Here is a 72,089-nt window from a genome sequence, read left to right as displayed (position 1 = left end):
TTCATCTACTTTTGCTCCTCTGATTAGGTCAAGACCTAGTCCGTTAGAAATCTCATTCCGAGCCGGTCGTTTTAACATATAATAGGCCCAATTCCGAGGTCTGAGTCCAAAGATGCGGCCTACGGAAGTTCTACTGACTTTTCTGCTCTATTTAAGCCCGCATTGATTTTGACTTTTCAGTTTTGACCGGGTTTTAAAAAGGTTTTTTCTCCTTAAATCTTGGCCTTTAATCATAGAACTTCTTAGCAACCAACCTTTGCTCCTTTATCTCGCAAAAGTGACATGTTTCTTCACATATTTGACTCCAATGCCTGAAATACATAAACGTACGTAAATAGTACTAACTCATATTTATTATACACATAATTGGTCTAAATGTAATGATATTAAAGGGTTAAAACTACAGTTTTTGGCTCTTATCATGTAGGATCAGAGCACTACAAGAAATTTACCACCTCTCCCACAAAGCTGAGGTGATCACGTTTACCAACTATCAATCCATGACCTCCATATCATTCACCAAGGAAGATCTTGAGAAGGTGTGCATACCCCACAATGACGCCCTGGTAGTGCACGTCAAGATCAATGGATGGACAGTCAAACGGGTCCTAATCGATCTAGGTAGCTCCTACGACATCCTCTTCTACCAAACATACAAAGATATGCACCTACCAGACTCGGTGATGATAGAATCAAATACACCACTCTATGGGTTTAACGGTGACCGCACAGATGCCATTGGAGACGTCATCCTACCAGTCTCCATTGGAGAAAAAGAGGAATGGTCAAGACCTCAACACGCTTCAATGTAATTGACATCAAGTCATCCTACACTGCCATCTTAGGACGTAGGTGGATTCACAAGATCCAAGCAGTTCCATTAACCATACACCAAGCCCTGCGGTTCCCCAGATCCCAAGGCATCATGGAGCTCAGAAGCAACCAACTAGAAGCTCATTGATGCAATCAAGTCAGCACAACAACCATGGTCAAAGCTCAGGTTGTCCAAACAAAAGAAATCCCAAAGCCGCAATATCTTCAAGCTTCCAGCCCTCCAACACCAGCAGCAGACAAGCTCAAGGGGAAATAAGCACAAATTAAACCTGGAGAAAAAGTCAATTTGGGCATAAAAGATTACCCAAAGTTTGTTTATGTAGGGGCTGATTTAGACACCAAGCTCAAGGAGCAACTTGTCCAATTTCTATCTCTCAATAAAGATGTTTTTGCTTGGTCGTATATCAATATGCCAGGAATGGACCCTTAGGTCGCTTTCCACAAATTAAATGTAGATCCAACTGTAAAGCCTACCAAACAACGACCTAGGAAACTTGCACTCAAATTTTAGAAAGCCATCAATGAAGAGATAGAAAAGCTAAAAAATGTTGGATTCATCAGAGAAGTCGAGTACCCGACCTGGTTGGCTAACATCATAGCCGTTCCTAAGAAAAACAGCCAGGTACGACTCTGCATAGACTTCACCAACGTCAACAAGTATTGCCCAAAGGAGAGGTTCCCCCTACCAAGGATTGACATATTAGTAGATCAAACATGCGGACATGAACTTTTATCGTTTATGGACGCATATAGTGGGTACAATCAGATAGCACTTGCAGAGGAGGACCATGAAAAGACATCCTTCATAATTGAACAAGGAACGTTCTGCTACAACGTTCTGCCATTCAGTTTGAAGAATGCCAGTGCGACCTACCAAAGGCTTGTCACAAAGATGTTCAAAGACTTGCTGGGCGACACTATGAAAGTCTACATAGACGACATGGTAGTCAAAAGCTAAAATGTTAGGGATCACATTTCTCACTTGCAAGAAGTCGTTGAAAGATTGCGCCAAAACAAGATGAAACTCAATCCAGCAAAATGCATATTTGGAGTAGCCTTAGGGAAATTCTTAGGATATCTCGTTTCACAAAGACGCATTGAAGCAAACCCAAAGCAAATACGAGCTCTCCTTGAGATGCCAGAACCAACTACCAAGCAACAAATTCACAAGCTATCTGGCATGGTTTCAGCCCTCAACAGGTTCATCTCATGTGCATCCGACAAATGCAGACCGTTCCTGCAAATATTCAAGAAGGGCGCAACATTCACATGGACAGACGAATGTCACAAAGCTTTCAACGACCTGAAGGCTTACCTATCAACCCCGCCAGTCCTGTCCAAACCAAATGAAGGAGAAACACTGGGGCTTTACCTAGCCACTACTGACTTTGCCATCAACTCAGTCCTCTTTCACGAAAGTGAAAGAATCGAAAAGCCAGTCTATTTCACCAGCAAGACATTGGCAGATGTAGAAAAACATTACTCTGTAATAGAGAAAACAATGATGTCTTTGTTGTACTCTGCTCGGAAGTTCCGACCTTACTTTCAGGCTCACAACATCAAGGTCATAGCAGATGTACCCATCAAGTAGGTCCTGAGTTCTAACAACAAAATAGCCCGCATGGCCAAATGGGTTGAAGAACTTGAAGAGCATCACATCGAGTTCGTTCCCAGAACGTCTCACAAAGGCCTGCTGACTTTCCCGTCGAAGATGTCAACTGGGGACCTAAGCCCATCACTTCACTCCATCAGCCAACCACCCCAGACATAGGGCACCTCTACGTAGATGGAGTGTGCAACAACAGCAGTAGTGGACTGGGGGCTGTGTTAACTTCACCAGAAGGAACACAGCTACAAAAGTCAATCAAGATCACTTTCGCAACATCCAACAAGAAAGCAGAATATGAAGCATTAATCACACGCCTCCGCATGGCACAACAACTACAAGTCCCAAAACTCAAAGCTTACAGTGACTCATAACTAATTGTCAAGCAAATCACCAAAGAGTATGTAACAAATGGAGCAAACCTAGCCAAATATGCTTAGGTCATCAATGACATCACCAACTCGTTCAAAACATTCTCTTTGGAACACATTCCCCGAGAAGATAACAGACATGCCAACAGCCTGGCTTTCCTAGCCTCAAAAATCCAAGAGGCATGTCCCTGCACAGTCTATATCGACATCCTAGAGAGGCCTGCCTACCAACAAGAAAGTGGCATATGCCTCACAGACTTTCAGCCCTCATCCAATGAAGAAATCACTCAATCTTGGATAGGCCCATTTCTGAAATATATCTTACATGACAAACTCCCAGCAGAGGCAAAGAATGCTAGTGCAATACAATTACGAGCTCCCAGATATACCATGATCAACAGACGATTGTTCTGTAAATCCGTAGGAGGACCCCACCTAAGGTTCATAACTCCACACGAAGGCTAACTCATCTTTGACGAAATTCACAAAGGCGAATGTGGCAACCATGCAGGAGCAACATCTCTGGCTCACAAATCAATCACCCAAGGGTATTATTAGCCAGGCAAGCACATCGAGGCAAAGACGTATGTTCTCAAATGCCACTAATGTCAAATATTTGGCCACAACCATCTCAGTCCAGCATGAGAGTTGATCAACATAGCCAGTCCATGGCCTTTTCATATGTGGGGGCAAGACATCATGGGACCATTCATCCCACAAAAGAAAACAGGACTCAAATACATCCTAGCAGCCATAGATTACTTCACCAAATGGATGGAAGCAATCCCACTTGTTGAAGTCAAGGAAGTTCACATCATCAACTTCATATGGACCAATATCATCACAAGATTTGGTCTACCACACCCTCGTCATGGATAATGGAACCCAATTTGCTGGCATACAAGTCAAGACATTCTTGCAAAAATGGCGCATCACTCAAGCATTTTCTACACCTATCTATGCACAAAGCAATGGCCAAGCAGAGGCCACAAACAAATCCATCAAAGAAAATCTCCAAAAGAAGTTAGAGAGCAAGAAAAGTCAATGGCCAGAACAACTCGAGAACATCTTATGGGCATACAGAACAACAGCCAGAGCCAGTACCAACGAGTCTCTATTTACACTTTGCTTCGAACAGAACCAGTCATACCATCAGAGCTCATAATCACAACCACACGGTCTGACATCTTCGAATTAGGAGAAAATGACAGCATCTTAGCCAAAAAAATTAACCTCCTAGAGGAGCAAAGGGAAACAACTGTAATATCCCTAGCTCGGTACCACCAAACAATCCAATGATCTTACAACAAGAAGGTCGTCCCAAGGTCCTTCCAAGCTGGAGACCTAGTCTTCAAAAAGACCTTAGCACCGGCCAAGCTTAACCCAACTTGGGAAGGCCCATGCATAGTTCACAAAGTTGTTGGAAATGGAGCATACTGGATCAAAACTCAGCTCGGCGATATACTTCCCCGACCTTGGAATAAAGCTCTCCTCAAGCGTTTTTACCAATAATTTGTTTCCAAATGTAACAATCAATATGAATAAAATTTCATCAGCATTTCACATACAAACGTTATCTTTGCATTGCATGAGTACCACGCATCTTGAACTCGCTCTCCGATCTGGGACATCAAAATATCAGGTCGTACACCAATGCCAGATTTAAGCACAACTCTACTATAATTACCATGCAGTGGTTAATTATCAATTAAATCCGACCCACGGTCCCCTAAAAGGCCACAAATCAACTTAACACCAACGCCAGGGTTAAGCATGATTCAACTGTAATTGCCACGCAAAAGCTGATTATCAGTCAAATACAAACCTACAGGACCACCAAAAGAACCCAAAGTCAGCTTAAGGCCTTTGAAAGGATTAAGTTGGCTCAACTATAATTACCACTCATAGGCTAATTATCAGTAAAAAATCAATAAGAAGTTCCTCCAAAAGGAACGACTCAGCCAAAACACACACCTAAGGACACGAGGAAACCCAGGTGACAACTACACGCATCCATCAGGTCGTGAACCAAACAATTATGACCTACAAGCAACAGACGATCTAGCATAGTTCAACAGGTCGCCAAATCCACTACTATGCAGCACAGCTGTTCAAAATAACAAATCACAAAGCAGGAGAAACAATCACCACAAAATTCAAACACAATCTCAATTCCAGACAAGTAAGTAATTTAAATAATTTTTAATTAACACAAATTTGGTTAGAAACTAGAGACCCTTAGGTTATCTTAAGAAAACGACCTCAGCATCACAAGATATGAGTTATCAATTTCAAAAGGAGATTAGTTCAAAAATTTATCCACCATCACTCAAAAATACAAGAAGAGCACAATCACTTAACATAGGGAAGATTCTCCACATGCAAGGTGTCTAGTGGGCAACCCTCTTCACCAATAGGGCCACTAGCTTGATCACTACTGGAATTCAGCACGTCTGTGGCAATATCTTCTGTGGACTAAGCAGTAGGAGTGGCATCCAAGTCGGTTGGTAGATCAAGTCATCTACTAGCATCTACAACAACACTTTCCACAACTACTATTGCAGCCCCACTTTCGACCGACCTCTTGAGGGTTTTGTACTTAAGTTCTAGTTCCATATAATAATCCACTAGAACGTAGACATCCCCACCTTCTACCAAATGGACCAGGTCGTTATCTTCAACTTGAGCTCGTTCAGCAACGTCCTATGCCCGTTTGCTCTCATTAATCTATTGTTGAACCTCCACTCTTTAAGCATCAAGTGATGGTTACAACAAGGCCACCTTCCCAGCCAAATCCCCGATCTGCAGCCTCAGCCCCGACACTTCAGCCCGTTCCACCTCTTGCACAGCTAGCAGCTTGTCATAGGCCTCCTTGGCAGCATCCAACTCCTTGTACAGGTCAGAGATAGTTGCCATCTCCTTCAGCTTCCTATAGATGGCCAGAACCTGACAAGCCAACAAAATAAGTCAAAAACTAAAGCAGCAACTCAAATCACGAAACATAAGTCAGATCGAAAGGACACTTATAAAGCAGATGGAGCGATCCATATCTTTCAGATTCACCTCCAAATCCTTCCCATGCTCCAACTGGTGCCAGTCACCATCCAAGGTAATACTTTCCAGCAACCCTCCAGCAACTAGTGAAGACTTGAAGCTGCAGTCTTTGTTCTTCACTAGCTTTGTCAACCCACTCACTAGGTCATAGTAGCAGACCAGCCTATCAGGACGTCAGACTCAGCAGCCTTGTCACTTGGGGTCGCACTCTCCGACCCATTGCACTTCTGGGCAGCTAGCTAAGTTTCACTAGTATTCTTCTTGCCCCGGGCATCAGCCACCCCTACATCAATAGCCAACTCCTTCAAATTCATCCTCATCAAAGGAGCCCGACCTAAAAAAGTACGACCTTCCACCATACCAGGTCATTCCTCAGACTTAGTTTGGGTCTATTTCACCCCCTCAGGTTTAACCACCTCAGAGCGCCTCTTCAGCTGAAGCCTCTAGAAGGAAGTAGGAGCTTCACCACCTCCCCCAGCACTCCCACGACCAGCCCGGTCACCGTCACCCCCCCCCAGTCGTCTAGAAGTAGAATGGCTATCAGCAACTCCTCCAGGCGTTCTCACTCTGGAAACAAGTTGCTTCTTTTGGCTCTCCCTCTCCATCTCAGTATTTGAGCTAGAATCAGAGATGTCAAACACAAGCTTACGAGCCCTTTTCTTTTGCTCCACCTTTTTCCGGTTGATTTTCTCTCCTCCACACTTCTTAAAGTAATGCACAACCTCCCCCAAGATAGCTTGTTTCTCCTCCCAACTCAAACAAGCAAACTTTTCTATAACGCCGATGCTTGTGCGCCCACAAATAGCAACCTCTACAAAAACAAAACAAAGCTATCAGAACGTTCAAAGTATCAAATAGAATACATACAATACGATCTATAAAGTAACGACTTACCATCCCACTTTATATTACGGTTATCCAACTCCCAACCAGAGGGGCTATAATTACCCACAACCAACAATGGCCTACGCCCCCATTCCTCCTTACTCACCCCACAATCACAGCAGATTCCCTTTCATGACCTACAAACTAAAGTTCATTACAGATGACCTCTTCACAGAAAAATGCTCTAGCACATCTGATAAACAGATGTTGTAACCCCTCTCATTCAACAAATCCAACACATGGTTCCTCCAACTATTCCCTACAAACTGACAAAGGGCTTTTCCACAAAAGTTTAAAACTTCCACAGTAAGCCGTGAGAACGGCAGCCTCATCCCATCCTTCGGTTGACCATAACAAACCACAACACCCCCATCCTGAGGAATGTAATCCAAGCCAAACACATTCCTCCCTCTACCCAGGTCGTATACAATCAGGTCGGAGTCCACCCAACCAAACTCCTCCCTCAAAGCAGCTGTACAATCCACCGACCTAGGTATCACCTCCTCAACTATCATCTCCAATGAGGAAGACGATGAAGCCTCATCTCCACTACGAACCCTAACACCATTATCTCCATCACTTACCGTTCTCTCTCTCCACTGATCAATCCCTACTTCCCCACTCAAGCTATCACTAGTAATCGACATCACAATAACAAAAGAATGAACCAAAAGATCAAAAAATTTAAGTTCAAGAAGACGCACCTGATAAGAAAGGTTGGAAAAGTTTTCTTTTTTTCGCTCAGCTTTTTCCTTTGTTGATAGAGTGAGGAAATAAGAAATTGTCACACGCCAAAACCCCTCAGCAGCCCAAACCTCGAGAAAAGACAAAACATTTCATCTTCCCACAAAAGCCATCATAACTCGCCTAAAAACGCCTCAATTTAGGCCCATGGATCAAATCCAACTGTTCCCGCACATTTTCCAAAACTGTTCAAATGAACCAGCTGTCGGACACATGTTAAAAATCTTTGTTTTATCTTTTCTTTCCACACCACAGCTGTTCAAAGAATAAATAAAACAAAGGGGGTTGTGTAAGTACCCTCCGTTCTACATTCATATCACTGCAACACATGTGTCCACAACCCAGATCGTATCTCCACTAGCTCGTACCACACCACCAGGATGTAACAACAACCCAGACTCAGATCATCCCAAGTATCATGCACAGCCATATATGGAAGCAAATGATCTATCACGATCCTGAAGCTCAGTCAACGCACCAATCAAGGAGTCATTTACTTTGTAACATCAGAAGTAATGGTGAATCATCAAGATAGCACAAAATGTGGATCTACACTTGATAACGGCCTAGAGCAAATAAGGAAGGTCAGCTCAAACATCTATAAGTAAAGAGAGATGAACTACGTAAGGCTTTATTCAAGTTTACCTAAGAAACTTGATACATAGATAACTCTGATCCCAAGAAAGAGTACAGTCATTCCCTACCAACCATAACCTCATGTCGTAGACTCCATAATATACTAACATCTACATAGTATGTGAAAGCCTGGAATATTTGCAAATAGTATGCAAAATCTGTCACTAGATAGTGTTGGACGCTCAACATTGTTTCAAATTCAACAAAGTGAGAAAGATTAAAGAGCCCTTATACTTCACAGTTTCTAATTCATATATTTAGAAACACGCTATGGCGGTTATCTCCAATTTTTTTGTAATTATGCCTTCCTGATTATTTTTGTATTGTAGTTAGCGAGGTGTTTTGGTGTTTTTTGGAGACTCTATAGACCCTCTCCAATTTTTTCCTAATTGTACCTTCTTGATTATTTGTACTATAGCTAGCAAGCTAAGGTGTTTTTCCTAATTGTACCATCCTTATTATTTTTGTTTTGTGCTGGTTAGAAGTGTTTTTTTCCTTAATTTGTATCTTTCCTATTTTCTCTCCTATTTTACAGTAATTAGCCTTGAGGCTCTATAAACACTTCCTCAATTAAGGAGGGTATAGCTATAATATATATAAAGAAGGAACGGTGTGGGCCCCTTAAAAACAACCCTAACATTTAGATCTAAGTTATGACATGGCGGATCTAAAGGCTTACGGGGTTTTATCAGCTCCCAAATGTGTGATTTATTACCTTTGCATTACTGCATTACAACCTTTCTTTCGCTTAATGAAAAGACAACTCATAGCTTTTATTGCCTTTTTCAGGTTACAGAGAAATTCAGACAACTTATCATAAAAGCTGCGTCTTAGCACCAAAAGAAGCCTTAATTACACTTGTCATGAAGACTAGAAGTTGCTATGAAAAAGTGTTGAAAAAGTTAAAGTTAAAGTCAAAGGTCAAAGGTCAATGACTCATAACCAAGGAACTGAAAGTCAAGTCCTCAACTCAGAAGACTAGAGATAGATGTCCTTAACACAAAACCTATCTTGATCAAGAAGAAATCAAAAAGCAAAAACATAAAACAAGTGGTGAGGTGTCTCAAATGTAATGGAGAAGGGTAAATCAGTCATTGGCATAAACTAGGGGTATAAGAACTAAAAGTTAGGGAGAGAGAATACACCTAGACTTAATCTAATGTCATGTAGGATTTAATTTCTAGTATTTTTTTCATTTAAGTCATTTACTTTATTGTTTTTCATTTTCAATCTTGTTATTTGCTTTTGTTATTCAATCAATCAATCATCTTTCTTTGTTGTTCTTCTTTAACTCAATCATTTCATTTCATGTCTTTCAAGTTTATGTTCTTTCAATCATCAAACAACTTAATCTTTCAATGTTCTTCATTAACTAGCTAACCAATACAAGTCCTAACTAAAGATCCTACCTTTCCTTCTTCTAAAACTCCCAACCATTCAAACTCTAAACAATATATGGTGAACCTCACTTCCACTCTTTTGAAGACCACGACCAATACAACAACTTTAAATGGCACCACCGTCATGGATTGAAGGAGCAAGAATACTTGGTTGAGCATTTAAGGAAGGAAACGTCACTCTCACCTTTTCACTTCTAATTTTTCTAATTTTCATTGATTTATTTCATTGTTTTTCATTACTGACTTACTTTTTTGCAAATCCAGGTTCGAGATCAACATGCTGGAGAGGAGCTGAAGCTGTAGCTGAAAGTCGTTAAACTTCTCCAAAACTCGATGGGCAACCGCACCCTTGCCGACAGGCGACCGCCCAGTCACCTCCACACACCACTATTTGATTTTTTTCACAGTTCACTTGTTTTCCAAGTTTTGTGTTTAATCTCCCTCTACCTTCAACTAGCTACATAAAAACCACCTTTACACAGACAAAGTGATAAAAACCCCTTATTTTTTAAAATGCAAAACCACAATCGAAAATTGATCAAAATACCCCTTCGCCTCCAAAAGATCCACGTTCTCTCCTTTTACATCCTCTTTCTGTCGAAAAAAAAAAAAAAAAAAAAACTACCCAAAAAACACAAAGATTAAATTTCTATCTTCCAAAAAATTTGGAATGGAAAAAAAGAAGAATAAATGATTGGAACACTAAAAAGAAAAAATAAATATGATTGTAGATTTGTAGATCCAACACTTGTTACTCAAAAGAAACAAGATCCAACACTCGTTTGTGGCGCAATGGGAGAACGTATATCACACAAGATATGTCAAGCAATGATATCGTTGAATCAAAATTCTTTAGAACACAAACATCTCTGATATAAAATAAATATGTAAAAATTAAATTTTCATTGAAAATCAGTATGTAAAAATAAATTTGCAGAGAAAAATTGCTATGTAAAAATAAATTTGCATACTGAAATTTCCAAGTAAAAACAAATTTACATAGTTACAGACTCACACCCGCACATAAAAATCATTATGTAAAAATAAATTTGCATACTAAAACGATTATGTAAAACCATATTTATATAGTCAGTCACGGGATCTGCTGAGAAAAATCAATATGTAAAAATAAATTTACATACTTAAATTTCTATGCGAAAACAAATTTACATATGCACGGGAACCCAATTTAATTAAATTAGGAAGAAGAAAGAAAAATCAATAAAACAAAAACAAAGATTCACAACACTCAATCGAAATGAGAAAGAGAGTGATTCTTCATAGTAGAATCGTGTTTCTTCATCATGAAACCATGTTTCTTCATTGTTAAACTTGATTTCTTCATTGTTGAAAAATGTTTCTTTTTCATCAAACCTAATTTCTTCGTCACCGAAACTTGTTCTTCTAATTTCAATATTGAATTGTGCATTATCAAAGTTGAATTAGTGTTCTTTTTCCTTTAAATGATTGAAGGAGATGGAAATTGATTGAAGGAGAGAAACTAAAGAATGAAAATGGGTTTTTTTTTATGCAAAGGGTAAAAGAGGAATAGAAAGAGATTGAGAGATAAGAAAGAGATCGTGATATTTGTATAATCACAAAAATAGGGAGCTTATATCACAAGGCATCAGAAATAGGGAGGTTTTATGGTACGACGTGAAGGGGAGGGGTTTACATGAACATGGATCTAAACCAGGGGGCTGAGGCCCATTTCTTGGTTGTTTTATGTGCTTGTTTGTACAATGAAGCTTGGATTTTGTAATAAAGTAATATAAATCAGTAGAAACTTGTTTGTAATAGATAGAGATATAAAAAAAAAAAAAAAAAAAAATAGAAAATATGAGTTTTTGATTGATTATGTGGATGAACATGAGTGAACACTTGGTTGAAGTTCTAAACTTACCAAGAGATTAGAGTTTTCATTGCCTTGAAAAGTTCAAGTGTGCGAGGCGAGTCATAAATCATACGCTCGCTCACTTTGAATCAACACTCTAACTAAGTTTAGCTAGAGTTAATCTAGATAATCTATCTAAACTAGTTAATATATTAGATTAATTAGTTTAGTTTTATGTTTTGGGTCCTTGAAGGCAAAGTTGCATAATTATTAAAAAGCCCACAGTCCGGCTTACCTTTTAAGAGGACCTTTTTTGTAATATAAAACAGGGAAAAGCTCGAATGGTTGGGCATGATTCTTAGATCACGCGCCAACCAACGTTGCCTTCTCCTCAAGCAGCGTGTAAGAACAACTTGAGGGGTAAATTCTAAACCTCCACGAAGCTCATGTAAGAGGATACCTTGTGTGTTCAAGTATGCTTACATGATGGTTTGAAATTTAATTTCCACATTGTAATTTACATTCACGCATAAGGCTGAACTCGAGCCACATAACAACCAGTGGGAAGTCATTCCACAATATAGATAAATTGGATGTTGCATGATTCTTGAAGCCCTGAACCAAACAACTAAATTTAAATCAATCAACTAGAGCCCAAAGTAGTCACGCTCCTCCAGAAAAGGACAAAAATATAGGCACGAGAATTTAGAGTAATCAGTTACCAGATTCCGGTGGACCAACTACCTTCCTCACTCCCCTCCCCCAGATTCATCATGAGTAAGATTCTTGGTAGCACACCACTTGGTCAAGTGATAGCCTACTCTTCTAAGATGTGTAGTAGAGCCATCCTAGTCTCAGCCCAATTGTTCCCTTAAACAGGGCATAGTAAATTATAGACCAAGCAAAGTTTTCAAAACTCCATACTTGCGAAAATGAATTTCAATTGCTTGAGCATGCTTTGCATCAGTTTGCGCATGTTAGGATAGTTTTGATGTCTTACTAAAAGTGCATGATACTGCGTTTAGGCACTACAGGTATTAGCAAGAATAAAACTTACTCACGTAGGAAAGCATGTTGTCTTAGACAATCTCCTATCTCTAGTCCTCCATTTACTAAGATGGCCAACGAAGTAGTGCAAGCCGAAGAGCCTCTCTCCAACTTCTACACACCATTGCAAGATGGGCCTCTATCTTGTATACGACTCACACCGCTCACGAGCAATTTTCTCATTCCACCGAACGTGTTCAATTTTCTACCCATATTCTACAGGTTGAGTTATCGTACAAACATCTATGCAAAATACATGAAGCATGCAACACTTTCCACCATTCGGCCGTCATCGACAATTAAGTGAAGTTGCGAGTGTTTCCTTTCACACTAGCTGGTAAGAGTCATTCATGGCTTCTTTCTCAGAAGCCCGATTCTTTCAATACATGGGAAAAGGTTGTGTTCTCTTTCATGAAGAAGTACTTTCCGCTAAAGAAAACAAAAGTGATAAGAAGTAAGATATAGTTCTTCAGACAGAGTCTGGGTGAGACATTTTTTGAAGCATGGGATAGATTCTCTAACCTACTCCATTCATGTCCTCACTATAAACTAGAAAAATCGACTATTATCCAATGTTTCTTCAAAGGTCTTCTCCAAGAACACAAAGTAACCCTCAACATCATGAATAATGGTAATTTTTTGGATAGAGGTGCAACCGAAGTCTTAACCTTTCTTGAAAACCAAGTTGAAAAGAGTACCCATTAGGGCGACATAAACAATTCCAGAACAGCCCAACCCAGTATATCTAAGGCTAGTGGTATTTTTTAGGTGAAATTCGATCCATAAATCAAAACCTTAATCGAAACCCTCACAAAAAAGATAGATGCCCTCACAACCAAACAAAAAGACCAAACCCCTCATCCTGTCATGAACATAAATACCTCACCATGCAATTTTTGTGTAAACTTAAATCATATAGACATCACCTGTTCCTTGATCACAAACTTATCATCACTTCAGCCAGAAGAAGTATGTGTTTTCAATGTGCCAAATGCACCATGGAGACAACATCCAAATTTCGCATGGACTAACATTCCACAAAACCAACCACCTCTAGGATTCAACAAACCACCAAATACATTCAAACAAGGACAAAGACAAGGTACCTATAGCAATCATAACAGAGCATTGGTTCCATTCCATTTTAACTAGAACTAACAAAACCCACCTATCCACAACCAAAGAGACCTAGTTCCCTTTACACCATAAACTAGTGTCCAAACAGATAAGCCCACCGAAATAATGCTATTTGTCATGTAACAACAAACCCAAATCCTAGCATCCATGCAACAACCTTTAAACTTCTTAGCCCAAGACAAAACCCAAAAAGGTGTGTTCCCAGGTCAAGCTATTCCAAACCCTAAACTAACAAACACAGCCTTTGAAGCAACAAGTGACGTGAATGAAGTTGGAGCACAAAAAACTCTTTCATGATCATCCCATCTATGAAAAATCATATTTTCCTCAATGTATTCCTTCTCCATTCCATTCCACCTTTTGCTTTAAGGGAATACATCAAAAAGGTAACCATACCCTCCATTTGGAGTGTGTGGTTGTAAGTGTTGGAGCCTTAGTCTACGTATATCTCGCATATTCTTTGTAAAACACTTTTTACTCATCGTTTAAGTAAGTGTGAACCTGTGGAGCGAGTATACAATTTTTCTTTTCTTTATTTTACATTATTTTTCAAAACAATTTTCTTTCCTTGTTTTCTATTTTACATAAGTTCTTTCCTTCAATCTTCACTATTGACTCTTAAGTAGTTTTTCTTCTATAAAGAAGAGATGTGAAACAAAGCAAAGATGAGATGGTGATTGAGTGGAAATGTCTTACAGTTGCTTTTCATAGTTGTTTTGCATGCTTTGTCTTATATAGGCATGCCAAACCATGGGATGGTTTGCAATTGTAGACATTTTAATTCAAAAATATTTTTTCTTCAATTCTGTTGGCGATTTTTAGTTGTTTTGAGTTTTGTCTTACAATTTAGTTGGAATGGCTTTAACAAGGGCTGACTAGAGAGTAAGAAAGGACAGACTAGATTATCTAGAAATAGAGCTAGTCATCTTCACTAGATTTGCCTACTTGCAAAATAAGAGGTGGAAAATCTAGGGAGGCCAAACCATGGGATGGTTCACAATTCGAGTCAACTAAATTCAAAAATCTTTTCATTCTATTAGGAGGATCACTTTTCATCATTGTAATGATTCTTAGTAGTTTTCAATTTTTTTCTCTGTTATAGTTAAGTAATGTAGAAACAAAACCAAAAAAAAAAAAAAACTCTTTCTCTTTTCCCTTCAAAAATAATTGTTTGTTTTCACCGCTCTTATAACAGATGACTCTCGATGCATCAATAGTTATGTGATTTTCCAAAACCAAAACAGGCAATAGATTTTACACAAACCAACCCCTAGAACAACGTAATCTAGGGGCGGTTTGAGATCAGTTTTGCATACTAAGGGTCTCCTATATCACCGAGCTATTTGCCCAGGTCAAGACATTCCACGTCTTGCGCAATAAATCCCTTAACTCGCGTAGCTGAAGCTCTGTCTGTCTAGATTGGGTTCGCCATAAAGCTGACACAAAAGTTTCCAGAAATTTCTTGTTATGGTTTGTTTTTCATCACAATTTTTTGAGTATGAGTTTCTTAAAATATCTCTCCATAGTATTCAAAACTAGAGAATATAAAAATGAAAATTATACGCCCCAGAGTAACCAAAATGACACCGGATTCACGTATAATTTTATCTTCTTGTCAAAACCTTTATATGGTTAGAGATATCTTTTGTTTAAGAAAAACAAACAAAAAAAATGAGGCGTCTCCAAACGAGAATTAAACAAATAAAGTAACCCAAAGTGATGTTATTCTCTGTTTAATTCTATCTTTTGCCTCCACCTCTCTATTTGTCTCAAGAATCTAACGATAAAAGACTCAATCTTGTACAAAATTTTCAAAAATTCTTCCTTTCTTAAAAATATTTCCCCCTTCTCAATCTCTTTCTTTCTAAAAACTTTCAAAAACTTTCAAAAAATGTCTTCTGTAATGAACAAAAACCTTCCACCTAGCAAGACTAGATGGATAAGTTTCAATGATCGTGTGCAAGTACTTCCTAGAGAACTGAAGCTGAATATATGGACACATATAACAAAAATCATTCCTAGTTTAGGTAAGAGTTCATACGCACGTAAGAGAGGAGCTATGAGAGAAGGTTAGTGCTCGAACTATCAAACACCAACTTGTCCCGGTCTTTAACCTCATAGTCAAAATTTAATTTTCAAGGTTTTCATGTGCCAGCCACCTGCTCATCGAGCACAGCTGAGGAGAGTAATCCAACCATTTGGTTGGGATTTACTAAAGTTTTCAAAAAACTTCTAAGTCTTGGGAATCTGACTTAATGATAAGAGCCCAAAACTGTAGTTTTAACCCTGTAACAGACATACTTTTAGACCAATTATGTGAGTAATAATTAAGAGTTAACACTGATTACGTGTTTTAATGCATTTCAGGCTTCAAATTCCATTATTTGCAGATATGTGCCACTTTAGCGAGATAAAGAAGCAAAGGTCGGTTGCTAAGGAGTTCTGTGATTAAAGGCCAAGATTCAAGAAGATAAAGCCTTTCTAAAGCCCGGTCAAAAGCTGAAAAGTCAACGGCGTAAAACAAAGACACAAGTCGGTGAAGAACTTCGAAGGCGTATCTTTGGACTCAGACCTCGGAATGGGGCCTACCTTATGTCAAAACGATCGGCTCGGAAAGAGATTTCCAATGGTCTAAGCCTTGACCCAATAAGAGGAGCAAAAGTGGATGAAAAGTCTGTTGAAGCCAACTGCAGCTGAAGAGGCCTTTTTGGACTGAAAGAATTGGGTTTTGGGCCTGATTCACTGGCCCAAAACATGGCTCCAAGCCCATGCACGATTTTTGGATCTGAAAGTATAAAAACCAAAGCTTAGCTCTTTGTTAATGGTAGATAAGGGTAGAGAATTAGGTTAGAAAAAAAAACTAGCTTATAATAGAAAGTAGCCATTAGAATAGCTTCTAGATCTAGATTTAATTCTTTATGTTAAGTTTAGTTTCAAATCCAATTCTTGTTTTAGATTAAACTCTAGAATCATTATTCTTAATTAGATTGATTAATAAAATAGCTAGTTTGTTAATTTTGATTCTTGTCATTTACATTTGTGTTAGATCTGATTTCATTTATTACTTGTTATTCAATTCTTAGTTATTAATTAGATTTTAATTATTGTTTAATTTAGATTAGTAAATTTCAATTCTTTATCTTATGTTTAGTTTTAATTTAATCGGAAATGATTGCGTAATGATTCTCAGCTAAACCTCCATTGTTGAGAAGCCTTGATGAAAGCTTGATTCCGATTATCGTAGAGTCGTCGCAATTTCCTTTCCACTCTAGAAGCGATTAGTTCACCATGAGAATGGGTTTAATCGTTCACATGCTAGTTATGAATTGGTAGGAATGCCATGTGTAATTAGGGATTAGGAATAACCATATTGTTCTGCTGGGCGATTCAATTCGGATTTCTGACGATTAAATGCGTTAGTAGGATTAAGTCGAGTTAAGGTGGAATCAATCCCCCTTTAACTCCTTATCATAGAATCAACGTAGCATTCTCATAGTTGTTCTAATAGTCGACTAGTTGCATCTTGTGGGTAGTTGCATCGTAGTCTAGTTGCCACTTCGCAAATCTCTCATTAGACTTTAGAGTTAAGAGTACTTATACGTAGAGAACATTAACATGCGCAAGGACTAGGAGTGGAACGAACTTTCTACTCCACTATATCTCATAGGATTGAGAGTATAATCTTTGATAAACATATAGGCTCATAAGATAGTTTTAGTTTACTTACGTTTTGAGTTTATCGTTTATTTCGTAGGTAAACTATTCAATTTTATGTTTTATCAAATGGCGCCGCTGCCATCTTAGTTTCACATTCGCATTGTTTTCGTAGTGTAAGTACTTTTCTTAAAGTCCCATTTCACCCACCCACCCTTGTTTGATTCATACTGTGGTTTTCCGTTTCACCGTTGAAAAATTCGCGACAAAATTACACCGAAGCGATCAGCGCTATATAAGGAGCACCTGCGCTCTATTGCGGAACACCGACCCATACTGCTAAGTTTGGAACACGGCGCCAACCAGCCCTTTGCTAATTTTTCCGGAATTCTACAGTTTTGACTCGAACTTTGATTTTTCAAGTTTTTCAGTGTTCTAACTTGTTATATACACTGAACACGCGTAAACAAGACGCTATTCATAAGCGAAGCAAGGACGCAATCAGGTATTCCTTTCTTCCACACCTCGCATCTCTTGTTAGAGGTTTATACTAGTATATCAGAATTGTTTGGAGTGTTGACGTCTTTAGCTAAGTTTGGTTTTAGCCTTGTATGAGATTAAGGTCTGGCGAACAAAACACCGAACGTAATTACCCAACAACGTCAACAAACAAGTCTATCTAGTATACCACCCACTACACCTCTAGCTACTATTTCACACACATCACCTAACACAATGCCCGACGTAGAAGAGACTCCTCTCTCTGACTTCTACAAAGCCTTGAGCGATAGCCCCAAATCTTGCATCGTTCTAGCGGACCGGTGGGGATTTCGAATCCCCAAATATTTTAATTTGTTACCCATTTTTCATGGATTAAACCATGAAAAACCTTATCAACACATCGTAGGATTGAACAAGTCCTAACAACATTCCACCATCCCTACGGTTGGTGCGGAACAAATTAAACTAAGGGTATTCCCTTTCACCTTAGCCCGATAAAGGCGGTCTTGGTTAAGCTGCCCAAAGCCCAATTCTGTGGACTCGTGGGCTAAACTTGTTCATTTGTTTATGGAACTTTTTACCCACCCCTAAAGACGGATGAGATGCTTTCCAAGATCCATTTCTTTTCGACAAAATCCTCATGAAACATTTTTGAGAGGCTTGGAATCGTTTCACCCGATCTCCTTATAGAGTGTCCACATCATAACTTAGCTTAAAGACACGTTAGTTCGTGCCTTTTTCAAAGGACTTCTACACCACCATAAAGAAGTCCTAGACATAATGAATGGGGGTAGTTTCTTAAGCAAAGGAGCCCTGAGGCTTATAAAATTTTAAAGGATCAAACTAAAGCGAAATAACAACTGGGGGTAGTGATGATATCCACCGCTCCGCTAGTTCATCAAAAATCTGATTAAGGCGCCGGTATGTTTGAAATTAAACATGATCCCAAGCTTAAAACTCTAATCGAATCACTCACTAAAAGGTAGAGGCCATTTTCTGTTCAACAAAAGCCTATCCCCGTCATGAATGTAAATTCAAATCCATGTAGTTTCATTTGGAGCCACGAGCATCCCGACTCCCACGTCCTATAGCCTATGAACGGGCTTGTTCCATTAATAGTGAACCTAGCGCCCGTGGAGACAAAATCCTAACCGGTTGGAGAAATAACCAACATGTCACACCTCCAGGGTACAATAATCAATATGTTAGGCCAACACAAAGTTTTAACCAAGCTCCACCACGACAAGGACAGAGTCAGGGTAATTTTAATAATTATAACAACCAAGTGCAACCTCGACAAGGTCAAGCACAAGGTCAAGGTAGTTATAATAATTATAATGCTAATAGAGGTATCGTTTCGGTAAATAATAACTATCAAAATCCACCCATAAATAATTCACGTGAAATAGTTCCAGTCACACCACCCGTGACTACTACACCCACACAACCGGATCGTCTTGACACCTTCATACAAGTAAGCCAAAACTTTTTCAAACCATGGCTCAATCTAACCAACAGCGGCTTCTACAATCCGTTAATAATTTAACCCAACAGTTGGCTCAAGATAAAACCCAACCCAAAGGTGTGTTTCGTGTCACGCGAAATACTAATCCTAAAACAACAAATACAGCCTTTGAGGTAACCGATAATACTAATAATGAATATGAAAATGTAGGTGAGCTAAAGGCCATCACCACTCTCGCAGAGTGGTTAATAACAAAGTAACTATGCCTATAGTTACCCCACCAGTAGCCCCTACACCTGCTATTTTACTAGATACCGAAATAGAAATTGAAGAGCCTACCACTGTAGAGGTACCAATTACAACACAACCTAAGAAACAGAAAGCCACGGTTAAACATCCAGGTGATACTATTGCTAAATATAGACAGAAACCACCGTTTCCACAAAAATTAGCCGTGTTAACTAGGGATACAAATTATGAAGAGATTAGGGATGTTTTCAAGAATCTAACTATAAATCTCCCCTTCCTCGAAGCTATTAAAAAGCTACCACATCATGCTAAGTTTCTTAAGGAGTTGTGTACTACTAGGCGTAGGACCAATATACCAAAAGACGCCTTTTTAACAGAACAATTCCCAACTTTATCTTAACATAATGGAATTGTTAAGTACAAGGACCCGGTCGTAGATCAGCATAATGCACCTTAGGAGATTCTTATCTGACGATCGCGTTATTAGACTTGGGGGCTAGTGTTAACTTACTCCCATTTTATTTGTATAGACAAATAGGTCTAGACGAGATGCAACCCACTAAAATGACGTTGCAATTAGCTGATCGATCTATTAAGTATCCTAAGGGTGTGGTCGAAAATATTCTGGTAAAAGTTCAGGATTTTTACTATCCGGCTGATTTTGTCATCCTCGATACAGAAGTCGTTAACGACTCTGTCCCGATCATCTTAGGGCATCCTTTCCTAGCAACTGCCAATGCGCTCATTAATTGCCGCGATGGTTCAATGTCTATGTCTTTTGGCCATCTTGCTGTTGAAGTCAATGTTTTTAAAACAAAGACACAGTTACCCGATTCATCTATGGATGGAGAGGTTAGCATGATCGAGAGCTTTGCTCGAGATTATTTTAACAACACATTCCCTGATAATCATATGCCCAAATTTCTTTCCTTTGGAAGTTCAGACTCCAACATTTCCATCCCTACACTAGTCGATACACATATTACGGAAGAGGATGAGATAGATGACTTTCTCAAAAATGTAGAGGACTATCATAGTAACGAGGATATGACCAATCTAGATGAGCAATTCGATGAGTTTCTTAGAGCAGGTGATGATTCACCCTATCAAGAACAACTTTGCACAACATCCACCTCGACTTCCCTCCTTTCACCCTTTCAAAGGAATCTCGAGTTTGCACTCGATCCTTTTGTTTTTTCTGTGCTTCATAAGTTTTTAAATCCACCTAGTAAACAAATACTTCAGAAGACAAAAGCGTTTGACACCTTCATTTTCAGACTTGAAATAGTCCCTACACACACCATGAATGAGTTTTGTGCTAAAACCACATCCTCATTGTTTACATGTTGTCCTTCTACAACTTATCCATATCTACCATATTCTCCACAACCATTCACTTTTCCACACTTATTTACTAGAACACCCACTCGTTCAAAAATGAAAAAGAAGGTGCATGCTAGGTTACGTAATAGGGTTATCCGACTTCGTTTTCATTTCACTAGGTTGCGTCATAGGAAATCTTGGTGCTTGATTGTGTTTGGATATGTTTTCTATGATATTTATTTATGGAATGATCCACAACTATTTCGGTTGTTGATATATGATAAACTGCATGTTCATACATATGTTTAGATAAAGTCTCGAGTATCTGACTATAAACGACTCAATTTTTGTGTTGGTGCATTTCCTTTAATTTTCATATATTGGTGAGTGCACCATTAAGGTAACCGGGCCCTCCCTACGGAGTGTGTGGCTGTAAGTACCGGATCCTAAGTCCACGTTTGACATAATTCACGTTTTCCACTCTTGCATGTTTTCTCGGATTTTTGAGTCACGTTTCTCTATGGGGTGAATTATGTCTTTCTTGTTTATTGTTTTTCTTTTTAAAAGTATATATATATATATATATATATATATATATATATATAGTAATCTAGGAAGTCTCGGGAATCGACTTTAAAAGACCATCTGCTAAAAACAAATTTTCTAAGCCGTTGTAAAAAAAATTTGTTTGGGGTGGGGTGTTAAATGTTTCGATCCTAGAATGTTTATGTCCCATTACAGTTGCTTAGGCCGTTTAATTGTATTACGATCCGGGTTGACATAATCTTGAATTTAGAGATCAGTCGTTCGCATAACGTACGTCAGGCACGCACTTCGAGGCATTTTCCACTATCTTATATGTCATAACAGTCGGAATAGAGTGTTTTATGGATCATTGGATTGGAAATTCTCTCCTGATCATTTCCATATCTCATTCGTAAAAATCGGACCGGTAACGAAGCGGCAATTTTGATTTGAAGTTTCGCGAAAAAATCGAAAAATTCACAAATTTCGATTTGGGCTTAGGCCCAACCCGCGCCCACCGACAGCGCACCCGCGCCCTTACCTTCACCATCAGTTCATCGTTTTTTTTCCATAGACCGCCATTAACAAAGCTTCAAACCCGACCAAAAAAAAATAAATTAAAAACAAAACCTAATTAACCCACGCCCACGCCCACAATCCAAGACCCAACCCAAATCTACTCCAACCGTGCCGCCCCACAACCTCCACCAATTTACATCAACAAAAACCACGGAAAATCAAAATTAAAAAAAAAAAATCGGTGCTGCCGCGCCACCACACCACCACCACCATCGTTCTTTTTAGTGAGGTGTCCCTCATTGCTTCCCCCTACCTTCTACAAACCTCAAACCGTATTCAAACTTCCAATGGCTCAACAACGCTGAATTTTACCAGAACAAGCTTTTACTGGAGACCACTTCACGCCGTTTTACGGTGACGAAATGATCAGTAGAGAACTGGAATAGCTTGTGGTACTCGACTGAAGCCTATTACCACGAAGACTTAGTTCGACGGTTCTACAATACGAGGGAGTTGGAGGGGACTAGGATTTTTGTTATGGTGGCGAAGAGGAGGAAGGAAGTGACTACTGGGTTGTTGGCTGAGATTCTAGGCATTCGCCTAGAATCCATCCGATGTCACGCGTTACAGGAGTCCAAATATAATGGGGTAGAACCATTGATGAGCGTGGCGATTACGAAGGAACTACAATGTGAGATCGCATTGTGTTCGCCGATCATCCTCGTAACCAACCAACCGGTGGCGCAACTCGGTGGATTGGTCGAACGTCCTGGGGAAGGAGAAGGTCGGCGACATCGGCCTGAATCGCCTCCACATCTTATGGATACTCCAGGAGCAAGCACGAAGTTACGTATCTTGGAGTTTTGCTTAGCATGATTAGGGGAGTAGGGAAGTCTGTTGCACCTCTCCCTCGTGTTGATAACCAAGATCATCTTTGAAGTTGAGGCGGACTCAAAGGCGTCGATAGGTCTTACATCACCCTACACCGAAACTCTCGCATCTATAAGGAGTGTGTCCAACGAGTTTGGAGGTTGGCTGAGGATAGAGAAGAAGACGAGGAGGATGGGGAAATCAGAATGCCTCGGAGGATGAGGAGGACTTGACTTGTTTTGATCACGGGGATACGGAGAGGTGTTGGTCGGATGATGCGTAACGCATGGCCGTAATTCATCATGGCATGCGTTCGCTCAACACTATCTGCGAAGACCTCCGGACTCGACAGGCAACTATCCATCATAACTTCAAGATCCGTACCCAGAGAGAGGATGAGAGGTGGGAACAGATGAGGGCCGAGCTAGAAGCTCAGCGCCAGTTCCGGACCGACATGCTTGCACGATTCCCACCTCACGGGGATTCTCCTTCTGAAGACACACCATCGAGGCACGAGCGTCGTCGCCGAAGGACGAATGGTGCTGGCCCATTGGGAGCTCAGGAGCCATCTCCGGACCGTGTGCCCTCCGCTACCAGTACCGGAGTGGTTAGGGATAGTATCGTTTGATGTTTCTATTTTTATTTGTAGTTTCATTATTGTCATTTATTTTCATGTAAGTTTTAATTTCCGTAATTTGAATTTTGTAGTGAAATGTACTTCGAATGAAAATTTTAATATAACGCGGTTATTTTCATTATGCGTGGTTGTTTAATATTGATCCCACCTTCCCAAATTGTTTGGGGGTGGTTTTATCTATTCTAGCATGATTTTTATATGACCCTCGTCTTAGAATTTATTGCGGAGTCAAGGTGAAAATATGGCCGTTTAGGCATATCTATGAATAAGTATCATTGTAGGATGAAATCTCGATTAAATAGGTAGATTCTATCATAAATTCAACCTAAAAGATACTAGGTTTGTTTTAGAATCAAGAAAATGAGTTGTTTCCGTTTTCGGGTTTGGAAATTTTGGTATTTCCGGAAACTGCCGTAAAAACCTTTTGGCAACTTCCCGATCCATTTTAGCAACTTAAAACCTATATAAACTTCATACATTCTACACTCACAACTAACACTACACCTAACCTCCATCACTCACCTTTCACTCCCACGATTCCCACGTTTCGTCTCATTTTCGAAGTTTCAAGAACTCCGAAGCACTTTTCAGTTTCTAGAGGAGCTTTTTTCGCTTCTACAATTTTTTTCAGATTTTTGTCGAGGGACTTTTCAAGAAGGTGAGCGACCAGCTCAAACACTGGAATTCCAAATCTTGAGCGCTCGCTTCTAAGAGAGCGCGCTTTTCGCGCCTTGACTTTCGTGGACCAGAAAAATTCCAGTTTTCTGCGGGTAGTTTCTGGATCATTCGCAGCTATTCCAGAGCGTAATTTTGAGATGACATCTCCAACATTGATACCGGAACAGTCTTTCGAAGATTTGTTCCAAAGCACTACTTATGGTGCTTGGTTTCGCGAAGCGATCACATACGTTGGCTGGGAGCCACTTATGGTAAGACCTGATGCACTTTATTCTCCAACACTAGCATCTTATTTTTACGATAACTGCATTTTCTTTAAAAGACCAGATGGAGAACAAGTGTTCTCCATCAACATTGATAATGAACCAATGGAAATTACCAGGTTCTTGCTAGCATTTGTTCTTGGACTTGCTATGCCCACTGAAATACAAGACCCATGGTGTTATTGGGTAGATAATATGTATGTCTACACTTATGAGTTTTTTCATGAGTCGTATGGGGCGGGCATTTTCCGTATCGAGGACCAAGGGGAATATAACGTCGCCTTTGGTAGCCTGTCCATGAACATAGGAACTATTATGTTTTGGATCATGCTAAACATTTTAGGGGAATGGCATTTTTCTTCTGTGAATGATTCCACTTGCAGCGTTTTCCTTGCTTTAGCCACGGGACGTATGTGTCATGACCTTCCCCGAACCTTGATGTCTAGTTTAGCTCGATCCCATAGCATGAGGCATAAGTACCTTCTTATGCCTGTTCTGATTTCCCGTATTATGCTATGTTTCTTTCCTATTTTTTGTACACGTTTCACGAATTGGATTACGGTCGACACTGTACGACCCACCAATAGTATTATTCGATCCTTCCGTGCAATGACTTGGAAAGGGTGGAGGATACAACCTCATCAGGTTGCACCCTACACCCCGTCAGACCAAGTAGCACTTAATAGGTTAGCAATAATAGATGATAAATGGCGGGAAGCCTGGCAAATTATCATGGCATGGCAGGACGCGAAGAAACCTCACTTCTTTATAGAAGAAGAGGATGAGGAAGATGATGAGTAATGCGGGAGATAAGGTCATTTTCATTCTAGTTAGTGTCTACTTATGTCCCAAGCAATTTTATTCTTGTTAACCCCATAATGGGTAGAACTCTTATAGAGTTGAGTCAGTTTTTATTTCCTATATTAGTACGTTCTAACTTTGTTTTGCAGATGTTCCTGAATTTTACGCGCTTCAATGGTAATTTTCCTACCCTATTTATTTATATGCTTTGAGGACAAAGCATGCTTCTTGTTTGGGGGCATAGAAACACGTGTAATTAAGGCATCTGTTAGGATATAGATATGTATGATAGGCATTTGTTTTCTAGTTAAAATTTCAAAAATTCAAAAATATAAATAAATAAGTTATGCTATAAACTTAGGAATAGTGGTATTGTTTCCTTTCTCTATGCTCTTAATAATCTAGAAGTCTCACGTAGCTTTTGCATTAGAATAATTGTTAGAAACTTAGGTTAATATGTAGGTAATAATCTTTGCATCTATCTATAAATATATTACATGGGTATCTATGATTGTTAGCAGTAAGTTTATGAAATCTAGGCTAGAGTACTTATTCTACAAATCCTGTGAGAATATAGCCTAAAGCCTTATATGAGCAAAACATTTGAGAAATGACACAAGAGAGAAGTAAAATCCGGATAGAGAAATCACACGTCCACTTGCTTGATCACTATGCCATATCCTAAGCGAGAATTTAGGCCCTCTTTGGATCGATATAGCCAGAAATTCAAACCTATGAATTATTTTCCGCTAGTAACCCCCTCGAGCCTTTCTTTTTAGCCTTCCATAAACCACAATTCCTTTACCCTGTTACAAAAACAAAACAAAATAAAAAATTCAACTTACCCAATCTAGAATAAGTCTGAGAATAGAATGAGTGAAGAAAGAAGAAGAGAAAAACCTGTGTAAACAAAAATTAGTTAGTTGCTTCAGAAAAAGAAAAGAAGTTTCCATCCAAGAAAAAAAAATATAAATAAATAAAAAACTCCAAAAATAGGATAAAAGGGAGTCAAAAGCCAAAGAAAAGAAAAAGAAAAAATATGGCTAAGGATGGAAACAAAGTATAGAAGCAAAAGAAAATAACAAGGTTTTCTCTAAGTTACATAATATGAAAACTCTATTATCTTAGACTTGTCCTTTTTGAATATCCATTTCTTTCCTTCTTAAACCATCTCCTAATCCCCGCAACACCTAATAAAGACCTCTAGCTCAACTAGGAATAGGTTAGTGTGATAGTAAGTGGAAGATGTGTTTGATCGACTCGGCTTCCTTGTTGTCATTGAGATTGTAAGGTAAAGTGTGCCCACTTGCACTGCTTTGGAGTAATGAAAACTTGAGTGGAAAAATCAGAGTGTTGTATCTTGACTATTATTGCGAGAACCTACTTAAGGACGCTATTCCGAGTTTCAGAAACGAACCTGCTAGACATTTCATAGTATTACTCATTGTATATATGTTTATTATAGATGATTGATTATTATGCATACATTAGCTTAGGTTTTGACTTGATTACTCTATATGCATTGCTAGTGAGAGGTATAGTTAATTTAGAGCATGGATAAGGAAACAATAGTTTTATTTCTTAGTCGTTGTAGTATAGTTGAAGTTTGTGAGTACCTTCACTGGAAAACTCTCACGAGGCTATAACTCATCCACTAGGGAATTCTTAGTGGTTTAAGGCCTTGTTGCATATGGTCAATGCAATCGCACTCAGCGAAACGAGAGTAGTTAGAACTCCATTTTTGGTCACTTATTCTAATTTCTCATCTTTGCTTGAGGACAAGCAAAATGCTGTTTGGGGGTGGTTTGATAAGAGCCCAAAACTGTAGTTTTAAACGTATATGAATGACATACTTTTAGACCAATTATGTGAGTAATAATTAAGAGTTAACACTGATCACGTGTTTTTATGCATTTCAGGTTTCAAAGTCCATTATGTGTAGATATGTGCCACTTTAGCGAGATAAAGAAGCAAAGGTCAGTTGCTAAGGAGTTCTGTGATTAAAGGCCAAGATTCAAGAAGATAAAGCCTTTCTAAAGCCCAGTCAAAAGCTGAAAAGTCGACGCGGGCAGAACTTCCGAAGGCCGTATCTTTGGACTCAGACCTTGGAATGGGGCCTACCTTATGTCAAAACGACCGGCTCGGAAAGAGATTTCCAATGGTCCAAGCCTTGACCCAATCAGAGGAGCAAAAGTGGATGAAAAGTCTGTTGAAGCCAACTGCAGCTGAAGAGGCCTTTTTGGACTGAAAGAATTGGGTTTTGGGCCTGATTCTCTGGCCCAAAACATGGCTCCAAGCCCATGCACGATTTTTGGATCTGAAAGTATAAAAACCAAAGCTTAGCTCTTTGTTAATGATAGATAAGGGTAGAGAATTAGGTTAGAAAAAAAAAAGTAGCTTAGAATAGAAAGTAGCCATTATAATAGCTTCTAGATCTAGATTTAATTCTGTATGTTAAGTTTAGTTTCAAATCCAATTCTTGTTTTAGATTAAACTCTAGAATCATTATTCTTAATTAGATTGATTAATAAAATAGCTAGTTTGTTAATTTCGATTCTTGTCATTTACATTTGTGTTAGATCTGATTTCATTTATTACTTGTTATTCAATTCTTAGTTATTAATTAGATTTTAATTATTGTTTAATTTAAATTAGTAAATTTCAATTCTTTATATTATATTTAGTTTTAATTTAATCGAAAATGATTGCGTAATGATTCTCAGCTAAACCTCCATTAGAGGGGGGTTGAGAAGCCTTGATGAAAGCTTGATTCCGATTATCGTAGAGTAGTCGCAATTTCCTTTCCACTCTAGAAGCGATTAGTTCACCATGAGAATGGGTTTAATCATTCACATGCTAGTTATGAATTGGTAGGAATGCCATGTGTAATTAGGGATTAGGAATAGCCATATTGTTCTGAAGCGATTCAATTCGGATTACGACAATTAAGCGTTAGTAGGATTAAGTCGAAGTTAAGGTGGAATCAATCCCCTCTAACTCCTTATCATAGAATCAACGTAGCATTCTCATAGTTGTTCTAATAGTCGACTAGTTGCATCTTGTGGGTAGTTGCATCGTAGTCTAGTTGCCACTTCGTAAATCTCTCATTAGACTTTAGAGTTAAGAGTACTTATACGTAGAGAACATTAACATGCGGAAGGACTAGGAGTGGAACGAACTTTCTACTCTACTATATCTCATAGGATTGAGAGTAGAATCTTTGATAAACATATAGGCTCATAAGATAGTTTTAGTTTACTTACGTTTTGAGTTCATCATTCATTTCGTAGGTAAACTAGTCAAATTTATCATTTATCACTTAAAACGACCTAACTTTTTAAAATTTCAGTTTTTATTCAAAACCTAAAAAAAATTAATTAAAATTTTCCTTCTGTTGTTTGTACATATTTTCCTACAGTTTCTTTTCATTTCTTTCTCTCATATATTTTTTATCTACCATTAGATGTGAGTGTACCCTATACTGTTGCATTGAATTTTCGATGCTGATCATTTTGCTACCTCACGGGTCAAGATCGAAAGAGTAACGAAGAAATGATCAGCCTTTAAAGTTGGCAAGGCAGTGAAGACTAGATCGAAATTACCTGATTTCATTTGGGCTTGGGACAAAATTTCATTTTAACTTAAAAGGCACGTGCCTCGCACGTGCCATCAAACCTATTTAACCCACACGACTGCCTAACCGACCAACCACTACACCATAAAAGACGTTTACTAACGGTTATATCCGTTACTTATATTTTTACTAACGGTTATATCCCTTAGCTCTGGGGCATCACTCTCATTTAGGCCAAAATTAGTAATAGATATAACCGTTACTGATAATAATTTTAGTAACGGTTATATCCGTTACTAAAATTCTTTGTAACGGATAACTAATGGTTGATGACCCGATTAAATTTGTCATTTCTAACGGATATATCCGTTAGTAATGGATGTGTTGCTATTTACTAACAATTGTTTGTAACGGATATATCCGTTAGTAAATTGTAGCCACTAAAATAAATAAATAAATAAATCCTGGGTCAAATTATATTATTTAGCCCATTTTGTTTTGGGCTACTGTTGGCTGAACTTTGCACTAGCACACCATAATAAAAAAAAATGAACTCCACATTTAAATTGACTGATCTGCCATTTCAAACACAAAGTGCACCACTCAATCATTCAAGTCACAAAACACACGTATGTCATTGATTATAAATATCAAGCAGTCTTAACCAAAAAAAATATATATATACCGACAAAATCAACCACATATACATATCTAATTCACTACAATTACATCTAATATGTCGAATCCAAAACTTCATCTTTTTCTCTTATATGCTTCTACATGCGAGGCTTCCTTCACAACACCTGCAAATTAGCAAATGGTATCAAAAGAAAGAGAAAGTTATTACAATTGACACGACCACTATATATTAAAAATAAGTTTAGTTATACTAGAAAAAGAAAAAACCAATAAAAATAAGTCGATCTGCTAGAAAAAGAAAAACCAAAATAGAAATGGTTCGTATATAGGGTAGCAACTACATTCCTACATGCAATATATATAATATGCAAAGTATACCTAAAAAAACAGGTCGATCTCCTAACTCAAGTACAAAATTTTGATTTGTAGATAATAGCTTCTTGTAGTTTTGTAATGGAAGTAGGTCGCAGAAGTGACAATCGAAGAAACCCTTCATCGATAAAGAAAATGCACAATAAAACTTACATATTATATGAAAATCTAAAGCTATTCAGTTCAACTTGATTAATTTTATAATATTAGAGGTGCCACACCATGGCGGAACATTTCTAACATATTTTTAGTGTAAGGTGCGTAAATAAAATCTAAAAAGTGTATCAAAGAAATGTATAAAGTCTATATGTATATTGTATCTTATGCCATGCAAGCCCACTTGTCTCATTAGACTCACATACTATGTATGAACGTTCACACATAAAGAATACGATTCACATACCTGTGTTAGGTCTAGCTCCTTGCTGAACCACTTTGGTTAATCTGCATCGATTGGAATCAGGTTAGCATTTGATGGAATTGACAATGAAGGACATAGAAAAAGTTCAAAAACTTAGCACAAGGACACTACCATCAGCTAAAAATCTACCTCGGCATTGATGCACAACCATACAAATCTGAAACTTATGGACAACAAAACTATAGATACATGGCTTTTATTGAACCCACAAAAGTCCAACTAGATATATATAACCTAGCTTGCAAGCACTTCAAACCTACCTAATCCAACAAAACATACTAAGAAAATTGAGGAGTATGACAAATTTTTGTTGTAGTAAGTTTTAAATGAGTTTTCACTAACCAGATAGTTTAGGCCAATAGGGCATCTGTTTTCCAGTTGCAAAATTTGCCTTCACTTTTCCCTTTCTTTCACCAATTATCTGGCTAGTAAGAACTATATCTCAATTTTTCACTTCAATGTCCAACCATGTATCCCAAGCTAAAGTTAGCAAACACAATAAAATTTGTCGGAGCTGCATTGAGTTCTGTCTGTAGCACTAGGAAGCAAAATAATTTATCATATGATGATGCATGGTATTCAGGGATTTTAATACGCTATAACTGATAAAAGAAAACCAAGATAAGCATTTACAATGAATCTCTTCGTCTTAAGTAAGCATGCCTGTTTTGCAACGAACTCCATGACTTGAGCTGCACTTAGATTGCTACCAGATTTTCTCACAACAAATGCCATGGGAATCTGCCCTGCTTCTTCATCAGGGTACCTATCATAGTGATGCAAAAGAGTGAATCAGAAAATTATGAACAGCCTTCAGGTCAACAACGCGGAAAATCAATTAGCACGAATGCATGACTGCAACTCGTAATTAGTAAATTTTACAATGGCAAATTTTTCTGGAAAAGGACCATGAGGTTAGATTTAGATCTTGCAGTACACTAAAGTTCCAAGCTTCTTTTTAAATCAAAGAAATCGAGTGAAATGATTCATATAAAGTTAACAATTAATAGGGGACTACAGGTGACAAGATATTAAATTCTCCACCAGACTAAAATGGAATTCTATTCAATATTAGGTTTTCTATGTCATATTTATTAATATGTATCGAAAGACAAAAAACAAAACACAAAATTGTTTGATAGTCTAAAATCTTCAGATTTTCTACAGAGCTAGTTTCCACATGTACACTGTTAAGGAAAATGTAGTGTGATCATCAAATTCATTTACTTATAGGTATATTTTGTCTTCTGTGCATGTTAACTGTTATTTTCTTACAAGGTTGTCCAACATTTTAACATATGTAAGAAGAAGAAGTATAGCAAAGTTAAATTTGTCAAACACATACAGGATTAGAGCAACATCAGCAATTTCTGGGTGGGACTAAAGCAAATGTTCCAACTCAGCTGGAGGGACCTGTAAATTGTCTCACAATATTGGTTATGATGTGATAAACCAATAGATACTAACTTAATGTGATCAATCTAAACAGTTAAATGGTACCTGGTATGCCTTATATTTTATTAATTCCTTTAGTCTATCAACAATGTAGAGGAAGCTATTAGAATCTATATAGCACAAGTCACCAGTCTTTAACCATCCATCTGAATCCATCGTAGAAGTAGTTGCCTCGTCATCTCCAACATAACCTGCAAATACAAGCATTATGTTAATGAAACAAGATGAACAAAGGATTTTTTTTAAGTGCAGTAACTTTGAAAACACATCCTCATGACCCCAAATAATCAATAACATGTATCTAAACCGTATTTGTGTGTGTGTGTGTATGTGTGTGTGTATGTGTATGTGTATGTGTGTGTGCTGCCATGGCAGGATTGAATATAATTTAAGAGTCAAGTAAAGATTTGTTCAAGTAGTTCACCTGTTCTGGTGACAACATTTTATCGGAGATATTGATAAGTGGATACTTCTCAGTCGCTGAAGACTCTGTCTTCTCCTTAACCTCGGCTGGCTCACCCTTTGATCTGAGTAAAGATTGTGTTACCCGAACAATAGCAGACTCAATTTCCTACTTGGAGACATAGCTAGTCCGAGACAGGAAAGCTTGTACCTCACTCTCTTTCACATTTTCAAGTTCCTTTAGAAGAAATTCTAATCCTTCCAATTCGGTTTCCAGCTCTGATATTCTATTAGTCTTCTTTAACGCTGCCATATCACGCAGCCGTTGAGCCTGTTTTTCCTTTATAGATGCCTTCCTTGCAATTTCTTCTTCAGAAGGTCGCTCTTCCGTGGGAGGTGGGATCCATAGGAGATGCCAGCACCTGGCCTTTTGTTTAGCTTCGTTTCCCCCTCTCTGTAATAACTATTGTATTACTTGTACATTATTTCTCATTTCCAACGTGCTCTTGAATTGAGGTAGATGGAATAACTGCAAATCCAAACAAAGAAAACATCAAACACTGGGCTACATATAAACAAAATAATATTGCAATCAAGTTAAATAAAAAAACATCAAACCAAACGTCTTAAGCGTCTTAGATTGACACATAACCAAACGAACTTTTTTTTCTATTACAACACAAACAATTAACAACAAGAGACATGGACAATTAACAACACGTATATATATATATATATATATATATATATACACACACACATAGAGAGAGAGAGAGAGAGAGATTTGAAGAAGTTGTAAAGTGGCTTACAGATCTAGAAGAACGTTTTCGTGTTCTTCACCAGTAGTGACAGCTACTCCTTCGAGCTTGATAATAGGAGCGATCTGGGCACCAGTATCTTCTTCCTCATTCGTTGTTGTTGTTTCTTCCTCTTTCTCAATTATTGGATCTGTTGTTCCTGAACTTGTCATATTTTATTATTTTGGAGACTGCTACTGTGTACCTCTGTTCTTTAGAAAAGACGAGCCTTTCCTCTTCTTCGAGTGATAGATCAGGATGGTAAACATGGTTCAGCCTCATTAAACCTAGGTTTCATATTCGAGATTGAGAGAAGCTTTTGGGTTTTGTTTTATTTTTTTTTTTTTCTCTATAAAACATGTTAAAAGCTGAGTCAAAAAAATAAATTGGGATATATACTAACGAAAAACTTGATAAGTAAAGGATATATTCGTAAGAAAGTTGGTAACAGATATATCCGTTAGAAATGAAAAAAGTGGTCTGTTAGGAATTGGCCATTCTGGTGTAGTGTTAACATCTTGCTCAAACATTCCAAACCCTAGCTACCCCAAGCCAGCTCGCGACCGCCCTTCTTCAACTCGCGATCGCCCTCCCACCCCAAACACCACCACTCCAAATTTTCACAACCTCTTCTATTTTCAACCCCCATTCTAACTAAAAACCCATATTTTATCAATTCATACTCCAAATGGCTCGTGTTTTTAAAATCGTGCCTGAGAAAAATTTTGAACCCATTTTCAATTCCAATCTATTTGAAGTGCACTTCAAGGTTGAGGTTAGAAGAAGAAGATGGGAGGCTTTGGTTTTGTTGGAAGGTGTGGTGTATTCTCACTCTCTCACTCCAAGAAGATGACCGCATCACAGTTGTCAAGGATGATCGAACGCTTAATCTCACTAAGGAGGTGGTAAGAGAGGTTCTAGGGATTCCTCTAAAGGATTATGTTCAGACGAAATAGTCCCCAGAAACCAAAGCCATCGATGTGATGATGGGAGACACGCTTCTAGAAGGGGTGATAAATCCCAAGTCTCACTGCGCATTTCAGAGTTCGCTGCGAAGGAATCAATTGGCAGTATCTCAGTGGACAGCCTATAACTTGCTAGGCTCAGCCAAGCCTTCTGACATCGGTAAGGCGATGCTTCATATTCTATGGATTCTTTAAGAGCAGAAGAATAGCTTCTGCATTGTCACCTTCGTTAGGGAACAACTCTGCAAACCCAGGAGGCCCACCGCTTCTTTACCAGTGCTAGTCACCAGGATCATGCAGCACTGGGGGTTCGAGGCTACAGACCCCCTAGTGGAGGTCAAGGGCGCTACCATAGGTCCTATCTATGCCTATTGCGTCCAGAAATTCCTGCTTCCACCTGTATCCAAAGCGGCCGAAAAAGCATGCCCTACTGAGAAAGTGGATTACTTCGCTGAATATGCCACTCGACAATTCACTCAGCACATAGACAAAATTCACTTCCTCCATGGAGGCTAGAGGATTTTGTACTAGCACATCAACCAGCTCAGGCAAACACATGGAGTCATCATAGCGGAACAGCAGACTCTCAGAGAGGAGCAGCAACGATTTCAGCATAGTGTCACTAGAACACTACATAGCATTAGAGATGCACTCTCACAAAGTGATAGGCACGCTAGGACCCGACGTCATCAAGGAGAAGGATCTTCTAGACGTCAAGACGAGTCACACACGGATTCTGACTAGGCAGTTCCCTAGTGTCCATATAGATAGTTTATAGTCTATGTTTTATCTTTAGTTTGTTGTTTTATTTTTCTTTATTATGACGTTAGTATAATATTAATTCTACATATGCTTGTTTTTTTTTCTTATGGAATTTGGTATATGAGTAGAAGGTACTACAAATGCATCATGCCAAAACAATTCATTTTTCTTTTCTACATGTTTTCAAAAATACAAAAACCCAAAAAAAAATCATAGTAGAATAATTATCATTAGTATAATAAACCATGTATTTCTCGTTCTATATCAAACAACCCACGCCCCAAACTTATTTAGGGGTGGCGTATTTTCATCTTGAAGAACAGAATACAAGTGTATCACCATTTTTGCTTATGTTTTTATGGTAATCTATTTCCTTATCTCTTCATACTTTGAGGACAAAGCATAATTCTGTTTGGGAGTGGTATAGTAACATTTTGCAAAAACTATGGATTTCTTATAGTAGTATATTTCTTTCTTAATAGTATAATTCTTCATTTCTAAAAAAAATTCGAAAAAGACCAAAAATATTTTTCTGTTTCGTATTAAAAAGTCTTGTTTCCTTTTTCTATGATGAATAAAAAGTTTAGAAATTCATTATAGCAATAGAGTAAGGATTCATTCTTTGAACTTAGACTAATATACGTACAATAGTTTCTGCACCTTTTCATGAATGGCATGCATCAGCATTTGATCGTATATAGCAGTGAGTTTCTGAGACCAAGGTTAGAATAATTAAGTTCCATATTCTGTGAGAATATAGCCAAAAGCCTCATCTGAATGATTATTGAGTGATGACATAAAGGATGTCCGGATAGAAAGACCACACATCCACTTGCTTGATCGCCACGCCATATCCTAAAAGAGAATTTAGGTCCTTTTTTTTTTATCGATATAGCCAAATAAACATTAAAACCCAAAAAATAGTTTTTCCTCTAGTTACCCCTTTCGAGCCTTCACCATTTTCTAAAAGCCTTTTTATTATTTACCATAAATTCCTGACCCGTTACAACACACAATAAAAAGCTTACCCAGCTGATGAGTTAAGAATTGGATGGATATCAGAAAAAGAGAAGAGAAGACCTTGTACAAAAAACATATCAGTTAGTTGCTTCGAAAAGAAAAGAAAGAACCACCAAAAACCAAAACTCAAATGAGTCAAAAATCAAATCTCCCAAAAGTTCAAACTCAAAAGGAGACGATATCAAAAACAAAAGCAAAGTTAGAACTCCCAAAATACAAAATCATATGAAGTCACAAAGCCAAAGGGCTAAAAGAATGAATCACAATTCAGAAGCAAAGAACAAAACGAGATTCTTCTCTGGTTATAAGTATCTCGAAGACCCAATTTCTCAACTTACCAGATTTTTGTTTTTCCCTTCCTTTTTCTTTCTAGACCATCACCCTAGCCCCGTAACTCCTAATAAAAGACATCTAGCTCAAGTAGGAATAAGATGGTGTGATAGTAAGTAGCAAGTGTGATCAATCGACCCCGATTTCTTTGGATGTCATTTGAGTATGTGAGAAATATAAGTGCCCGCTGCACTTGAGAGAACAAAATTTGAGTGAATCTATCAGAGAGTTGTGATTGCAACACACCTTAAGGACGTTCTCCAAAAGTCTCGAAAACGACTCTGCTTTTACATTTTATTGCTCATGTTTTGCACATTTATCTTTAGATTATTAAATTACTGTACATATGTTATTCTAAGTTCAAAGGAGCTTATCCTTATTCCCCACTAATGAGATGTATAGATTTCTGAGAATAAATAAAGAAACAAGACCCTTTGTACTAAAGAGAAGAAGTTTGTGAGTACCTTCACTAGAAAACTCTCACGAGGCTTAAAGCTCGTCCACTAGGGAATTCCTAGTGGTTTAAGGCCTTGTTGCATATGGTTAATGCAATTACACTCTGCAAAACGAGATTAGTATAACTTATAATAAATCACGCATTTGTGATCTTAGTTTTTTATCCCATCCTTGCTTGAGGACAAGCAAGATGCTATTTTGGGGTGGTGATCAGCTCCCAAATGTGCATTTTATTACTGCATTACAGCCCTTCTTATGCTTAATGAATAGACAACTCATAGCTTTTATTGTCTTTTTCAGGTTACGGAGAAATTCAGACCACTTATCATAAAAGCTACGTCTTAGCACCAAAAGGAGCCTTAATTAGGTTTATTATGAAGACTACAAGCTGCTATGAAAAAGTGTTGAAAAAGTCAAAGTTAAAGGTCAAATGTCATGGACTCAGAACCAAGGAGCTGAAAGTCAAGTCTTCAACTCAGAAAACCAGATATAGACGTCCTTAATATAAAATATGGCTTTCTCTAAAACCTATCTTGATCAAGAAGAAATCAAAAAGCAAAAACAAAAAAGCAAAAGCATAAAGCAAGTGGTGAGGTGTCTCAAATGTAATGGAGAAGGGCTAATCAGTCATTAGCATAAAGTAGGGGTATAATAACTAAAAGTTATGGAGAGAGAATACACCTAGACTAAATCTAGTGTCATGTAGGATTTAATTTCTAATCTTTTTTTCATTCAAGTCATTAACTTTATTGTTCTTTATTTTCAATCTTATTATTTGTTTTTGTTATTAAATTAATCAATCATTTTTCTTTGTTGTTCTTCTTTAACTCAATCATTTCATTTCATGTCTTTCAAGTTTATGTTCTTTCAATCATCAAACAACTTAAGCTTTTCAATGTTCTTTATTAACTAGCTAACCAATACAAGTCCTAACTAAAGATCTTACTTTTCCTTCTTCTAAAACTCCCAACCATTCAAACTCTAAACAACTTATGGTGAACCTCACTTCCACTCTTTTGAAGACCACCACCAATACGACAACTTTAGCTGTGGGCAGGATAATAAGGGACAACAAGAGTAATAGATCATTATTGAAATCAACAAAGGCTGCCAGACTTTTTGGTGGGCGGTTGGGCTTTTTTAACCAGGCTTCTACTAGACGGGCTTAGATTGGACTTTTTAGTGTCGTACGACACAGGTTATATACTAGTTCTTAATAGAATGGGTTTTTTATCTTTTCCAAAACTTTTAATGAAATCATTCAATCATACATTTGAATATAACCATTCATTCAATTTTATGGAAGATGATTAAAATTTTAAATTTTGTCAACATTGAAAAGACACACTGATTGAATGGAATGTGATAAGCACCCAAAAGTGTAGTTTAAACCCCTTAATAGTATTATATTTAGGCCAATTATGTTTATAATAAATAAGAGTTAGTAATGTTTACTTGTTTTTGTATATTTTAGGTCTTGAAGTTGCTTAGGTGACTAAAAGCACCACTTTTGCATGGAAAATGATTCAAGATGATTTCTGAAGAAGTTCTATATTTAAAGCCCCATAATCAAGAAGCCCAATCAAAGCAGGGAAGTCAAAGTCAATTCGGGTAGAAAAAAGGATAAAAAGCTATCATAACTTCAAAATGGCGTATCTTTGGACATTGGCCTACATTATGTCAAAACGACCGCCTTGGAATAAGCTTTCCAATGGACCTAGCCTTGCCCCAATCAGAGTTGCAAACATGGATGAAAATAGCACTGAAGTAATTTCCAACAGTTGTGGCCTTTTAAACTTAACCTAATCGACTTTGGGCTCACATTAGAGGCCCAAAGTCCCCATTTTTTGCCTATGCACGAAAATGTAACTGTAGTGGTGGTTACTCGCAGGGGACATAATCTAGGGGTAACATGCCCGATGCACTCTATGGGGGACGACCACGGAGTAGGGGATAGATACTATGCTGGCCCGATGCGGGATAGGAGAAAGAATTGGGTGTACAGTATCAGACCACGGATGGGTGTGAGGGGAAAGAACCCTACACGTGGACAAATGGGGAAACCGAGGATGGGAAATGAGGTGGACGGCCAGGATGGAGCTAGGAGGATATAAAAGGAAGAGTGGAAGAGAGAGAGAGGAAGGCGATCTAATTGTAAGAAACCTAGAAAGTGAAAGGAAAGAGAGAGAATTGAAGGGACAGTGTGAGTGACACACCACATTTGGCGCCGTCTGTGGGGAGAGAAATAGGCTACTGAAGAAATGGCCACGAAAGTAAAGAGAGGAGTGGGGAGGCCGAGGAAGGTGGCAGTTAAAGAGGAGGAGGGGGAATCGGTGAGGAGTGATAGGGGAGAACAAGACATAGAAGACACCACCACATTGGTGTCAGAATGGACAAGACTGTTGCATGAGGAGATAGCTAGGTTGAGGGAGGATAATGAGGGACTGCGAAGGGAGAAAGAAACCGTAGAAGAGTCGGAGAGAGGGGCGGCTGAATTAAAAGGAGAGGAGGAGAGGAGGCCTAATTTGGCGGATGAGGGGGCGCTCGGGCTCACTAGAGAGCAAGTGAGGGAAATGATAGCAAGTGACTTGAAAGCAAATCTAGAGCAGGCTAAAAACATGGGTGGGGCAGCGAATCAGGTGGTGGCGGGGTTGAATCGCAACCCGTTGGCTGACGTAATATGGAGGGTGGAGGTGCCCAAATGGTTCAACCAGCCTCGATTTGAGAGGTATGATGGCACAGGAGATCCGACGGACCACATCCACCACTTCCGACAAAAGATGTCGTTGTGGCAAGAGCCTAGATATGATGGACTGCGATGGATGATGTTTCCGGCGAGCTTGAAAGGGGGAGCTTTGGACTGGTAATACAGACTGCCGTCCAAGAGCATAAAAACTTTCAAGAGATGGAGCAAGCATTCGTGGACCACTTTATACACCAGAAAAAGCGGGTAGTAGATATCGCGGCTCTGTTCAATGTGAAACAGAGGAGTGCCGAGTCGGTGAGGGAATTCCTGTGCAGATTCAAAGCGGAGACCCTGAAAGTGGAAAATCTAGATGAGAGAACTGTAGTAATTGCATTCGAAAGGGGGCTGCGACCCGGGACAAGGGTACATGAGTTCGTGGCTAAAAATGAGATCGCGACGTTACAAGAGTTGTACCCGAGGGTGGAGAAATATATCAGATACGAAGATACTATGCACAAAGAGACGAAAAGGCCGGGCAAAGCCTTGTTGTCATTAGAGAGGGGTGAAGAACGCAAACGATCAGATGCGTCAAACAAAGGAAGCGGTGGGAATCGGGGATACTATGCGCGGCCTGAGAGGGAGAGAAGCGAGGGGAGAAAGGAATACAGAGAGAGAAAACCGTACTGGGACATAGAACCTTATTGCGCAACAAGCTAGACGAGATACCAGGGAAACCTTATTACGCATACCATCAGGTGCAGAATTATGAGACAAATGAATGATACGCGCTCAAGTGGCAGGTACAGAGAATGATAGGGAGGGGTTTATTGAAGGAGTTCATCGGGGGAAAAAGAAGGAGGAGCTAGAGCCCAACCAGGGGAGGATACTGGGGACTATCAACGTCATATTTAGTGGTGAGATTTTGAGTCATAATTCCCATCGGGATAGGATAAGGCGAACTGCGAGCATACAGCAAGTTAATGAGACATTGGGACAGTCGCAACCTATTCCACGGTCGATAGCAGAGAGGGGAAGCATTGTGTTTACTGATACGGACTTGAAAGCGGTTGACTCCCCGCATGAGGACGCACTGGTGATCACTGTTGTGATACGCAATTACATGGTGAAAAGAGTGTTGGTGGATTGTGGTAGTGTCGTGGACTTGTTATTCCATGGGACAATGGAGGAGATGAAGATCGACAGGAAACAGTTGCGACCATCGCAGACAAACTTGTACGGGTTCAATGGGAGCATGACCGAGCCTTTGGGAGAACTTTTGCTCCCCGTAACCAAGGGGCCGGTGACAGTGTTTTCTTAATTCAAGGTGGTGGATGCCGGGTCACAATACAAAGGCATCCTAGGAAGGTGGTGGATTCACGAGATGAAAGCAGTAGTGCCTTCCACCTACTACCAGGTGATCCGGTTCCCCACCCCGGCGGGAATGTATGAGGTCCGTGGCGACCAGGTGATGGTGAGGAATAGCCATCAGGGGACAGTGAAGAGGATGATCCATGGAGATGAGGGAGAGACCTCGAATCTAAGAAAGAGGCAGGCATAACAATTACAGTGCGCCCCAATGGAGGGGGACAGGGAGTCGACGGCAATACGCAAGACTTTGGATGAGATTGAGATTGTGAATGTGGGGATAGGAGAGGAAGAGAAGTTCACGTCAATAGGATCGAGTTTGCCGAAAGAGTGGAAAAATAAGTTGATAATGTTTCTATCCGAAAATAAGGATGTCTTTGCTTGGACGATCGAAGACATCACCGGACTGGACCCAGAGTTCGCATGCCACCGTTTGCACATGAGGGAGGATGCGAAGCCTGGGAGGCAAAAGATGAGAGGGGTTAGACTGAAATATGCGGAAGGAATCCGCGAAGAGGTTGAAAGATTGAGGGAAGCTAGAATAATACGGGAAGTTGAGTTCACGGAGTGGTTATCGAACATAGTTGTAGTGCCTAAGAAGAATGGAAAGGTCCGCATGTGCGTCGACTTCACGGATGTCAATGCGGTGTGCCCAAAGATAGTTATCCCATGCCAAGGGTGGATGAGCTAGTAGATAGCACGGCGGGATTAATGATTTTCTCCTTCATGGACGCGTCCATGGGATACAACCAAGTAGCGATGTATGGACCCAATCAGGAGAAGACGGCATTCATAGTGGAAGGAGCAACCTATTGTTATACAAGGATTCCATTCGGATTGAAGAACACCAGAGCCACCTTCCAGAGGCTGGGAGAGAAAATGTTCGAGGGAAAGATTCGGAGGGGGATTGAGATATACATAGATGACATGGTGGATAAGAGCATGTCGGAGGAGGAGCACATAGAGGGACTGAGAGAGACATTTAGAATACTGCGGATGCACAATCTAAAGCTTAACCCAGAGAAGTGCACCTTTGGGGTGACCACTGGGAAATTCCTGGGATACATTGTGACTCACCGAGGGATAGAGGCCAACCCTGAGCAAATACGGGCACTGGTGGAGATGCCCTCACCGCAGAATGTTAAGGAAGTGTAGCGGTTGGTTGGGAGGGTTGTGGCACTAATTAGGTTCATTTCGAAATCATCAAACAAGTGTAGACCGTTGTATAGGCTATTGAAGAAGACGCCGGATTTCACTTGGACGGCAGAGTGCGAGGAAGCATTTCAAGAACTAAAATATTATTTGGGCAAGGCGCCCCTATTGTCTAGGCCAGAACCGAGGGAGAAGTTATACCTATACTTGGGAGTTACAAAGTACACGGTCAATTCGGTCCTCTTCCGAGTGGTCGACAAGGTAGAAAAGCCGGTGTACTTCCAGAGTAAAACTTTGTTGAACGCGGAGACAAGGTATAGTAGGGTGGAGAAATACGCATTGGCGTTGATATTCTCGGCACTGAAGTTGAAGCCGTACTTTGAGGCACATTCGGTGGTGGTAGTAACAAATCTTCCTCTAAAGCAAGCACTGAAAACAGAAAAATCTGGAAGGATGCTGAAATGGGCCGTGATGCTGAGTGCTTATGAAGTACAATATCAGATAAGGACTACGGAAAAAGCACAGGCCGTGGCCGAGTTCCTAGCGGAGTTCCCAGCTGAGGATCCTATGTGGGGAAAGGAAATGGTTATGGACCAGAATATGAGAGTGAGGCAAACATGTTAGATCCATGGGATAAGAGGAACGGGTGGAGAGTGTTTGCAGACGGATCGAGCCACTGACACGAGGAGCGGAGTGGGGGTGGTATTGGTTACACCAGATAACGATAGGATCGAACTGTCTATGAAGTTGGGGTTCGCAGCAACCAACAATGAGTCAGAATATGAGGCCGTGTTGGCAGGGTTAGGGATGGCAGAGGATATGGGGGTAACCGAGTTGATTGTGTACTTCGACTCTAATTTAATGGTATGTCAGGCGAATGGGGGATTTGTGGCTAGGTGTGACCGAATGTCGAGGTACTTAAAGGTGGTGCATGAGAGAGTGGTGAAGTTTAAACAGATAAGGTTCATACATTTGGGTCACGGTGAGAATAGGCATGCAGACGCCCTAGCTTATGTGGCAGCGGCTATGCCCGGATCCGAGGAGAGAACCATAAGAGTAAGGAAACTAGAGAGACCAAGTGAGAAGGGGGACGAGGTGCACCAGACCACGGAAGATACAGGAGGATGGATGGACCCCATCAAGCACTTTCTGTCAGGAGGAGAGATAAGCGATCCCAAAGAGCGGAGAAGGTAAGAGCAGACATCGCGGAGATACATTGTAATGGAGGGGGAGATGTATCGAAAGAATTTCGATGGACCGATGTTGAGGTGTTTGGGGCCGGCCCGGGCGCAGGAGGTTTTGGCAGAGCTACATGACGGGGACTGCGGAAGTCACTCCGCGGGAAGGACAACAGCTCATCGGTTTCTAACACAAGGGTACTTCTAGCCTCATATGAAAAGGGACGTCAGTGGAGTTCGCGAAGAGGTGTGGAAAATGTCAGAGATTCTCCCAGTTAATATTCGCTCCAGCAGAGCCACTACACAACGTGTCCAGTCCGTGGCCGTTTGCTATGTGGGCCATGGACATTGTGGGTCCGTTGCCAATGGCCAGTGGGAAGAGAAGGTTCATGCTCGCCGCCACTGATTATTTTACCAAATGGATAAAGGCAGTGGCACTGCAACAAGTCAAGGAGGAGCAAGTGATTAAATTTTTATGGGAAAACATCATATGCCACTGTGGATTGCCTCATTCCATCATAGCAGATAATGGGACACAGTTCACGGATCGAAGGTGAAAGAGTTCTTGCAGGCATACCGCGTGAAACAGGGGTTTTCTGCTCCTTACAACCCTGAGGGAAATGGACAGGCCGAGTCATCTAACAAGACCATAATGAACAACCTCAAGAGAAATTTAGAGGATATAAAAGGGGTATGGGCCGACGAGTTGAGCAAGGTGCTTTAGGCCTATCGAACCACACTACGGACTTCAACCGGGAAACTCCGTTCTCGTTAGCATACGGCATTGAAGCCGTGATCCCTTCAGAGATGGTGGCGTCCATGACATGCACTATGGTCGTGGAAAACGGTTTGAACTGGGGCATAATGGCGAGAGACTTAAACTTGGCAGAGGAGAGGAGAGACGCCGCGCGCATCAAACTAGAGGAATATCACCGACGCTTGCAAAGACAATACAACAAGCAATTGAAGCCACGGAAGTTCCAAGAGGGGGATTTGGTGCTGTGCAGGGTAACGCCAAGCACCAGGAAAGCAAGCGATGGGAAACTGGGAAGGGCCCTACATCGTGGTGGAGGTCGGAGGGGCTGGCACGTATAAATTATAGACCATGGAAAGAAAGCTAATTGAGAGACCTTGGAATGTAAGAATGTTGAAAAAGTTTTATATTTGAAGTGTACTACTTGTCCTGGACAAAAAGGACTTTGGCTGTTTGCATATATATAATACAATGGCACTTTTGGGGAAATGAATATGAGGAATGAGCTACCATCTTTCGCGGACATCACGTCTGAAGTAAACTCAGGGGCAAGGTAGTGCCCCAGCAGGCTCATCAGCCTCCGAGAGACAGCGGGGGGAGATCCCTTCGCGTACATCACGGCCGAATCAAACTTAGGGCAAGGCAATGCCCCAGCAGGCTCATCAGCCTTTGAGAGACAGCGAGGGGGAGATCCCTTCGCGGACATCACGTTCGAATCAAACTCGGGGAAAGGCAGTGCCCCAACAGGCTCATCAGCCTCCGAGAGACAGCCGGGGGGGGGGGCCGGATCCTTCGCGGACATCATGTCCGAATCAAACTCGGGGCAAGGCAGTGCCCCAACAGGCTCATAGGCCTCCGAGAGACAGCAGGGGGGGCGGGGCAGATCCCTTCACGGACATCACGTCCGAATCAAACTTGGGGCAAGGCAATGCCCTAGCAGGCTCATCGGCCTCTGAGAGGCAGCGTCCGAATCAAACTTGGGGCAAGGCAGCGCCCCAGCAGGCTTATCAGCCTCCGAGGGACAGCAGGGGGAAGATCCCTTCACGGACGTCATGTCCGAATCAAACTTAGGGGCAAGAGAGTGCCCTAGCGGGCCCAGCAACCTCCGGAGATAGCGGAGGTAGAGCGCGGGAGGAAAAATTGGCCGGAGGAGCAGGCTGGGGAGAGAAAGCATATAAAAGAATGAAGTAACAGATACCAATGGTGGGTCACCGACGGTTGAACCAGACCACAGACGACAAAAGACATAATTAAACATGATAGGGGAAAAAAACACACACACACACATAATATATCCGTATTACATCGATTGCAGCATCACAACAAAACATTAAAACTCCTTATAGGAGGAGGAAGTTAGAGTTATACAAAACAGACGGGGATCAAACAAATCAAAAGCATAGTAGAGGTGCAGAGTTTGTAGTGACAAATTTAGAGGGAGTCCAAAGGTGACCACTGGGGAGTAGGGGCAGGGTCCTCGGCACCGATGTCCTCTGCGGCAGGGTCAGCAGCTTCGGTAACCATATCTTCTGCGGTATCCACTTCCTCAGCGTCCCCAGCAAGCTTTTCCACTTCAGCCGCCCGTCCAGGGTATCTTCTTCCTGCGATCTCAGTGGGGGTCCCCAAAGAATGGTAGGGGGGCTCCTCAGGAAGGAGACGACCTTCTTTGATAAGCCTTGCATACTCTTCCTAGATTTTGTGGGCCACCCTCTTGTCGGCCAATGACCGGAAATGGGTTTGAAGGGCATCCATGTCGGCTTTATGTTGGTTCAAAAGGGCTGCGGTACTGTCTTGGTGTTGCTGGAGGAGGGCAGTCCGCTGCTGGCTCAAGCGGTCATTGACGGAGTCCATATACAGCTAGTGGTTTTGCTCCGAGGTCCTCAACTCATCTTGGGCCCGACTTTTGTCTAGGTCCGCGGCTTCTAGCTCGCGCTGAAGACGGGCACATGTCACCTTCAAGCCGTCAGGGCCACCTACTTCCTTGTCCAGGGAGTCTACCTTTGACCGCGCGCTAAACAGACCGCGGATCAGGAACGAAATATCCAAACTCACCTAAGTACAACAAGACCGACTAAGCCAAGGATGAAGGAAGAAAAGACATGAGCAGAAGAAAGAGAAAGTACCTTCTCCCAATTGGTGTATAGGGAGGTGCGATGGTGCTCAAAGGTGCCTCCTTTGGCGTAGGCCATATCCTTTGGTAGATGGGAGCCATAGAAGATGGAGGAGGCCACAGCGGGGTTCTCAAGAGCCGAGTCCGCGACGGTGACCTTGCGGTGGCGCACCTTGAACTTGGGAGCAAACTCAGCGGGGGTGTCATCTGAGCCAGGTGGAGGAGCGGTCTCCTTGCCCGGCCTGCGGATGTGGGTTGAAGGGGCTTCCTCTTCCGTTGCCCGGATAATAGGGGTTGTTTCCTCAGACACCACGGTCCTTTGTCGCTTACTGGGCGGCCCATCAGTGGGAACGACAACCGCAGAAGGAGAAACTTCGGTTACTTCATCATCATCACTATCGAACAACTTAAATTTGGTAAGGTCCATATTCGCAGAGGGAGAAAAGGGAGGGGAGTATTGGTCTTCCCAAGAAGAAATGGATCTAAAGGAAGGTAAAGGTTCTTGAGCCAAGGGAGGAAGGGGGACACCGGACGAAAGGACAGCTGACGAGGGAGAGGAATCTCGGGTAGTTCGGTGGCTGTGGGAGTGAGAGCGGGAACATTTCTTGGGAGGAGGGGAGGCTCTGGGCCGCCATTCCTTAGGAGGCGGCCGTCGAAAAAAGGGAGAAGAAAGACTGGCAATGTGTTGGAACAGGGAAGTCTCGAGCAGAGGAGTGCCGGTGGTTGGGTGGATGTTTAAAAGTTCGGCCTGAGCAGACCCGAGGCTACGAGAGCCTTGTGAAGACGGGGCAGATGGTACCTAAATATATGCGAGACTTGAAGTCAGACCGCCAACCTGCAAAGAAACACGAGCAGAAGACGATTAGTGGGAAAGATTGGAGATAAAGAAAGACATAGGCTATAGGGAAACTCACGACTGGTTAGGAAGGTGAGATGGTTAAGTGTCAGCCCGGAGGGTAGATCCGCGGGCAAGAAATTCCCAGACACATACAGCCGATAGTGGTGCCACTGTTTATCGGAGTTGGTGACGCGGAGTACAAAAGTTTACTTTTGAGGGCGGACACAAAAGGATTGGTAGCCCACACTTACGTCCTTAGTACTTGTTTTGAGGAAATATTGGGAGACTATATCGCGGCAAGTCAATTTTGGGTCGCCGGATCTATTGTAATAGTTCGCGGATACATCAGCAGCCAGAAATTGCTGATACCTTGGCAAGGAGGGATGTGGAAATGATTACACACCTCGACATCCAACAAAGTAAGAGGAAGCCACAGACCGGCAACTATCTGACCCATAGTGACTACAAGAGATCCCAGTCTCCGGGGTACCAGTTGTAGATAGTGAGTGACAGAGGGCACGTGTTCTATGGTGATGTCTGTGGGGATTCCATAAGCTGCCCTAATCGCAGGCAGATAAGGTTGGCGACTACGAGGAGGGGGCTGCAGGGGAATTAGAACCCTTCTAGAGGTGGATGGGACCACCGCAGCGGTCACCGGAGGTGGAGAGGCCACCTCCGTAGATCGGGAAGGCGAAGAGCCCCCGGATGTGGACATCGACATCGGGCGGAGAAGATGAACATATTTGAAAAAGATGCAAACAATTGCTCGAAAAAAGAGAAGAATGTGGAAATAAAACTCTAGACCAACAAGAAAGAAAAGGCGACAAACCTGAATCTGCCTTCCAATAGGGGAGGGAAGGGACAGGCAACCACCGGAGCGGCAAAGGCGATGGGGGAGGAGGAGACACTGGAGCAAGAGTGAGAAGAGAAAAAGAAAAGTGAATGCTAGAGTGGTGAAGAAGAAAGAATAAGCAGGACTTTAAACAAGGAGGGGGGCAAAGAAGTAATATCTAAAGGGGAGGAAATCGAGGAGTCGGCAAGTGGACCAGCATATGGGTGACATGTGGGGGCCCGGAAGACGAAGGGGCAGCTAAAAGACGCGCGTGATGGGTGATCATTACAGCGCACGCAAATCGATGGTGAGTCAGAAAAGGGGCAGCGGGGTACCGCGGAGATAGGGATGATAGTATTCTCGACCCCCGGCTAACAAGTGGCCACGGCATCGAGAAAGGGCATCTGTAGTGGTGGTTACTCGCAGGGGACATAATCTAGGGGTAACGTGCCCGATGCACCGTATGGGGGACGACCGCGGAGTAGGGGATAGATACCATGCTGGCCCGATGCGGGATAGGAGAAAGAATTGGGTGTACAATATCAGACCACGGATGGGTGTGGGGGGAAAGGATTCTACACGTGGACGAACAGGGAAACGGAGGATGGGAAATGAGGTGGACGACCAGGATGGAGCTAGGAGGATATAAAAGGAACAGTGGAGGAGAGAGAGCGAAGGCGATCTAATTGCAAGAAACCTAGAAAGTGAGAGGAAAGAGAGAGAATTGAGGGGATAGGGTGAGTGACACACCACAGTAACCCTAACCCTCCTCTATATAAAAAGGGTTAAGGCTAAACAAAATTTGGCTACTCTCTCTTTAGTTTAGTTGTAATTTAGGGTTCTCTCTCTCTCTCCCTCTTTAGTTTAGTTTAGGTTTAGTTAATTAGTTTAGTTTGTAGCCTCCATTAGAACCTTTCAATAAAAGCTTTAGTTTATCTAATTCAATTACTTCTTCTTTACATTATGTCTTCTTTTCATTGTTTTAGTTTAATTAATCCAATGATATTAGGTTAATCCCCCCCATTAAAGGGAGTGATTATGAAGCCTAATGAGGAATAGATTGCTTAGTAGAATTATTTAATTATGTATGTGTTTCAATGAGTTTAGTCTATTATATGACTTCCAAAATAAGCATATAGTCAATTAAACTAGGGATTTTTATAATTAAGTTGACAGACTTGGTTGTAATAATCTTATATGCTAGTAATAATGGACTATAAAGATGTAGGTTGTTGCTAGAGATGATAAAGTTTGAGGCTTTAGGTTGGATCATTGCGTGAAAATCTAAAGATGATCACTTTTCAATAAATAATTCGATTCTTGCATGAAAAAATCATTAGGTGGATTGATTACTCTTCTCTATAACTTTCTCTTCTATCAAAACCCTATTTCTATTAGTTTAGTTAATTTAGATTTATTTGAATCCGTAGTATAATCATAGAATAGAAATCTCTCAACATAATATTACTCTCACCATTGTTTCTTTGTGATTTAAATTAGTTGAATTCCATTTATGTCTTGGTAATTTAGGATTGAATTGAATCTGTACTCTTTATATTACTTCATTATTATCTAAGAGTAGGAATATTGATCTAAGCACTTGTTTAGTTGATTGATTATTTGTGTTTACGCATAAATAGTTAGTTTAGATAAACTTGTATATATCAAATGGCACCGCTACCATTTTAGACTCATTCAAGAAAAGAATTCAATTGGTTGAATCCAAGGGGCAATCCCCCATTCTCTACCCTCCCACCCTTTTAATTTTTCGTTATTGTTTTTCTCATTTTTATTAACTTCTTACTGGATATTCTTACTGTGATTTTTTCAAACACCCGGTTGGGACATACGACTAAAGAAAAGTTGTTCAGACATCTATAGAATTCATCTATAAAAAGTTCAATTTAATTGGTTAAAATTAGGGGCCGCCCGCGCTCATATTTTTCGTTCACAGAATGCGCCCCGCCCTCCCTTGTGACTGCGGAGTCACAGTGAAGGACACTATAGTAAAAATAATTGTAAATTTCAGAAAATTCTGAAATTTTCAGGTATAATCCTTAATCTGTTATTGATTTACTGGAATTGTTTTAGATTTTTTCTAGTTGTTTTACCTAGTGAACTAATACTATCTTTATAGTGCTACAATTCAGCTTTCAAGCCATAAGTTTCTGGAAAAACAGACGAGTAGGGTTACTTAGATAGTTCCAAAAATTCTAAGATTTTTATAAAAGTATCTATCATAAATCAGGGTTTTGTAGTAAAAATTGAAAGAGTTTTTGACTTGTTTTGACCACCTAGCTAGTGGATTGTTTCCAGTGTGTTTCTGCAGTTTTGCAACACTTAATATCTGGAACAACAGCTGATAAGGAGGGTTTGTAGAATTTCAATTGCTCCAAAACTTTTACAGGAATACATATGATCTATCAGGAGTCTCCACTAAAATTTAGGTGATTTTTTACTTTGTTTTTATTAGTCAAATATTCATTTGTTTGTATTGTGTACCAAAAACTGTTTCACGAAATTTGCAGGGCAATAAAAGGACTCTTATGCCCACCCACTACAGTATTTCATAATAAAAAAATTTCGTATTATACAGTGTCTAGAAAACTTAAAGGATTGGGGTTATTTAATTAAGGAATGTGCACGCATAAGCAACCTATCTCAATTCTTAAGTGGTCTAGCCGTTGGTTTGGGAAGATTTTAGTAGTGAAATTAGTACATCACCACATCCAATACTCGTATAAGTGTTCTAGTAGCAAAAGACGTGCTTCAAGGCTGTTGAAGGCGCTATTCATATGCGTAGCGAGGACACTCCAAGTAACACCTCTTTATTGTAGGAACCGTTATGGTTGCATTGAATGATTACAAACCGCGAAAACCCATGCGCAGCAGAATAAGGGTTGTCCACGATTTTGGTTAGAAATCATACATTTGATCAGCTGTGATTTCTCTGAGAATCCAAGCTCTATGAATCAGCAACCTCTTGATCTTCTGTTGTATTCCTATCCTTAGAATGGGCATTGTGTGGGCTATGATCTTCCAACCCCTTCTTTCTCTATTGGCCTCTCTCACTCTCTTAGTTTATGAACCGAATTTTGGAACTAAGTTTTCTCTGAGAATCCAACCTCTATGAATCAGCAACCTCTTGATCTTCTATTGTATTCCTATCCTTAGAATGGACGTTGTGTGGGCAACGATCTTCCAACCCCTTCTTTCTCTCTTGGCCTCTCTCACTCTCTTAGTTTAGAACCGAATTTTGGAACTAACTTTTCTTGAGCAAAACCTGAGTCAATTGGCCGGAGAAAGAGGGGTTTCTTTATATAGGCTACAACAGGGACCATGAGGAGAAATTAGGGTTAGGTCTCCTGACGAAGCTTGGGCTTCCCATGTTTGCCCATAACACACGGCCCAAGTCCGTCAACAAATGACTTATTCCACTAAAGGTCATTGTTGCACTACCGCCCTAATCCCAAATTATGTGTATGGACTCCATATTATATGCTTGTTAATCTCCCCGTGTTTAAGATATCGAATGCCCGTTGATTAAGTCAAGTTACTGACAACTACATTAATCAACTTCTTATTTCCTTGAGTAGTACCACTCAACCTTATTGTCATGTTGGATTAAATCCACCTACAGGGTTTACATGACAATCCTTATGAGCTCCTCAAGGGGACATCATCAACTCGACTTCCTACGGGTCATGAATTCCTTCTATAATCAACAGCACACCTTACATACAATGTCATTACCCAATCTACTGAGTTTGTTGATTCACAAATGATTCTCACTCATTGATGATTTAAAGCAATGTACAATGTACGTAAGTGCCCATTTTTATATCCGGATTAAGAGGACAAGCATCCATAATAACAGAGATGTTTGTTCTCTTATATAGTCAGTATAAAGAGAAACAACCTCACTTGGTCCTGTTCAATACACATAAAGTGTACTAGTGTAATCCTGTAGTCAAGATAGACTAATACCAAATTATACTACAACCGTACCAATGGTTTGTCCAAATCTATCTAGGTTGTGAACGTTTACTTATATTTTATAAGGTACTGATGATATGATCTTCTGTGTGTCACCACACACCATATCATCTACAACATAAAGTATTAGACGCATGCATATAACTAATAACATATATAATATGTATAACATTTGCCCATATGATTCTCATTCAAAATATAAAGAATTAGAGTTAATACAAAAGTATTGTTTTTAGTATATAACCCTATCATTTACATCCTTGAATCCCTAGATAGAAGATTATTTGGGCATTTTTTTTTTCGTAAATTTTATAGTTAGAGTTTTTGTATATTAATTAACATATAATATATCTTTAAAACCAATATGACTTATTATCAATATATAGACCAACAATCATGTGGTTATTATGTAAACCCTTCACCATGTTCATGTTGTGGTAGTCTTTACAATTGGGCTTCAGAGTGCCTATCATACCAAGAGTTTGGGCCTACTATAGGATATAATTATAATTATGAGCCTCAATTTTCAAACTTTCATAGTAACCCATATAATTAAGGGTTTTCTAGTCATCCAAACTATTCATGGAGTTCCACCAAACACAATAAACCAGCCATTCAGCCTCAACCTAATCCATCACAGTACAAGATCAACTAGAGTCACTTAAACGCCATATCTCAAGAGGGACTCATATCATATCCATTCGCCAATAACTATGACTATCAAACACCATACCAACCAAAACCACACAACCAAGCTCCCCCTCCGCAAAAAAACATTTGAGGAAATAATGGCCCAAAACAAAATAATACTTCATAACCTAAAACGGACAAGATTGATGCTAACCTCACTTACGCCAAACCTTTCCACCATGCCAGAAATCAACCACCCATCTAGTTTGCCACCTTTCCTAGACTGAAATTCCTAACTAGTAGTTAACTCAACAAAAATATTTAGGGAACAAATGACTGACTCAGCACAAACATTTAGGGGATAAATGGCTAACACCCAAACTATGCTTCAGAACATAGAACAGATGATTTCCATGATCCCCTCACCTAACACAGAACTTTCAACCTTGCCAGACATCGACATACAAGTAGAACAACCTATTTCTATAACCAAACCATTCGACCTAGTTTAGGCTTACCCTAAATTTCATGAACCACATTACCTTCCCATGACCCTCCCATTAACCATTGTATGGACTCCACACCCTACCTGGATGAGAAAATTCTTGAAGACGACTCTTTAGGACTTATTTTGGATGACCACTCAATAAATTCGAATGATACTATTGAGGACACTCTTGAAGTTCTAGACAAAGAGAACAAAGAAATAGACAAGATAGAACTTGATGAAACTATGATAGAGGAAGAATTTCTAAACCTATTTTGTGATGCCAATGCTCAACCTACTAAACCACCAACCGACCACCATCCACCTGAGTTACCACCTCTTAAAATTTAACCATCTACCACCACCATTGCTCCACTCCATCGTCCATTTCAACAAAACCTCAAATTTTCACTTGAGCCTTTTGCCTTAGAGATCTTCTATAATTTTTTCAACCCTCACGGTGAAGAGTTTTTACCTAGCTCACAATCCCATGGGTACACCGTCCATTCCTGTAGTTAAGAGCCAAGATTTGAATGAGTGTAGTGAGAAACTTAATTTGTCTTATTTTTCATCATCTGAGCCTCATGAAAGACATCAGGATATGTACTTCATTCCTTTCTCACCTAAAGTATCACTAGTTTATCTTTTGGGTCATTCTAACTCTTTAAAACAGCTACAACATGATGGTTTGCATATGTTATTTGATGGATTGCATAAGTTTTCATTCATTCTTCTACATGATTACTTACAATTATACCACTTCATTCTGTTTAGGGGTGCATTTAGTATCATGTCTTTATGGCTAGACCCAAAACTCTTTTGACTATTAGTTTATAGTTGACCACACATCATCCATCTTGTGCCACTCCAGTTTCTTGATTGTTTGGGGGTGTGCCACGGACTTGGGGAACCTGACTTAAAATGACCCCACATTAAGTCTAGGGAATCTGAGTTTAAAATACCCAAGTTTTTGTAAAATACCACATTTATGGAGTATAGGCCACAAAAATTTTCAAACTTAAAAAAGGTTTTCAAATTTTGTTTGGGGCGTATTTTGGTCTTTTTATTTCAAAACTTTTTGCCACCCTTTGCCTTTCATGTTTACTCCAGTCGAGTCTATTAAATTATGCTATTGTATTCTAGGTTAGTTAGTTACGTAATTTAATTGTGTTATTGAATTATTTCATGAACCCCCTTCTCCCAAATTGTTTGGGGGTGGTATATTTAATTTGAGTACATTGTACGTTAACGTATTAAAATTGCATGTACAAATATTGAAATATTTATGCATAATGTAATTAAGTACTTTAATTTCGTGAAATTTTACTATTTTGCTGAATTTCGGAAGCTAATTCTATAGGAGCCACGATACGTGCATGCTTGATTTGTGAATGTATGGTATTATTTTATTTATGTTAGAGTCTGCTTATGTCCCAAACACTATTTATTAATTTAAGGAACTCATATAGGAGTTGCGTATGTTTTTATTTCTTTATATTAGTATCGATTAACCTTCTCTTTCAGGTGCTCCCATTTACAAGCACATTTCTATGGTACTCTTTATTCTTTATTTTCATTCCATACTTTGGGGACAAAGCATGATTCTATTTGGGGGTGGTATAGAAACATGTTGTAAATATTTAAGCACATATTAGGTTGTATAGTAAGTATTAATTATCGTATAAAAAGTATAAAAAGTATAAAAATCATAAAAATAGTTCATACGATGCACTTAGTGATAATGGTATTGTTTCCTTCTCCATGATGATATTAGTCTAGAAATTTTACGTTGTACTTGAATTAGGATTTAATTTTTGAAACTTAGATTAAGATGTAGGTAATAGTCATTGCATCTTTTCTTGAATATCTTGCATAAGCATCTATGATTGTACTTGGCAGTATTTTTCTGAAACCTAGGTTAGAGTACTTAATACATATCCCGTGAGCATCTAGCCTAAAAAGCCTCATAAGAGTGAAATATCTAAGTGATGACACAAGGGAGAAGTAAATTCCGAGTAGAGAAATCACACATCCACTTGTCAGATCACCATACTGATCAACTCCCAAATGTGCATTTTATTACACGTATATTGCTGCATTCCAGTCCCTCTTACGCTTAACGGAAAGACAACTCATAGCTTTTACTGCCTTTTTCAGGTTAAGGAGTATTTCAGATCATTTATCATAAAAGCTGCGTCTTAGCACTAATAAGAGCCCAAAACTGTAGTTTTAACCCCTTAACAATAATAATTTTAGACCAATTATGCGAGTAATAAATAAGAGTTAATGATGATTACGTGTTTTTATATATTCCAAGCATTGAAGTCAATTATGTGCAGAAATGTGCCACTTTGGCGAGATAAAGGAGCAAGGGTTGGTTGCTAAGAAGTTATGTGATTAAAGACCAAGATTCAAAGAGAAAAAACCTTTGTAAAGCCCGGATCAAAAGCTAAAAAGTCAAAGTCAACGTGGGCAGAAACAGCACACAAAGCTCAGCAGAACTTCTGAAGACCGTATCTTTGGACTCAAGCCTCGGAATTGGGCGTACCTTATGTCAAAACGACCAGGTCGGAAAGCACTTTCCAATGGTCCAAACCTTGACCCTATAAGAGGAGTAGAAGTGGACGAAAAGTCTGTTGAAGTCAAAGCCAGCTGGAAAGGGCTATGTGGACCGAAGAAATTGGGATTTGGGCTCGATTCTCCGGCCAAAAACATGGCTCCTCAACCCATGCACGAAAATATGGATCTGGTCTCGTCCATTTCCACACACAAGACTTAGCTCTTAAGAAAGAATTAGGTCAGGTAGAAAGTAGTCATTAGAGATAATTCTAGATCTAGTTTTGAGTTTTATTCAATTAATTAGTTTTCAATTATTGTTTTAGATCTTGTTTTTACTTTGCAATAGATTAGTTAGAACAAGTAAATAATTAATTTAGAATCACATTTATTTTTATAATAAAGTATTCATTTTTAATTCCGATTTAGTTTATTGATTCAATTCTTGTTTAGTTTTAGTATTGTTAAATTCATAAATTAGTTGTCTTCAATTGCTAATTAGTTAATCATAATCTAGTTTTAACTATTAAATTATTTAGATCTAGTTTCGATTATTTAGTTATCAATTTCATTTCTTAGTTGTTAATTTAGATTTGAATCTATTGATTAGTTAAATTAGTAAAATTAGAATCTTTATATGATGTCTAGTTTTAATTCAATTGGAAATGACAGTTTGATGAATCAAGGCTAACCCTCCATTAGAGGGGTTTGATGAAGCCTTGATGAGAACTTGATTGTGTAGTGTAGAACTAGTTGTAAGAGTCTATTCCACTCTAGAAGGTTGTTGATTCGCCATGAGAATGGGTTGGACTTCCTCACATGCTAGTCATTATTTAGTAAAGATTGCCATGATTGAGTAGGGATTAGAACGACCAATTCTTATTGTAAGAACGAAAGAACTGGATTACAACAATCTATGCTAGTTTATTAAGTTGGATTCAAGGTGGATTCAATCCCCCCTAATTCTTTATCTAGATTCAAACTTTAGTATTTTCCGTCATTTAGTTATTCGTATCTTGTTATTTGAATTCACATCATAGTATAAATTCCACACCATTACTCTCACTAACTTTGGCTAGGACTGATAATATTAGAAAACATTGAATGCTAAAGAACTAGGAGTGGAACGAATCTTTTACTCCACTCTATTTCGATAGATTCGAGAGTATAATAATTTTTGATAAACAAGTACGAGTTCAGTTTTAGTTTTACTTGCATTTAGTTTTATCGCTTATTTGTGAGTAAAATTATTATCGTAAGAATTTTGTATTTATTTTACGTTTATCAAATGGCGCCGCTGCCATCTTAGTTCCCTTTAGTATTGCTTTCTTTAGAATTGTTAGTCTTCCAAACTCCCAAAACCCACCCACCCTTGTTTGATTCTAACTGTGGTTGTCCATTTCAGCATTGAAATTTTTCCTCGCAGAATTACATGGAGCGCGACCCGCACCCTAGGCAACCTAAATTGGAGCGCCACCCGCGCCTAAACACCTGGAACTCCAGTTTTTAGCTGAGAGCAACCCGCGCCTTGCCAAGGCAAAACTCGAGCGCCCTCCATGCTAAAGCACCTGGACCTTAAGTTTTTCCCTGAGCGCGACCCGCGTCCTACCAAGGCTAAGTTCGAGTGCCCCCCGCGCCTAAACGCCTGGAACTCCAACTTGACCTGAGCACGACTCGCTCCCTACCTAGGCCTATTCTGAGCGCGACCTACACCCTCTGCTGAAACTTCCCAATTTCCATAGGTTTGTTTCAAACTTCCATTTCTTCAAGGTTTTCTGTGTTTTAACTTGTTATATACACTGAGCACATGTATACAAGACGCTATTCATAAGCGAAGCAAGGAGGCATTCAGGTACTTCTTTCTTCAAATACCTTGCATCTCCTGTTAGAGGTTCATACTAGCATATCAGGATTGTTTGGAGTGTTGTCATGTTTAGTTAAGATTGGTCTTAGCCTTGCATGAGATTAAGGTCAGGCCGAAGAAAAACGCCTAACGTAATCAACCAACAACGTCAACAAATACGCCTTTCTAGTATACCACTTACTACACCTCTAGCTAATATACCACACACACTACCTGAAATAATGGCTAAAGAAAGAGTCTCCTCTCTCTGAATTTTACAAAGCCTTGAACGATAGCCCCAAATCTTGTATCGTTCTATCAGACCCAGTGGGGATTTCCGAATCCCCCCAAATATATTTAATTTGTTACCGTTTTTCATGGGTTAGATCATGAAAAACCTTATCAGCACATGCATAGGATTGACCAAATCCTTACTACATTCCACCATCCTACAGTTGGTGCTGAACAAATTAAACTAAGGGTGTTTCCATTCACTTTAGCCGATAAGGCGGCGTCTTGGTTAACTGCCCAAGCGCCTAATTCTGTGGACTCGTGGGCCAAACTTGTTCAACTATTTATGAAACATTTTTACCCACCACTGAAGACCGATGAAATGCTTTCCAAGATTCATTTCTTTTGACAGAATCCTTATGAATAATTTTCAGAGGCTTGAAATCGTTTCACCGATCTTCTTATAGAGTGTCCACACCATAACCCCGAGAAAAGACCGTTAGTTAAATTGCCTTTTTCAAGGGACTGTTACACCACCACAAAGTGGTGCTTGACATAATGAACGGGGGTAGTTTCCTCAGTAAAGGTGCCTCAGAGGTTTATAAATTTCTAGAAGATCAAACAAAGCATAATAATAACTGGGGGGTAGTGACGATATCCCCCGTTCCGCTAGTTCTTCTTCAACAGTTAAGGCCGCCGGGATGTTTGAGATGAAACCCGATCCTGAGCTTAAAAATTTAATCGAATCTCTCACTAAAAAGGTAGAGGCTATTGCTGTTCAACAAAAGCCTACCCCTGTCATGAATGCAACTCTATTCCCTGTAATTTATGTTTGAGTCATGGGCATCCCGACTCCTATTGTCCTCTAGTCTATGAACATTCATCCGCACAGCCAGACAATGTTTATTCCATTAATAGCGAACCTAACGCACCTTGAAAACAAAACCCCAATTTCGGTTGGCGAAATAATCAACAAGTTACCTCCAGGGTATAATAATCAAAATGTTAGGCCAGCACCCAATTACAACCAAGCTTCCCAGAGACAAGAACAAGGACAAGGTAATTATAATAATTATAACAATAATAATTATAATGCTAATAGAAGTATCGTTCCGGTTAATAATAACTATCACAACCCACCTGTTAATAATCAGCGTGAGATAGTTCTAGTCACACCACCTATGACCACTACACCTACACAACCGGATCGTCTTGATGCCTTCATACAGGTTAGCCAACAACTTTTCCAAACCATGGCTCAATCTAACCAACAACTTTTCCAATCCATGGCTCAATCTAACCAACAGGTTTTACAATCCATTAATCATTTAACCCAACAGTTAGCCTAAGAGAAAGCCCAACCAAAAGGCTGTTTCCAGGTCAAGCGTTACCTAATCCTAAAACACCAAACACAGCCTTTGAGGTAATCGGTAATACTAGTAATGAAAATAGAAACGTAGGTGAGTTAAATGTTATCACCACTCTCCGTTCTGGCAGAGTGGTTGATAACGCTGTAAGTATGCCTGTGGTTACCCCACCAGTGGTCCCTACACCTGATATTCTACTAGATACCAAACTGGAAACTGAAGACCCTACCCCTGTAGAGGTACCAGTTAAACAACAACCTAAGAAACAAAAAGCCAAGGTTAAACATCCTGTTGACCATTATGCTAAATATAGAGAGAAACTACCATTTTTCTAGAGATTAGCAATGTTAACCAAGGATATGAATTTCGAGGAGATTAGGGAAGTTTTCAAAAATCTAACGATAGACCTTCCTTTTCTTGAAGCGATAAAAAAGTTACCTCACCATGCTAAGTTTCTTAAAGAGTTGTGCACTACTAGGCGCAAGACAAATATTCCTAAAGACACATTTTTAACTGAACAATTCCCAACTTTATCGGAAAATAATGGAATCGTTAAGTACAAGGACCCTGGTCGTCCTACTATACAATGCACCTTAGGGGATAATCACATGACAACTGCTCTATTAGACCTGGGGGCGAGTATTAACTTACTCCCTTATTATTTATATAAACAAATCAATCTACTAGAGATGCAACCAACGAAAATGACGTTGCAATTAGTAGATCATTCTATTAAGTATCCTAAGGGTGTGGTTGAAAACATGCTAGTTAAAGTTCAAAATTTTTACTACCCAGCCGACTTCGTTATCCTCAACACAGAAGTCGCTAACGACTCTGTTCCTATCATTTTAGGGCGTCCCTTCTTGGCTACTGCCAACGCGCTCATAAACTGCTGTGATGGTTCGATGTTCTTATCCTTTGGCCATCTTTCTATTAAGGTAAATGTTTTTAAGACGATTCAACAGTACCCAGATACGACTGTCGACGGAGAGGTTAGCATGATCGGGAGCTTCTCTCGTGATTATTTTGACAACACATTTCCTGATAGTCAGATGCCCAAATTTCTTTCATTTGGAAGTTCAGACTCCGACGTTTTGTTCCTACACTAGTCGATAACAATCTTATGGATGAGGACGAGATTGATGACTTTCTCAAAGATACAAAGGAATATCATAGTAATGTGGATGTGACCAAGCTAGATGAGGAATTCGACGAGTTTCTTAGAGCAAGTGATGATTCACCCTATCAAGAACTACCTTGCGCACCATCCGCCTCGATTCCCCTCCTTCTACCCTTTCAAAGGAATTTAGAGTTTGCACTTGATCCTCTTGTTTCTCCTGTGCTTCATGATTTTCTAAACTCTCCTGTTAAGAAAATACTACCTAAAGAGCCACCTGGCACTTTCATTTTAGTTGTGTGATAATACCAACCCATGCCACAAATGAGTTTTATGCTAATCCCACATTATCATTTTTTCAATTCCTTACTTCTAAAATTCAGCCATATCCACCATATCTTCCACAACCATCCATTTTTTCACACTCATTCACTTGGCCACCTTTTCGTTGGAGGAAAAAGAAGGTGCATGCTTGGTTATGTTCTAGATCTATCAGACTTTGCTTTCATTTCACTAAGTTGCGTCGTCGAAAATCTTGGTGCTTGATTATGTTTGGGGGTGCATTCCATGTTATTTATTTAGGGAAAGACCCACAACTCTTTAGGTTATTGATATATGGTAAACTACATGTTCATTATATACATGTATTAGATAAAATCTTGAGTATCTGACTATAAAAGACTCATTTTATTCTTCGGTGTACTTCCTTTCAATTCCATATATTGGTTAGTGCACCATTCAGGTAACTGGGCCCTCCCTATAGAGTGTGTGGTTGTAAATACCGGATCCTAAGACCACGTTTAACATAATTCACGTTTTCCACTCTTACATATTTTCTCGGTTTTTGAGTCATGTTCCTCTATGGTGTGAACTATGTCCTTATTGCTTTTTGTTTTTCCTTATATTAATCCGTATTCATAACAAGTAAAAAAATATTAAAACCATAAAAATAGTAATCTAGGAAGTCTCGAGAATCTGACTTTAAAACACCCACGTTTAAAACAAATTTTCTAAACCCTTTTCTATAAAATTTGTTTGGGGGTGGGGTGTTGGTAGTTCCATCCTTGATTGCCCAACCATCTTCATCTTATGTTCCATCTTCAAATAGTAGTGGGTGGTTTAGAGAATTTATGGATTGATGTTGTTTTTTATTGTTTTTATTAATTCGGATGTTAAAGTTTTTGAAATCCGTAGTTAAATTTGAATTGAGTAGTTAATTGTAATTGAATTTCGATTTTAATTTAATGTGGTTCTTTTCAAATAATGCGTTGATTTTTGTGTTAATCCCACCTTCCCGAATTGTTTGGGGGTGATATTATTTCTTCTAGCATGATTTTTATATGATCCACAATATTAGAAGTAGTTTTGCGGTGATTGTTGGGAATATTGCCAATATTGGCATGCCTATGATTAGATGTTGTGGTAGGATGAAATCAAAATGAGTTAATATCCTAAATTCAACCTAAAAGACATTGGGTTTGTTTTGGAATAGAGAATATGGGTTCTTTCCGTTTCGGTTTCGGAATTATTTTGTTTTCGGCAATTGCCTTAAAACTTTTTGGCAACTTGCCGATTCATTTTGGAAGCTTACAACCTATATAAACTTCCTTCATTCTACACTCACAACCCACACTACATCCCCACTTTCATCTCTCACCTTTCACTCCCAAGTTTTCCCTTATTTCCTTCTCACTTTAGCACTTCAGCAGCTCGGAGCGCGCCTGCGCCTCAGTTAAGCGCCACCTGCGCTTGAACCACCTGGAACTCGAAAATAACCTGAGCGCGATCCGCGCCCATCCCAGGCAAAAAGTGAGCGCGCCCTGCGCCTAAGTGCCTGGAACTCAAAATTCACCTGAGCACGACCCGCACCAATCCCAGGCAAAAAGTGAGCGCGCCTTGCGCCTAAGTGCCTGGAACTCGAAATTCACCAAGGCGCATCCCGCGCCCTACTGAGGCATAGGTTGAGCGCACCCTGCGCCCTGACCCCCGTGGGCACGAAAAATTCCAATTTGTTGTGGGTTGTTCTAGGATCGTTCCAGCTGTTCTAGAGAGTATTTTTGGGGTTAGATAGACTTACCCCCATTACTAGTTACCAATTAGTGTTACCCCATTTTTCAAAATATAGTGATACCACCCCATTTGTAAGATCCAACTGTCAGATTTCTTCATCTAAAAAAAAAATCATCTCATAGCCGTTGGATCTTACAATTGGGGGGGTATCACTAATATTTTTGAAAATGGGGGGGTAAGTCTAACTAACCCGTATTTTTGTGATGACATCACCTATAGTCATACCGGAGCAGTCTTTCAAACACTTGTTGGGAAGCGAGACTTATAGACATTGGTTTTGCGACAGGATCTTGCAGTTAGGATGGAGGCATCTACTAGATGGAGAACAAGAATTCTCCGTCATGGATGATGACACACGGAGGCGGGCTTGACAAGTTATCATGGCATGGCAGAATGCGAAGGAACCTCATCTTTAAAGATGACGAGGACGAGGACGAGGAGGACGATTAAATGGGAGATAAGGTAAGTTTTTAGTTCAGTTAATATCTGCTTATGTCCCAAGAAATTTATTTTTCATTAACCCCATAACGGGTGGAACTCATATAGAGTTGCGTCAGTTTTTATTTTCTATATTAGTATGTTTTAACCTTGTTTTGCCAATGTTCCAAAACTTCAAGCGTTTCCATGGTATTTCTCTACACTATTTATTTAAATACTTTGAGGACAAAGCATGCTTCTTGTTTTGGGGTGGGGGGCATAAAAACACGTGTAATTAAGTCATCTGTTAGGATATAGATATGTACAGTTTGTACTTGTTTTCTAGTTTAAAAAATAAAAAATTTAAAAATATTAATAAAAAGTTTATGCTGTATACTTGGGAATATTGGTATTGATTTCCTTCTCTAGGCCCTTGATAATCTAGAAATATCACGTAGCTTTTACATTAGAATAGTTTTTAGAAACTTAGGTTAATATGTAGGTAATAATCATTGCATCTATCTATAAATATGTTACATGAGTATCTATAATTGTTGGTAGTAAGTTTATGAAATCTAGGCTAGAGTACTTATTCTACAAATCATGTGAGAATATAGCCTAAAGCCTTATATGAGTGAAACATTTGAGAAATGACGTAAGGGAGAAGTAAAATCCGGATAGAGAAATCACACGCCCACTTGCTTGATCACTATACCATATCCTAAGTGAGAATTTAGGCCCTCTTTGGATCGATATAGCCAGAAATTCAAACCTATGAATTATTTTCCTCTAGGCGAAACGAGATTAGTTAGAACTCTATTTTTGGTCACTTATGCTAATTTCTCATATTTGCTTGAGGACAAGCAAAATGCTGTTTGGGGGTGGTTTGATAAGAGCCCAAAACTGTAGTTTTAACCCCTTAACAATAATACTTTTAAACAAATTATGCGAGTAATAAATAAGAGTTAATGCTGATTACGTGCTTTTATGTATTTCAGGCATTGAAGTCAATTATGTGCAGAAATGTGCCACTTTGGCGAGATAAAGGAGCAAGGGTTAGTTGCTAAGAAGTTATGTGATTAAAGGGCAAGATTCAAGGAGAAAAAGTCTTTGTAAAGCCCGGTCAAAAGCTGAAAAGTCAAAGTCAACGCGGGCAGAAACAGCACACAAAACTCAGCAGAACTTCCGAAGACCGTATCTTTGGACTCAAGCCTTAGAATTGGACGTACCTTATGTCAAAACGACCAGCTCAGAAAAAGCTTTCCAATGGTCTAAAATTTGACCCAATCAGAGGATCAAAAGTGGATGAAAAGTCTGTTGAAGTCAAAGCCAGCTGGAAGGACTCTGTGGACCGAAGAAATTGGGATTTGGGCTCGATTCTCCGGCCCAAAACATGGCTCCTCAGCCCATGCACAAAAATGTGGATCTGGTCTCCTCCATTTCCACACACAAGACTTAGCTCTTAAGAAAGAATTAGGTCAGGTAGAAAGTAGCTATTAGAGATAATTCTAGATCTAGTTTTGAGTTTTATTCAATTAATTAGTTTTCAATTATTGTTTTAGATCTTGTTTTTACTTTGCAATAGATTAGTTAGAACAAGTAAATGATTAATTTAGAATCACATTTAGTTTTATAATAAAGTATTCATTTTTAATTCCGATTTAGTTTATTGATTCAATTCTTGTTTAGTTTTAGTATTGCTAAATTCATAAATTAGTTGTCTTCAATTGCTAATTAGTTAATCATAATCTAGTTTTAACTATTAAATTATTTAGATCTAGTTTCGATTATTTAGTTATCAATTTCATTTCTTAGTTGTTAATTTAGATTTGAATCTATTGATTAGTTAAATTAGTAAAATTAGAATCTTTATATGATGTCTAGTTTTAATTCAATTGGAAATGACAGTTTGATGAATCAAGGCTAACCCTCCATTAGAGGGGTTTGATGAAGCCTTGATGAGAACTTGATTGTGTAGTGTAGAACTAGTTGTAAGAGTCTATTCCACTCTAGAAGGTTGTTGATTCGCCATGAGAATGGGTTGGACTTCCTCACATGCTAGTCATTATTTGGTAGAGATTGCCATGATTGATTAGGGATTAGAACGACCAATTCTTATCGTAAGAACGTAAGAACTGGATTACAACAATCTATGCTAGTTTATTAAGTTGGTTTCAAGGTGGATTCAATCCCCCCTAATTCTTTATCTAAATTCAAACTTTAGTATTTTCTGTCATTTAGTTATTCGTATCTTGTTATTTGAATTCACATCGTAGTATAAATTCCACACCATTACTCTCACTAACTTTGGCTAGGACTGATAATATTAGAAAACATTGAATGTTATGGAACTAGGAGTGGAACAAATCTTTTACTCCACGCTATTTCGATAGATTCGAGAGTATAATAATCTTTGATAAACAAGTACGAGTTCAGTTTTAGTTTTACTTGCATTTAGTTTCATCGCTTATTTGTGAGTAAAATTATTATCGTAATAATTTTGAATTCATTTTACGTTTATCAAGCACCAAAAGGAGACTTAATCACGCTTATTATGAAGACTAGTAGCTGCTATAGAAAAGTGCTAAAAAAGTCAAAGTCAACTGGTCAAAGTCAACGGTCAAAGGACTCAAATCAGAATACCAAAGATGGAGGCCCATTATTTCAAATTATAAAGACTTATCCCTAAACCTACCTTGGTCAAGAAGGCACCAAAAAGCAAAAGTGAAAGGGGTTAGGTGTCTAGTTTGTAATTGAGAAGGGTAAATCTGTCATTGGCAAAAGTAGGGGTATATAAACAAAAAGCAAGGGAGAGAAAACTCATCCATTGTCTTAGGATCCAAACCATTTGGTTTGTTTATTTTCTTGTCTTGTTTTTCAATTCATGTTTTTAATTTCTTGTTGTTTTAATTTATTTCAATCAACTTGTTATTTCCTTTTCTTTATTTCAATCAAAATTGTTATTTGTTCTTTGTTTTCATCTTCAATCTTGTTTGTTTCTTTCATTTCAATGTTTTAATCAATCTTCCTTTCATGTTTTCAAATCATTTCAATGTTTTAATCAAAGTTTTCAAGTTCATTAGCTTAGAACCATTCTAATCCTACTAGAGTCTACCTTTTTCTTCATATCTCCCTCACTCAATATCTAAACAATTTAGGATGAACCTCAACTCTTAATCTAACTCTTTTGAAGTATACTCACTACAATATTAAAACTTCACATACCATATCCTAAGTGAGAATTTAGACTGTCACACCCTAAATTTCTAGAAAATTTAAAATAAGGAATTATCCAAGAGATAAATATCTCAATCATCACCCTATTCAATCATCTGAAAACTCAAGATGAAACAAAACCCTAATAACCCATTATGAAACACAATATTAAATATCTGAGATCAAACTAGATCAAAATAACAACTCTTCATTCACGAATAAAAAAAAAATAACTAACCAACTCTATTACATCTGTTCTAAATCAAAACTTTCCACTTTAGAAAACTTAAACCAGAATATACAATTCTAAGAATCTCCAATATAACAGTACTCATCATTCTTACTTTCCAAAATAACTCACAACATAAATACCACTTACATTCCACTTATTAAATGCACATATAATAACCTAATTAAATATGAGTTTGATACACCTTACCTTTAAGCCAACACGTCATCTTAAGATAGGATATTTACATCCCTACATAAAAGATTAATAGATCCTACCCTCCTACAAAACAGAGTTAGACATCACAACAAAATGATTTATCTCAACCAGTCAAATTTCTATTCATAATCAAATCTCATTTAAGATATTTAAGTCTAATTGATACAACCTAATTCTTCCCGCATATTTGGGGAATACCACATATCATAAATACCTATATCAAGGGTAGTCATTCATATGACATCATTACGTCATAAAGTTTTCGTGCATAACCATAGATCTCAGACTATCACAAGTCATTAATATTTTTATAATAACATATCAAGTTATAGTCATTTCGCAATCACATAAAAGATCACAAACATTCACTAATATTATTCACAGTCACACTTCACATCCATAACATCACACAAATTCACATACTTTTAGTTCATTCTATTCCACAATGTATCTTGTTTATTAATCACTTATTTACTGATCACCTTTGATTCCTACTCCACAATTTGCACTTCACATATTTACCAAATCATACATACCCGTGTGCCTCTCTCACACCGAGTACCACTACAAGACAAATGTCCTAAGAGGGGATATCGCCTCCAGGAACATATTTATATCTTGCAAACTCATAACTTGTGAGTTACAGCTAGTGGTGGAACCAGGAATGTAAGTGAGGGTGAGCCACCTAGAAACCAAACATAAAAAAAAACAATACACTAATTTTTTTTAACTAAAAATTCAAACCCGATGGCAAAATAAATATATTTTGAACATAAAAAATCATATAAAATAATTGCAATAAGTGCAATATAAAAAAAATAAGAAAAGAAAAAATAATTCAATTTAAACAAATACTTATTCATAGTTTTCCCCGACAACTTTCTTTTTTGTCATCCTTCTCCATCATTTGGAAGCGTTGCAAGATCAACTCGGTATTAATGTTATCAAAAACTTCTTTTTCAATGTATGTTATTAAACAATCATTCAACCATTCATCCGCCATCCGATTGCGTAGATGATTATTTATGATATTCATAGCAGAAAATGCCCTCTCCACGGTAGTAGTAGCAACAGGTAAAATCAGTGCCAACTTAATCAACAAATACACAAGTGGGTACACAATGTCTTTCTTCATCTCAACCATTTTTTTGGCTAGGCTGCTAATTCCATTTACTTTGGTAAACTTAGTATCGGAACGCATATCAATGATATAAATTCTCAAGCTGATCCTCTAATTCCATCTGATCTATTTCTAAAAAATCATCGGGATAAAGTCAAGCAAAATGGATCAACTTTTGCTTATCGAAAGCAGCAATCGACTCACAAGGATCAAGACATGTCATGCAAAGAAGTAAATAGGAACACAAGTACTATTTGGTTTTCTATTTGCTTTTTGTTATTGTTGCTTTTTTGGCATACGAGATAAACAAGTCAAATTTGTACATCAAGTACAACGCACATCACATGACATCAACATATCCATTTTGTTTCGCTCAGCATATGCCAAAATGCTACCCTTTTCCCTTTTGTTTCGCTCAGCACATGCCACGTACCCTTTTTTTTTTCTCCCTTATCACTTGTTCCATAGCCTGCTACAATCGGAAATACCCTTTCTCTATTAATAAAGTTTTGGGAGAAAAAGAGACAAAACCCAAAGAAACAGAGAAAGAGAGATGGATGAAAAAACCTTTTCAAGAGACACAACAAGAGTTTTCCTTGAGAGAAAGAGAGCACTCTTAGACTTGTTAATGCGCTGACCTGATGAAGCATCATACTTGTGGAGAAAGCCAAATAGGCTCGAGATAGATCTCTTTGAACCATTGCAGAAAACCACCGTCTCTTAGTAGTGTACTTTTTATTTTCAACAAAGTTGGTGCTGCCTTCATCGAGTTTTAAGGTTGTTTGTCTGCCCCCCTGTGGAACTTCGGATGGTGGCAGAGTCGCGGAGACTTTATGAACTTCGGATGGTCACTAATAGCCCTACTTTTTTTTTAGGTGAAGTTGAGGGCCAAGGTGTACCCTGGGCCCCCCTCGCTCGCCACTGCTCATAGCCATCTCTGGGTTTTCCATGCGTATAATCACAGCCTCTTATGGTTTCAATATCTCAAGTCATTCATGGCACATTCAATGAATACCTTAGGTCATTCCCGCCACATTCAAGGAATACCCATCATACACTAGTAGGTCATTCATGGCACATTCAATGAATACCTTAGGTCATTCCCGCCACATTCAAGGAATACTCATCATAACACTAATAGGTCATTCATGGCACATTTAATGAATACCTTCCTATCACATGACATCTCAAGACATAATATATCATTACCAAATCCTGAGGCGTGGAGAGTTCTAAAGGTGTGGTCGACCCGTTGAAAATATTATTCTCAGCGCACTTATCATTGTAATAGCATAATCATGCACAACAATTGATCACACGTGCAGAAAGTTATTTTCACACATCTATGCAAATTAATCACGCATTTAAATATCATTGAACGCAACACGAATGGTCATCAATCAAATACAATTCAAACATCCACAATCACATACATAATTAAATACTAACATTATACACATATATTTATCACAAAAACTAATATATTATATGTAATATAGTGGTTGCACATGTACATAAGGCTACTTACGTATCCAATCTTTCAAGATTAGAATCAAGTCTTACGTAGCTCTTAACTAATAAATATCAACATCATTGTATGTACTTTTAAGGAAAACAATAATTTATACTATATCGAATTACATACAATAAGTTTCAAATACTCCCATAATCATATACGTAAAGTTTCATACCCAAAGATACACTATGAACTTTTAAATCCAAAAACTCACAAATGGATATTTCTCTATTTTTTATTCTAAAAAAATGATCTTATGAACAATGTCGGTTCCAAATAAAACCACAGTCTAAAAGTAGGCTACAAACACTATATAAAACACCCAAGAATAGTTTAAGAGACTCTTAGTTCATTACTAGACATATTTTCCAAAACAGGTTCATGCACATAAAGGATAACACAGTAGGTTTTCTAGCCAACTTGTCAAAGCAATAACTTTTTCTACAGTCATCCAAATGATACACCACTTGATTATTTGAAAACTAGGGTAGGTATACTTACTTCTTCATGTAGAACTCGAAGTTCCAAACTCAACCCATCTAGAAGAAAACTTAGGTCGAAAACTGTAAAAAGCCTAATTTTCAGCAAATTGGATTTCTGATGGACTGACTATCTTCTGAATGGCTCAAATCTTTCCATAGGTTTCCAAACAAGAAAAGGCATTTTGCGTTGAAAAGAAGACTCTCAGAACTTACTCGTTTATGTTTTACAAAAATTCTAACTCTCACTCTAACTATATTAAAACTGGACTTGAACACAGTGCGCAGAAACTAATTTTTGACGCACTGTTTTCTATTAACCAAACTTCCAGAGATTATATCTACCTCCACATAACTCAAAATGTGACGAGGCCAATTAAGTTAGAAAGAAGACTCAGAAAAATCACCTTTTCATATTTTATAAAAACTCTAACTCTCTCCCTAGCTTTATGCAATTTGTGATCAAACCCTATGTAGAAAACTATTTCTGGACGAATAGAATTTCTAACGCATAGAATTGTCGAGGTCATATCTTTTCCGTCACTCATCCAAATTAAGTAAGGCTCACTAAGCCGGATAAAATACTCTCTAAGATTTCATTAGGTTTTGTTTTCGCACAAATCTACAAAGTATAGTGTCCTATACACTTCCTACAATGCAACATGTCCAGAATATATGCACAAACAATCATCATATATTGAAGTAACTTTTCATAATCTTAAACATGAGTATGAACTCGGGTCAAAGTATGAGGTCGTACCTCTATAAGTCTAGATTCTAATGGTTTTGGAATAAACACAAAAGAGTAAATATTTGGTTTTATATGATTTTATTACTGCAGACTTCTCAGTTTTAGTCTCAATTTCTGCGTCAGACTTCAACGTCAATTTCAACATGTAAAACGACTAGATATGAAATTTTATAAAACACAAAAGTTGTAGATATCCGTGTCTATGGTAAATAGGCGTTAGATTCATATCAAAAAGATCAAAAACGAATTTTATATGCTTACATTGCCAAGAACAGTTGTGAAATTCTGAAAATCAAAACCCTATAACATGAATCCAATGACTTCACATCATTCAAAATAGTTGCCAGCCTATATAATACTACCAATCAATCAATAAAAACATGGTTTACTCACTACCGTATAGAAATACTCCTCAACACCACAATACCTATATATCAAAGCTAAACTTTTGGTGCTAGTAACTCAGTATATAGAAAGTCTCTGATTAAACAAATAATTTTAATCTTAAAGTTCTATTATAGACAATTAAATGCACAACTAATCTAAACCATAGTAATAAATCAATTATATAAAAATAAGATTTAGACTACTCACCGGAATTAATCGAAAATGAAAATGTTAGTGAAAATGAAATAACCGGCGAACTTGAAAACCAACGATAAGGTGTTGTCTTCCTCCTCCCCTTTCTCTTTCAAGTACTCTCAAGCAATAGCTATCTCTATCTCTCTATCTCTCTATCTGTTTTTCTCTTGTACGTCTCTCTCTGTTTTTATTTTGTATTTCAAAAACCATAAATAAAAACTAACAAAGAGGGAGAGTTCGGTTGTAACCAAACCCTCTAACTCTCCTACGTTTTTATCTTTCTTTATCTTTATCTTCTTTTCTTATTATTATTACTTAACTTCATGTATTTAATTTAAAAGAGGAATAAATAAATAGTGGTGTTATATAGACCCTCTTTGGATCGATATAGCCAGAAATTCTGACCTAAGTATATTTTCCACTAGTCGCCCTACGGAGCTTTTCATTAGCCTTTTTACAAACCACAAATCCTTTACCCAATAAAAAAAATAAAAAATAAAATCAGCCTACCTATCTAGATAAGTCTGAGAAATAGGATGAGTGAAGAACATAGAAGAGAAAAACCTGTGTAAACAAAAATTAGTTAGTTGCTTCAAAAGAAAAAGAAAAAGAAAATAAAAGAAAGTTTCCATCCAAAGAAAATAAAAATAAAAATAAAATAAAAAGTTAAAACTCCAAAAAATAGAATCAAAGGAGTCAAAAGCCAAAACAAAAGGGCTAAGAATAGAAACAAAGTGTAAGAGCAAAGTAAGAACAAGCTTTTCTCTAGTTATATATTTTGAAGAACATATTATCTCAGACTTGTCTTTTTGAATATCCATTTCCTTCCTTTTTTTAACCAACACTTATGCCCCGTAGCACCTAATAAAGACATCTACCTCAATTAGGAATAGGTTCGTGTGATAGTAAGCGGTAGATGTGTTTGATCGACCTCGGCTTCCTTAGATTGTCATTGAGATTGTGAGGAAATGTGTGCCCACTGCACACTAGAATGATTGAAACTTGAGTGAAAAAATCAGAGTATATTTGTCCTAACAAATCGTGAGGACCTACTTAAGGACGTTATTCCAAAATTTTCATAAATGGACCTATCATTGAATTTCATAACATAGTTCATTGTATAGTTGTTTATCTTAAGATGATTTGATTATTATGCATGTATTAATTTAAGAGTTAGATTGATGATCCTTGTTTAACTGCTAGTGAGATGTATAGATATCTAAAATAAATTAGGGGATAATTACTTTTATTTCTTAGTCGTTGTAGTATAAATGAAGTTTCTGAGTATCCAGTCTGGAAAACTCTCACAGGGCTATAACTCATCCACTAGGGAATTCCTAGTGGTTTAAGGTCTTATTGCATATGGTCAATGCAATCGCACTCTGCAAAACAATATTAGTTAGGGCCACATTTTTGGCCATTTATCTGTTTTTATTTCTCATATTTGCTTGAGGACAAACAAAATGATATTTGGGGGTGGTTGATAAGCACCCAAAAGTATAGTTTAAATCCCTTAATAGTATTATATTTAGGCCAATTATGTTTATAATAAATAAGAGTTAGTAATGTTTACGTATTTTTGTGTATTTCAGGTCTTGAAGTTGATTAGGTAACTAAAGGCACCACTTTTGCATGGAAAACGAGTCAAGATGATTGCTGTGGAAGTTATATGTTTAAATCCCAAGAATCAAGAAGAAAAAACCTTTTCAAGCCCAGTCAAAGTTGGGAAGTCAAAGTCAATTCGGGTAGAAAAGGGATAAAAAGCCATTAGAACTTTAAAAGAGCGTATTTTGGGACTCGGGCCTCGGAATTTGGCCTACTTTATGTCAAAACGACCAACTTGAAATAAGATTTCCAATTTACCCAACGCTTGTGCTAATCAAAACTATAAAAGTAGACGAAAAAGGCACTGAAGTAATTTCTAGTAGTTGTGACCTCTTTAGACTTAACCTAATGGACCTTAGGCTCACATTAGAGGCCCAAAGTCCCTATTTTTAGCCTATGCACAAAAATATAACCCTAAACCTCTCCTATATAAAGAAGGTTATGGCTAAACAAAACTTGGCTACTCCTTTAATTGAGTTGTAATTTAGGGTTCTCTCTCTCTCCCTTTTTAGTTTAG

At 38.8% G+C, this 72,089-nt stretch overlaps 1 protein-coding gene across 1 annotated transcript; it reads left to right on the top strand.

Moving 5' to 3' along the window:
- The first annotated feature begins 39,690 nt into the window (after window positions 1-39,690).
- LOC147493824 (uncharacterized) lies at window positions 39,691-40,230 on the top strand. The gene has a single exon (XM_086567954.1). It carries the CDS (start codon window positions 39,691-39,693, stop codon window positions 40,228-40,230), a length of 540 nt encoding a protein of 179 aa, XP_086424080.1.
- The last annotated feature ends 31,859 nt before the right edge of the window (window positions 40,231-72,089 follow it).

Source organism: Coptis chinensis, chromosome 6, assembly GCF_015680905.1.
Source record: "Coptis chinensis isolate HL-2020 chromosome 6, ASM1568090v1, whole genome shotgun sequence".
Classification (NCBI taxonomy): Eukaryota; Viridiplantae; Streptophyta; class Magnoliopsida; order Ranunculales; family Ranunculaceae; genus Coptis; species Coptis chinensis.
Note: the sequence above shows the minus strand (reverse complement) of the source record. Positions and strands in the feature narration are given on the sequence as shown.

Coding starts and splice junctions, on each gene's coding strand:
- LOC147493824 (XM_086567954.1), top strand. CDS start 39,691: ATGATACGCGCTCAAGTGGCAGGTACAGAGAATGATAGGGAGGGGTTT.